The following is a 70,066-nucleotide window of genomic DNA, read 5'->3' on the forward strand; positions in this document are numbered from 1 at the left end:
TTCAGGCATTTAAGTCAAAACCTGTTCAATAAAAACAGTTGACCCAATGGTCTTCAATTCTAACTCGCTAGCAGTACTGGTCAGTTAGAATACACCATCTATACGAACACAAAGTTATTAATTTCCAACAGGTTTCCAGAAAACTTCCCCAGTCTGCCACTGGTTGGTCAAAAAGATAACCCCGCCCCAGAATCTACGTCATTGGTTGGGCAAATGTTGCTGTGTGCAGTATTCCCATGGTAAACACTAGCTTCCCACTCTTTCCAGAACAGCTTATTTTTTATTTCTGTGGGTGTGGTCAGAGTTTTGGGTTATATAAAAGTTGAATTACATCAATGCAGAGGTAGGCAAGTCTCATTTTATAAGTAGGTGGTTTGCATTTCAAGCCCGTACCTCTCCAGGTCCACTTAACAAAGTGTCTGTAAGAATAATTCACCCCTGCAAGGCCTTTTCTGAATGATGTGCTTCGCCCACACTGTTAAGAGGCACCTAATGGTGAGAGTTTGACTTGAGCTCAGTAATAGTGCTTCAAGCTGAAGCTTCTGTTGGATTCCACCCACGGCGCTGAAGCCCTGAAACCTTCTGGCCCCTGCAGGGCTTCAGCTACAGAAGGATGGTGTTATCACATATGGTGAACACACATCAACTTCAGCTTACACCCACAAAGACTCAACCAACAGAGCAGAACCCTTTGGGAACTCCAGTCTTTTATATCTCTAAACTAGCTGTGAGGATATCTTCCTTTATAGACTGGGGTTACATAACCGTAATCTACGTCAGCACACACTTCACAAGAATGTTTCCGTTGCTATTTTAAAAAGTGACCTTTTAGCTGCAAAATACATTTCCTACATAAATGAGCATTATGGGTGGACTGTCTCTCATGAAATTCCTATAACATTCACAGCAGTATAGTTAAAGCAAGTCATAATAAAATTAAGTTGTGTTCCATCTGCACTGATAGCTTTGTGGGCAGTGCACCAGCGTATAGCACTGTTGTGCTTTGGGCATCCCAAGTTCGAGTCCTCGATCGTGGACATTTCCTGATCACACCCCCCCTCTCCTTCTCCAAATTCGCTTCCTGTCATCTTACTGTCCCAACACAAAAAATCCATCAAGAAATCTTTGAAAGAATTTTTTTTTAATTATGTTTCAAATTCGAGGTTGATATCTCAAAAATAAGAGCTTTCAGTAAGATTTTGTTTGGGCGTAGTACCGATTGTTTCCACTAGATAAAATAGATTTTATGCAAAACATGTTTCAGTGTAAATGAGTCTTGAAGTCATACTGAAAGTGTGTGATATAAAGTCACAATTGTGTGTTATAATTGCATGCCAGAATTGCAACATTGCAATGTTTTTCTCAGAATTGTGACTTTATCTCTTGTAATTGTGTTCAAATCTCGTTATTCTGAGAAACAAAATCTAAATCAAAAATCATACTTGCCAGAAATAAATATCAGGATTATTAGATAAAAACATATTAGATTTTTTTATTAAGTGGTGGAATCAGACTTCTGTGTTTTTGTGTTTACTTAGCAAGTGGCAAAACTTTTACCAAGGTTCGTACCATTATGATGAAGCAAAAAACTATACCAAAACAATCGAAACAAGCAAAAATGCTAAACATTCACTTAAGAGAAATTCCATATGACAGTGGAAATGAAACCTGCAAGCCATTAAGGATGAGTGCAATAGCATCTGTTGGTTCGACAATGGATACACTTGAATAATGGGGGTGGGAGTGTGACTCACTGCTTTCCAGTAAGAAAGTGATTCAGCCCCCTGGTTCATTGACTTTCAAACATGGTGCCCTCTGTGTGCGCCAGAATAGTTCAGTACCTCCCTCAGCTGTCCCCATATCCATGGTGACGCCACCACCGCAAATGTTAATGACCCCCATCTCACATGAACACACTTATGAAGGTGAACTATTCATGTCTGGGTCGGCCTATGAAATAGTTTTCCCATGAACACAATTCTAAAACCGTCTCCCCTTCCCCTTTTCAGTCGGAGTTTCCTGTAAATGTACACATGTGAATTATTGAGAAAAACAATAAACAATGAATGTTTTAATCAGCTAAAAAAAGACATGATTTGAGTTCTGTGGTAATTTTGTTGGGGAGTAATTTCTGTGATCAGTCTAAACCATTTCACAAGAAGTGCCACTATTTTGTAACAACCAACCCATTTTATTCCTGCTTTGTTTTTGGTTGCCTTGTCTTTTAATAGATAACTCTTTATAATTTTAATTAGTTTCTGTCTGATTTGCATTCCCCAAACCTAAAAGCCTATAAATAACAAATTAAACAGATTCCTGTATAACACTTAAAACCAAAAGTAAAGTATGTTTTTCATTGAAACATAAAAGATACTAATTTCTGTAATGAATAAATAAAGTGACTAGGTTCTGACAAGTTACATAAAATATTCTGAAGTCATTTTGTGTGATGAACAGACTGAAGTCATTATTGACTGAAAATCATTTCCTCTGCTGTAGCTATTGTGCCAGGTTGGAAAATTAAACCAATCAAAAGAAAGAAAATAAAAAAGTCACTTGGGTTAAAAACAAAATGAAGGAAAATAAATAGTGAAAAGTTTTTTGTTTTGTTTGTTTTTTTAAATAATCATAAATATATATATATATATATATATATATATATATATATATATTTTTTTTTCACATTACATTTGGAATAATCAAAATATGAATATAGTACAGACTTAAAATGTATGTTTGGAGATGCAGGTGGCTGGAAGAGCTCTTAGAGGGGAAGGTAAAAATGATCCAAACAGGATGGGCTGCAACATGGCTTTGTCCTTTACATTTCAGCGCTGTTATGATCCTCCTCCGCCTCCTACGTGATCCAAATTTGTTTACCACTTACTTTAAAGAGTGCATAGTTAGAGTGTAGTAACATTCCAACAGAGCCTCATTGTGCAGCCATGCAGACAGATGTGTTCATTATGAGCATGTGTGTGTGTGTGTGTGTGTGTGTGTGTGTGTGTGTTCAAACTCAAGGGAAAGGGAGTGGATAGGAGTGCAACTCTTCAAGCTCACATACATGCACACGCACACATAGCTGGAACAGTAAGTACAGCTGGCCAGGAAAAACAACAGGGGAGAGGGAGGAACTTTCAGGAAGAGAGGGAAACTGAAGGAGAAAAACCTCAACCAGACAGGATCTCATTCCCATAGTTTGCTCTCTCTCTCCATGTCTCATTCGCTCCATCTCTATCCAATCCAAAGTGATAAAAGTAAGAAAACGGTACAGAGCAACAGCTGCTGCGTCACAGCATGTAAAAAAAGTGTGTCACAATCAACAGTCACTGGAGACACTACTGCTCTTGGGTGTTTTGGGGATCTTTGTTTACAGTAGTCTTATCTGTGTACATTATCATAGTTAAATTTAACTTCCAAAAAAGTGATAATATTACTCCTTTGTGTATTATAGTCTCCTCTGTACTTTGGCCCAAAAACATAAACAAAGATTCCCTGTAAATATTCTAAGGAACAATGTCACAAAATTCATGACAATTTCCTACCCAAATTATCCTTACTGTAATGCAAAATATAGTGTATTTGTATAATGAAATTTGTTGATGCGGTTTAAGGTTACATTATTTTCCACATAATTTGTTCATGTTCTCTATGCCGCGCCTTCTGAAATGCAATAAATGTTTACGCTCATCGGTCTGAAATGCGAGGTGTGCTCTGACTGGCCAGCTATCCAGTGCGTTGTGATTGGCCGAATATTTCAAGTGTCTGACGGAAATGTTACGCCCCCTCAACGTATACTGTTATGGCATGACAGGACAATAACAATAAAACCTATTACAAACGAGTCAGTTTTTGTATTCAGTGGGAACATAATTACTGATTATAATAACTTTTTACGCAAATTCTTTACATATGTAAACCTACTTATATACTGAGTCAAATTTAGGTGAAAGCCAATCTGGTGATCCACAGCGTGAAGTTGATGTATTTCCTCAGCGACCACGGATCAGCTCTATGCATGACAAAGTGGATATCGTGTTCTTCACGGTTGAGGTGTTCAGCCAATCACAACACACTGGATAGCTGGCCAATCAGAGCACACCTCGTTTTTCAGACCGATGAGCTTTGTTAAAATCGACACATTTCAGAAGGCGGGTAATAGAGGAGAAACAATAATGTACAGTCCGTGGAAAATAAGTCCGTTTTTTAACCTTAAACTGCATAAACACATTTTATTACACCAAATACACCAAATAATGTTCTAATTAGTAATGTCATATGACCCCTTTAAAACTTAGCCTAAATACTATAATTTTATTATATGTAGTTCATCAAGGTTTTCACAGTGAGCTCTTTGCTTTTCAAACAGACTTTGAAGTCTTGTCCTGTCATCAAGACAAACAGTCTGGAAACCTTATGTGGGCCTCAGCGGTACAATCACAGAAGCTGTGAGAGAGCGTCTACCGCAGAGCTCCTGCCAGCCAAATCACCAGAAAAACAAACAATCTCCAGAGATGGCCTTAACCTTACACTGAAGAAAAACAGCAGATGACCTCACATGCCAGAGAATGGCTAAATGTCCTTTCTGCTTATTCAGCCACAGCTTTTGGTGTCCACTGCCATAGTGTTCATGGAAAGCAATGCTAATGGCTTTGTTATGGCAATGTGCTACTTCATTGAAGACATTTGTGCGGATAAAGGTGTGTTGGCTTCCCCTGGTGAGGATCTCTGTGTTTGTAAGGGCCTCTGTATTTTTTTGAAAAGGCTTGTTAAAAGCAGCCCGCCTTGAGAGGTGGAAATGGGGCCAAAGTGGTAAACACAGCTGTGGCAGACCTCTATTGTCTTTAGCCACTCATACAGGGCTTCACGGAAAACACACAAAGAACACCTGAGAACTCCAAAGATAACACAAAGACTAGACAGACTAGAAAAATATCAAATGGAGTATTTATTGTAAGATAATACTAGTTATGGTAAGAAAAGGTTTGATTGCAAATTTTCTAGAAAAAAGGATGTTGAACGTGTTTCAGGATGTGCGGTTTCCAGGTGGTGGTTATCATAATATGGCATTTGTTCCCGTACAGTTGTCAAACACTCCCTTCCTGTCTTCTCTTTCTGTTTTCTGCTGCATTAATATCTGCCTGGTTCTCGGTCTAGGAAGACCTTAGGCATCAATCAGTCAATGACCTGATTTTGGATGCACACACACACACACACACACACACACAGACAGTCTGGTGCACTATCCTTATAGTGAGTCTACATAGTCGTAATGGTTTTTATACTGTACAAGCTGTATTTTATATCGCCCTACAGCAACCCTACACCTAACCCTACCCCTCACAGAAAACTTTCTGCATTTTCACAATCTCAAAAAAACTCATTCTGTATGACATATAAGCTTTTGTACCCGTGAAGACCTCAGTTTAGGTCTCCATGATGACACAAGTCCCCATGAGTTGGTGTGCATTCAGGTTTAAGTCCCCACCAGTGTAAGAAAAACCTGTACACACACACACACACACACACACGAACACGTTTAGTGAGATAAAGAGCTTGGATCATCTCTTGCTCAGTGTCCCAGACAGACTGTTTTTGCTGTGTGTCTTTGTCCAAAATCAGCACAGCAGAGATTATGCTCACTGAATATCCCTCCACATCCTCTCAGCTGAGATAAACTGCTTATAATATCAGTAAATCATTTATAATTGTTAGCATTCTATAATATGTGGTGTTTGGGATGAACATGTTTCCCTGTCTACACAGTTTTGTTACATAGGTTCAGCACTTTGTAGGGTTTGTGAGTTATGGTTAGTTTTGTTAAGGTGAAGGTACCCTAAATATCCAGTACATAGCCGGTTCTCATAAATAATCTTATAACCTAGGAAAACAACTTGTGAGGAAATTGTCACTGGTGCTTGTCGGTGCAAAACTCTTGCTAACCTTAGTGATCCAAAAGTTAGCAAGGTCTTCTGAGTCACTAAGGTGTTGTTAGGGAGTTCAAGGTGATTGAAAGGTTATTTCATAACTTTCTGGTCACTAGATATTGATCTACCCTAATGTAAGTGTTTAGGATTTCTTTTATATAAAAATGGTTAGTCTGGTATCTTTGAATAGTAGTAGCTCACTTCTCCAATTGCAAGCTGGGTCAAACGATATGCTGAAGTTTAATACTTACAGTAATAATAAGAGTAGTAATAGTGGTTCTGCACCATAAATACGGCTCGGGCTCTAAAACCTGTTATTGTGTCCAACTTGTGTGTCTCCTTCGGTCTAATCAGTGTAGTGTAAAGTGTCTCTGCCCCTGGGATTTAAAATTGTAATCCTCCACTAGCTTCTGTTGGGGGGAGACTCACCTATGGAAATAGAAAAGTGGGGGCTTTCATTAATCTCCTTTACATCAGATCCCTTTAGTGTCAGCACAGAGATCAGCTTTTCTCTTCTCAATCACAGACACATCCATTCACTCACACAACGGCCAATGAAAAACAAAAAACAGGGATTTGTTGGATATTCTCCATCACTAAATACCCAAACTCCCTGCTAATGTTTTTATCCTGGTTAAACAGGAATTGACACACACAGATGCATGCATGTATGAAATAGGTCACAACTACTCATTTTAAGATTTTTGCTGTTTCCCTGCCTCTCTTTCTTCATTATATGTATTTGATGGATGCACGATGCAGTTGTTCATCCCGAGCAGTGTTTCAGGGCCACCGGCTGGCCCTTCCCTCCATCAGGCGTCTAGATGGAGAAGATCAGATGTCAGAGGAATTCCCCTGAGCACTGAGGCCTCGGTCTAATAGTGTAGAGCCTTCATCTGCAGTGTCTTGCAGGCATGCAGATCAACGTTGATTGATTTTGAATGCAATCTAGAATATCAGTCAGATTGTGTTTACATGTTTGTTTGTATTTGTACACATGCCAATGCTAAATGCTTTAGGTTAGTGGTTTTCAAAAATAGATCGCAGCTCTGTTCTGATAGGGTGGCAGACAGCAGGTCTGCAATACTAAATACATTTCAGGGTCATTTTTTGTGTTCTAAACCCAGCATGCTGAAATATCATTTACCAAATATACAAATCCCTACTGTTCCAAAGAGTGGGGTCAGTAAGTGTTTAATGCTGGCTAAGGCTGTATTTATTTGATACAAAAAATACAGTAAAAAACAAACAAACAAAAAACGTAATACTGTGAATTAATAATAGAATTTAGAATTTTTAACTTTTAATACAATTTAAAATGTTTTTTATTTATGTGATTTAAAGCTTGAATTTTTTTAGCAACATAACTATGTTTTCAGTGTCACATGATCCTTCAGAAATCATTTAAGTTCAAAAGAGCAGCATTTATAAAACAAAACAAACACACACACACACACACACACACACACACACACACACACACACACATATATATATATATATATTTGCAACAATATAGTTAGTCATCCTTGCTGAATTGCTGAAAAAGTATTAATATATAAAAAAAACTCACTGACCTCAAGCTTGTATTTCTAATATACAAGTGCTCTACATACTGTATATTTTTACATTCAACCAATGTCATGTTAATAATTTTCCATATTTCTAAGTATGTGGTCTGTGGTAATTTTAATGTGTCATTTTAAAGGACACCAAAGCTTTAGTGCAACCAAATGCTAAGCAAGAACATATCAGTATTAGCAGGAGCGTTTTCTGTCTGGCTTTAATTGTTTTGCTATTGCACAATCCCAGACTTATTCCAGAGGCCTGCTGTCTACGTACACTCCGGATATGGCCTGTCTCATGGCAGTCAGAGCTCCAAAAAAGTGGATTGTTATGCAATCTGGTGTTAGCCTACACCACGATCCACGAATAAAGTATGCATGTAGCCCAGTTACTCGGTCCAGAGCAGGCTTTTTCCATCCACTGCATATTGAAATAATTAAGAGTGTTTGGAGGCCGACACTGATCTGTCAAATCAGAACTTGTGGGTTTTGGAGCAGTCTCAGGGACATTGCATATTTGGTAATCTCCGAAAAGTAGGCCTTTTGGGGGGGAAAAAAAGTACCCTTCTTTTTCGTTATGCAACCATTTCAGGGTCAGTAATGTGTTTGAAACATCCCTATTTGCTCTTAAAACGTAGCGTTACTTAGTTTAAATAATCAGGTCCCATAACATTAACTGATCATATAGTTTGTAAAATGTAAAACTTGTGTAGTTAATGCAACAGTTCAACCAAAAAAAGAAAAGAAAATATGCTTAAAATGTAGGCCTAGTCGCCCTCAGGCCACCCCAGATGTAGATGAGTTTGTTTCTTCATCAGAACAGATTTGGAGAAATGTAGCTTTACTTCATTTATTAACCAGTGGACGCTCTGTAATGAATGGGTGCCGTCAGAATGAGAGTCCAAACATCTGATAAAAACATCACAATAATCCACACCACTCCAGTCCATCAGTTTACATCGTGTGAAGCAAAAAGCTTTGTGTTTGTAACAAACAAATCCATCATTAAGATGTATACATTTTAAAAATACTGGTAAAAATATGAGTATGTAATACATAATAACGCTTCCTCCAGTGAAAATCCCCCGTCATAATCTCAGATCAAATCCACCAACATATTTGTTTAGAACTGTTTTGGAGCATTTTCCCTTGTAATCAATGCTTGATCTGCACATACTTCTTTCCTGATTCAGGTGTGACATCTTCCTCACTGGCGGAAACAATATATTAGTGACTTGTATTTTAGCTGGAAACAAGAGTTTGAAGTTAAAAATGTCTTAATGATGGTTTTGTTTCTCAAAAACATACAGCATTACACTTTACAAGACAGTAACTGATGGACTGGCGTTGTGTGGATTACTTGTGGATTACTGTGATGTATTTATAAGCTGTTAGGACTCTCATTCTGACGGCACCCATTCACTGCAGAGGATCCACTGGTGAGCAAGTGATGTAATGCTGATGTAATCCAAATCTGTTCTAAAGAAGAGACAAACTCATCTACATCTTGTATAACCTGAGGATGAGTAAATTATCAGCTAATTTTCAATTTAGTGTGAACTACTCCTTTAAGAACATGCTTCAGTGAAGACATATTTACGTTTGGAAAAATGATCCATAAGTCTTTCCTGATGTAGCGGTTGATCTCCACCCACCGCATCCAAATTAATGACAGTAAACACATGGCCCAGAACATGCTGCTCTATATCACAGGATACAGGCCTGGCTTGTGTTCGTTTGGAACAATTATGGACATCAAAATTAAGTCACCAGTTTCTCCGAACTGCCCCAGTGCTGACCTAGCTACATTCTCTTCCCAATCATTTGGATCCCGGCCACTTCATTGGCACTCAAAAACAACAGGTTTTTAAAGCGTTGGCAATAACAAACATGTTTTCCCTGAACGCTATTTATAAGAGTGTTAAGATGATTCAGTAGTGCATCTGAAATCACAGAACTTTTATGTATTTTCATGTTAAAGAACAAGGCAGATGGAACCCCCTCATATTAAAAGACAACCAGTTTAACCACACAACAGGGAGTCATTATTGACAGCAGTTGGATGTGAGTCAGAAATTAAAATGTATTCGGGGGAATTTTGCCCCAGAGAAAATACTGCTTCAATATATTATTATTTTTTTAATGTGTTACCTAACATTTGCTTTTCTTGGCATATCTACATATGGCTGGGTTCATTTCGGGCTTATTGCCTCTGCACGCACTATCATGGACTGTAGCTATCAGATACACAGTCTGTATTTGCTGTTTGAGTTCCCTAATAAAAACTGAACCATGATGGTCTCAGGTAATAATCATGGTACTTTTGTGATATGATATTTATATACTGTGGAATTACTCTGAACTCGGAATACCATCCATGCTAGGACAGCTACATTGCTTAAACACCCTCTGTTCATGGAGATGTTGTGATAATGTCGTATCTTATGTATTTAACACAGTATATCTTCTTGTATGTTTATTTAAATGATTAAAAAGAAACAAAATGTGAACTTGGTCTACTTGTTGTTGGGCAAATACAAAAAAAAAAAAAAAAAAAAAAAAAGTGATTTAGTCACAGTGGCCTTAGAATAAAATGTATTGAACTTCTTACCTATAACCTTAGTTGTGATCTGTGTGTTAAGGTCTTGTTTCAAAGGAATTAAGAAAGCTCATACTTAATTATTATCTCCATAAAGACACGTGCTACGAAGGAAGCAATATTAGATTCAGTGCAGGAGCTCACTGAAAAAAAACTGTTCAGCGTTAAATCATGTTTTAACACGTTATGTAGTGTGGTCACGCCCCCTCGTGGTCATTGTACAAAAATAAATAGACTATAAACAAACACATCACTAAACGCAGATATTGAATTTGTCTATTTTATAATATCATATTTTAAAATAATATTTTATAATATATATATTTTTTTTTACTAAAATGATATTACATCTTTATATTTCTACTTAATTTTTTTATAACTATAATGATTTGAAACTCTGGAATTTTTAACGTATATTTATAAAACAACACATAAACAAGCAAAACATAAAATATACTACATACATAAAAAAAGGGACAAAATATGTCAGAAAACCATTGTTTTTAATATTAGGATTATTCAAGTACGAATTCGAGCTAATGAACTGATCGATAAGGATTACAAAAACGATCCACAGATTTTGCAGCTTTAAGATTTCAGTAGCTTTCATTACTGCTACTAAAGAAGAAGCATACTGCAAAATATGAATGAAGAGTTTGGGCAGTTTCTGAGACTGGTATTTTCCTCCGATGGCATGAGCATTATGAATATGCATGAAGGGGCGGGGTAACCCGTCACACACCCGTGACGTCGCTTAGATGACAGATTTGCAGGTACAGTGATTTAAAGTTAACGATGATTTAAGGTCGCGCAATGGACGTACTCCAGGGAATATAAAATCAATAAGACATTTAAATTGATCTTAAAAGCTATGAAACATGTGGATTCACATTTCCTTTGAGCGAAAGTTTTGGTGGCGCGTGTTTGTGCTGCTCTCTTTGACTGTTGGAGAGGCTTTCGGAGGTGAGTGTGAGCAGACCACGACATAATAATATAATATAATATAATATAATATAATATAATATAATATAATATAATATAATATAATATAATATAATATAATATAATATAATATAATATAATATAATATAATATAATATAATATAATATAATATAATATAATGATCAGTTTCTATTTAAATTTTAAGACTAAAACAACAAGTTTTGTTTTCAGTAGTTAGGCTAAATCTAACGTTAGTTTCGTCTCAGTAGAATTTCAGTTTGGTTTCAATAATTCTATTAAAAATGGAACAACTATTTATGTTGACGACATAAAATATAAACAATAATTCATAAACAACATATGTGGCGATAGTGACATTTAAGGAGTAATTAATACCTCATTTTACAAAGTCACTTCTGCACATGTCTAATATGGGATTAGATATAATCCGATCTGTCCAAGTTCATTTTGTTTACTTGCAGCATGAATGGAAGCAACCTCCCCCAGTCCAAAGCCAGATATAGACCATAATCTGCAATTCAATGCATTTTTAAAAACATCCTAACATTGCTAGAAAGATGAGATAATGTTGCTTCAAACCTTTAAAAATATGAACCACAGTTTTCAACACTGAAACACTTTTATGAGTATTGAAGTTAGGCTACAGGCTATTTAAAGTTATGTAAACATTAATGCGATGTATGTTCATTCCAGTGACCATGTATGGACTCACTGTTTTTTTGAATAGGTGTTTATGTTTATGACTAGTTTATACTGTTATTTGGACATAATTTGCAATCTGTCTCTTACAGGTTGAACAATCAACTTAGAGCAATCTAAATAGTAAAAATTCCCTGCCCTACTAACTCAGTATGGTTAGCATTTTAAAAAAGCATGTTCATCTGCAGTCACTGTGCTAATCTCTATTGACTCCTTTGACACAGTGCTCTAGAAATGAAGCAGTACTACTGTGCCCCTAAAAGGTGTTCAGCTCATTAAAATGCATTAATTGAATTCTGATAAAGCATTAGAGGGTTGCAGACACAACAGCACTTAGTCTAAACTGCATTAGGCACAGAGCAGCAGCTGTTACAGAGCTGTTCAGGCCAATAAAACTCTTAATTTACAGGGGGCAGTAGCAACTCCGATACATACAGTATGCACGAATAATCCATGCCATTATGATGAGACACAAAAGCTGAGGGGATGAAATTAAGTCATTTGAAAGTGTAAATTGTATTTCTTAAACAGCAAGACATATTGCCCCCTCTGGCACTTTTTGTTTTAAGGAATGTGTCCTTTGCCCTTACTGTTGTAAAAAATTTGTCATGTTTATGTATATGTTGTATTAAGCAATAGTATTATAAAACATCTGGATCAATAGGGGTTCCATATATATATATATATATATAAATAATTAATCCTAGTACAAATGACTTTGCAGCTTCTTTCTACGGAGATGGGTTTGTCCATTTGAAAGCAGTTGAGTTGTCTAGTCAGACATCTTTCCATGTACGGTTTCGAACCTCTGGACCTGGTGGACTGCTGTTCTTGGCAGCTGGGGAGACGGACTTCCTCTGGGTTGGGCTGCATTCTGGTAGAGTACAGGTGATTTAATTAAATGCATTACATTTAAATCATTTTTCTAAAACGAGATATTCATATACAACAGTATTTATAGGTTTATACTTTATTGCAACCTGTAATTTTATGTTTTGTAACATTTAATTGCATATTATTTATAAGTTTCTAATTGTCAATTTCAGAGATAAGTCAAAAACAGAAAGAATATTTTAGCATAAGAATACAGTACAGTAATTGTCTTGAGATCACTGCAGTTTTGCAACTGCTGTAAGAAGCTGAGATTACTTAGTGAAAGGTTGCATATGTCGATCAGTTTGGATGAACTGGCTAAACTACAGTTTGTTGAAATCTTATATGAATACTGAGGTTACACTTATTCCCATCTATGGCAGTTACATTCATCTGACTTGTAATTAGCTGCACGCTCAACTCAGATATTTTTTGCCGGGAGGCAAAAACAAAAGGCAAGTGTTTTCTTGTTGCTTCCAGACAAAAAGGTCTGTTCATAGACTAAACCTCCACATGCATCACTGTACTGACAAGTTTTTTCTTGCTAAGAAATACTTACACAGTGACTGTTGCCTGCAGTTAATGTAGTATGAGTGTCTTAGCAATACTGGTAGTAGTAAGCTTTTAAAGAGATTATTTCCTACATTACTATAAAGATCTTCTTGTCCGTCTCTGTTAGGTGCGGATTCAGCTTGGATCTGGGGAACGGACTGTTCGCTCTGAAAAGGGTATCCCCTTAAATGATCTGACCTGGCATACATTAGAACTTCAACATGATAATGAGAACGTCACGCTTACTGTGGACAAAAACTCTATAACATCTGCTAAGATGCCAGGACCTGACTTTGAACTGGATGTCCAGGATGGACTTTTTGTTGGTGGTGTTGGGGATCTGGAAAAATCCTACCTCTCAGCAAATGAAACTCCCTTTGGCTTTCGGGGATGTTTGGATGAGGTTCTGTTCAATGAGCATAACCTCCTGTCCTCCCTTAGGCCTTACTCTGGATACAAAATGATCCATGAAGTGTCACTTGGTTGCAGCCCACAATTTTCAGGCACTGTCAACGATTCTATAAGTTTTTTCAGTTCCAAAGCATACATGTCCCTGCCAACATGGGACGTACCCCAAGAGGGTGTATTTGAATGTGAACTACATACAGTACATTCAGAGGGCATCCTTTTATACAGCTCTGCAGGAAAGGGTAACTATTTTGCCCTGGAGATCCAAAAGGGTCACCTTGTTGCTGTAATTAAAATAGGTGTAACCAAGACAGCATTGCGTTCCCTGATGGTCATCAATGATGGGGCATGGCACATTTTGCGGCTCTATTTGTCTCCTTTAAATCTTCAGTTTACTTTGGGTTTGGAGATGCACAATTCTAGCTTTGGGATAAATGCCAGTGCATTACAGTTTACTGGACCTCTGTTCCTAGGTGGGGTCGATGTCAGCACTTACACAGAGGTCCGCAAGAATGGATTGCTCTCTATGGTAGGGAAACGTATTGGTTCGTTTAAAGGCTGTCTTAGGAATATCAGAGTCAATTACCAAAGGATGGGCCTTCCTAAAGCATTGGTCACCAAGGATATTTCTGTTGGTTGTGAACCAGCAATACAGCTTGGACCCAGTACCACAAGTCCAACAGTTATTACCATAGATTCGGAAAATATCACAGATGCCCTACCTGAGATGGACAAGAAAAATTTCCTTTTACTCAAGGATTTGGAGGTTCTTGAAGGCGGACGAGCACCACTTGAGTCTAAACACATTAAAATTAATCTAGAGTTTCGTAAGATTGCGATCCGTCAGTCACAGATTATGTTTCGAGTTGAAGAGCAGCCGGTCCATGGGCAACTCCGACTGGATGTTGACCCTGATCTGGGTGAGAACACCTTCAGTATTCTGGATCTCTGGCAAGGAAGGGTCATGTATGTCCATGGAGGATCTGAGGACCTACTTGACTTTTTCATGTTTTCCATCTTCACCAACAGCAAAAAGGAAGTGCCTAGCTTTCTCAAAGGAAACCGTCTCCACAGATTTAACATCAGCATCACACCTGTCAATGATGCTCCTGAACTCAGCCTTCCTGAGGGTAGTCTCTTCATTCTCCTAGAGCGCTCAAGACGTCGTATGAGCACAGATGTCCTCAGGGTCATCGACCCTGACAGTAACTCCACAAACCTGATGTTCTCAGTCCTTGGTAACCTGAATGCGGGTTCAGGCTTTCTAGAGATTGAGGAACACCCGGGCAGAGCAGTTACCTCATTTTCTCTAAGTGATCTAGAGCAGGGTAAAGTGAGTTATGTCCACAAAGGTGTCAAGAACGCTAGAATGGCTATTAGGGTAAGTGATGGGGACAAGTTAAGCAACACAGTGGTACTCAGGATCATCGCTGTTCCTCTAGAATACAAGGTTGCCAACAACACCGGCGTAGAGGTAACCCAAGGTGAAGCAACGTTTATTAGTAACAAACATCTTGCTGTGCAAGTCAATGTTCCTAAACAAGCAGTGGACATTCGCTATGACGTCACAGTGCCACCAATCTACGGTGAGCTTCAAAGGCTGCATTCAAGTGGACAGTGGAAACAAACAAGCACATTTACGCAAAAACTTCTGGAAAAGGAGCGTCTACGATATCTCAGCACCTTCCATGGGACGCAGCAAAGTAATATCACTGACAGTTTCAAATGCAAAGCCACAGTTGGCTCAGTCATTACAGATGAGTTGTTGTTTTTGATTAGAGTACACTGGATTCGTTATAGAATCACCAAAAATAAGGTAGAGATAGATGGTGAACTTAAAGTCACATTGACACCTCAACATTTCCATGTTGTTGCCAAGGGTGCAAGACTTTTGGAAAATGACCTTCACATTCGTTTATTGACATTACCAAGGAAAGGACATCTTCTCCTCGGTAATAAGATTTTAAAAAAGAACTCAACTTTCAGCCAAGATGACATTGCTAATCACAAGTTGCAATATGAGCTCTTAGAAAAGCCAGTTGATGATACAAGAGATATGTTTCACTTTCAAGTATTCTCAAAATTTGCCTTGTCAGGGATTCATGAGTTCAGAATCAGTATCAAAGCAGATATTCATAACATAATTTTAAAAAATCATGGACTTTCTCTATTGGAAGGGGAGAGCAAGGTCATTACTAAGGCAATGCTTTTCTCAGAGACTCCCAGCTCTAGAGCAGTATACTACACTGTCACCAGAAGCCCTAAACATGGGGTACTGAAAAGAACGGACCTCTCCAATTCCTCTGCCAGCAATGACAGCATAGTAGAGTTCACCAATCAGGACATTTTAGAGGAACACATCTTTTATGTCCATGATGATAGTGAAACCACCCATGATGCATTTACATTCCTGGCCTCTTTCGGCTCTCTGAAAAATAAGTCCCAAGGCACGGCGGGTACATTTAATATTTCCATCCAGTTGGTTAATGATCAGAAACCCATCCGTGTTGTGGATAAAGTTTTCCATGTGGTGCGTGACAGCCAGCGGTTGCTAACACTGGAAGATTTGTGCTACCATGATGCTGATACAGACTTTGATGACAAAGATCTGCTTTATACCAGACGAAAGATCCCTATGGGTGAGCTGGTCCTGGTAAATGACACCACACACAAGCTTTATCAATTCCATCAGATGGACCTAGAAGAGAAGAGAGTGCTGTTCATTCACAAAGGGGTGAGTTATGGCCGCTTTGTCCTCTTTATATCTGATGGGAAGCACTACACATCAACACTACTTGAAGTGTCGGCCAATGATCCATTTGTTAAGGTGGCAAACAACACGGGTATTTTGGTCCAGAAAGGCCAGATAGCCAGTTTAGGAGTTGCTAATTTCAGTATCTCCACTAATATGGATGTCAGGCATGATGAAGAAGTAGTCTTTGAGGTGTTTCTACCACCGAGCCATGGGACTCTTTACTGCAATGATATAAAAGCAAATACTTTCACACAGCATGACTTGAAGATGGGTCATGTAGTGTATCATCACGATGACAGTGAAATCCTGGAGGACTTTTTTAATTTCACCAGCAAGGTTAAAGGCCTCTGTTTGGATGTTAGTGTGTCAGTTAAGGTGTACCTTGAGAGTCATCAGAAGCCTCCTAGAATCATTCACAATAACCCCATTGTAGTGGAAGAAGGAAAGCCTGTCAAAATCAACAAGGAAATTCTTCAGGTTAGTTTTGCTTCATTAAAATAATTTTCAGATAACAAGGTTATGAAATGTAGACTATTATTTACGTATTTAACGTGTACATGTGGTGTGTTCCAGGTCATTCATGAAGATAATAAACCTTTTGAGATTGTGTATAGTGTGAAGGGGGCACCCACCTACGGTTTTCTGCGGATATCTATGCTAGAAGAAGATCACTACCGTGGCAGTCAGGAGAATCCCATCCAAAGCTTTTCACAGGGTGATATCAATAAAGGGCATGTTCAGTATGTTCAAACTGAGCATGGATATGTCAATGACTCCTTCTCACTTGACGTAACCAATGGCGTTCAAACAATCCGTGACCTTGTAGTCGTAGTGGATATTATCCCCTTGCACATCCCGCTTCAAGTGTCCAATATGACCCTGATGGAGGGTTCTTCTAAAGCTCTCACTCAGGACATCATCAAAGTTGTCGACCGACACTTTCATGGACTCCAAATCTTCTATCTTGTAACCGAGGGGCCTCATCATGGACGAATTGAACACTCAAGGATCCCTGGTGTCCCAATTCCATCTTTCACAAGGGCTCAAGTGAGTTTCTGTTTTTCACTTGTTTCCTTTGTTTCTCTTCACTCCCGTACAACACAGGTTAAAACAAAGCATTTAATTTATCACAGTTTATATGAATAAATTAAATATATGTATAATCATTATGAAAGGATGATTTTCACTAGTAGTTTTTATGATAAATTCTGCTACAAAAAACGATTTTATTCTTTCTTTTGCCACAGGCTGAACAGGGATTCATATTCTATGTCCATGATGGAAGTGAGACCGTGGCTGATAATTTTACAGTGGTGGCCAATAATACAGATATCAGGAAGCAAAGTTTGCCATTTGTGGTTTATGTCAATATAACACCCATAAATGATGAACCTCCAATTGTAACTGTAAACAGAATTCTTAAGGTGAGGTTTTTCCTTTAAGCCAATGTGTAATCTTCTCATGTGTATAGTATTTATGAAATTAAATCTTAAAAAATTGGATTTTTCAAATGTCAGTTTACATCTTCTTTCCACAGACCCAACAAATGTGTGGACCAGCACTAAAATAGTGGTACATTTATCTAATATAGGTTTGGCACATATTGTTTTTCCATTTTCATCATGGAAAAAAGCATTGGTTTAGCATAAACTGTGTGGAGACCTAGACTTTAGATGCCTGCTTTGGCCAGAAGGAGGCTCAATAAACACATTCTAAAATAGTCTCTGGTGTCAAAAACATAAAAAAAGTTTCAAGTGAAAAATGTCAAACCTCACCTGACAAAACTTTCTTTCATTAGGTGTGGGAAGGTTCTGTGACAGAGATAACCACTGAAGACCTCAGTTCTGAGGATCCAGATTCTCTTCCTGAGAGCCTAGAATTCATCATCACTCCACCGAGTAATGGGCATCTAGCCCTGAAGAGCGCCCCCTCCAGGCCTGTTCTGAACTTCACCCAAGAGCATATCAGTCATGGCCAGCTGGTGTTTGTACATAGTGGTTAGTTTATGTTATAAAGTGCCCATAAGATTTGATAACCCATTTTCCTTGATCTCTCAGTAGGTCTGTGGTATTTATGTTTTGACAGGTGCCCTGTCTGGAGGATTTCACTTTCAAGTCAACGATGGGGTGAACTTTGCTCCAAGGCAAATCTTCAGTGTTGCAGCCCAATCTCTGGTCATCAGCTTAGAGAAAAACCAAGAGCTCAGGGTTTTCCCAGGTTTTATTTTATTGTGCTTTAAAGAAAATTCAGGACTTTTTTTGTTGTTGCTGTTTTCTTAAAATAAAACCCAAGTGATATTTTGTACTGCTGTTAATGTTATACATTTTCATATGAAGCAATAGGGTAGCAAAAGAACAAGATATTGTAGCAGACTGCAACAGATGGACTGGATTGTAAAAAGTGAAACTAAAACTAGCCAAGTCAATGAAACAGTAATGGTGTAATTGTCTGTGTGATGTAAAGGATGTATTTCCTGTATCCTTCTACAGGGTCTTCAAAGTTAATTACTGAAGATGAGCTGCTGATAATCACAAATGACTTTGATGATATCTATGGCAATCGCACCATCACGTACACTGTGACCTCACCTCTAAGATTTGGCAGCCTGATTTGGAAACAAGATGAAAATTCCACAGAAGAAATCTCATCCTTTACACAAAACATGGTATTTATGAAATCTGCTTCTGAGTTTTGTTGGCTGATGTTAAAATGTGTAATACGTTTCAAACGCATGTTCACATGGAAGTGTTCTTCAATTCCAATAAGGAATTTGTGCAGGACATTGCTAAGATAAAGACAAAACTCTTTTGAGCTAGCAAGTTCTGCTAATGTTTAACATTTAAAATGCTCTATCACAAAGATCATTCAGCATAGAGGTTTTGAAGAGCCCAAATTATTATTATTTTTTTGGCATCACAATTTTTATTTGAAAGAAATTTAGATGTAAACTTCACTCTCTTGCATGTTATCTGAATCAACCACATAATGTTAACACTTCCTCATCTTCTAGCGACTAGCTTGTTCTTTAAGCTGATTTATTTTTTAAATGTGATATTAAATAACATTTATGCACCTTTTTCCTGAACGTGGACGTCTTGCCCAACTCATATTGGAACGATTCTTTACATTTCTGGTCTCTGGTGCTTCAAGACAAATTATAGTCAAAATGTATTTTCCAAGTTAAACCTATGAAAATGGTTTTAAAAACCACATTGCGCCATAGTTTTATTACATTATAGTGTTGCAATGTCCATATTTGTGCAGTTACTCAACTATAGTTGAGTGAGTTGACAACATGGTTAGATGACATGAAGCGACCCACGGTTAGCTGTATTGAAAACACATGAGCACACATATCCTACATAGAGCTCCCGATCGGTGTGAAGATCAGGGGATTTTGTCCATAAAACACATTATTTTATTATTTTACATACTGTATTTTAACTTAAGAATTGCAGATTTGCTTTTGCGCAAAACAAGTACTTTTTGTTCAGGAATTCTTTAATTTTATGGCTGTTACTGTGGCAGCCGATAACACAGCTTAACCCTGCCAACATTTTTATATTTAGTTATAAATTAAATTCATTCAGTCGACCTTTACACCATTTCGATCGAGACGGAAAAATGTGAGCATCCAATCCGAAGTTAGAATCCATCATGACGACATTGATAGGTTATTCAGGAAAAAGGTGGATATGATCATTCTGACTTATAAACAAGCTAAATTACTTGTGTCAATGTGTTATTTTAGGTGAAAGAACATGCTGTGCTGTATGCACAGACTAAACCTGTTTCATGGACCGCTACAGATTCCTTCACCTTCACTGTGTCATGCCCCCCAGCATTCCTCCAAGCTCATACCTTTAATATCCACATCTCTTATGAAAATACAGGTCCGGAGCACAGGAGTGCACTCTTAACAAATACTGGTAATTATTTCTGACTTCTGGTTATTTTAATATGATAAACAGATTACCATTACATAAAAAAAACAATAAATCACAATATATAACATATATATTTTCAAATTATTATTTAGGTGCTGTCGTCGCTGAGGGAAGTAGTGTTCTTATTGATAAATCAAAATTGGATGCCTCAAACGTTTTGGGAAAATTAGATGAAGCGGAACATAATTTCTATGAGATCTGGTACGAAATCACCTCTCCACCCCACCATGGTACAATTGTCGTAGGTGAAAAAAATCTGACACATGAAAGCCCAAAGTTCTCTCAAATCAACCTCCATAAGCATGGAATCATATACGTACATGACGACTCAGAGACCACTCATGATAACTTCACCTTTGACGTGTGGCTAATCCCAAAAGGAAAGATTGCTCAACGACCTCAGAATACAGATTATATAGTATCTGAAATATTTAACATCACTGTGACCCCTGTTAATGACCGGCCTCCTGTGCTTAAGACAGGATCCCCTCGACTCAAAGTAGTCAAAGGGGACACTGTGACCTTGGATCCTGAGAATCTTTATGTGGAGGACCAAGACACTCCACCTGAAGAGCTTTATTATACTGTAATCAGCAAGCCCAAAAATGGCTTCCTTGCTTTGGAGGGTCAGCTCAATGAGTCTATCAGCACCTTCACCCAAGCTGATGTAAATCAAGGAAGAGTGCACTTTGTACAGAAAGGGGAACTCTCATCAGGGGTCATCCACTTCAGCATCACTGATGGATTCCACAGACCACTCTACAAGCTCTTCAGTGTTGAGGTAGAGAATATCACCATCAGTGTGGTCAACAACACTGGTTTGACTCTATTGCAAGGCCAGACCACAGTGACTCTGACATTTGAGAACCTGGCCGCAGTGTCCAATGAGAGACATGCATCCATTAAGTATTTAGTTACTAGCTCACCAAATCATGGGAGTGTCATGGTTATGGAAGAACCGGTCACACACTTTGACCAAGAGGACCTGCACAGCGGCAGAGTATTTTACAACATGAGTGACCTGTCATCCCCTCGGGACTGCTTTGAGTTCACGGTCTTCACATCTGAGAGTAATCTGACCAACCAGGTGGTCAACATTACAGTCAAGCCACTGATCCACCTAGGAGAGCATGTCAGGATCCCAGATGGCATCCCAGTGAAGCTAAGAAAGGACGTCCTGGATGCAACAGAATTGGCTTCCCTTAGTGCTAGTGATCCCATTTTTGAAATTCTTGAGCCACCGAAGCACGGAAAGCTAGTCAAAGTCACATTTGACCTTGGAGGAGCCTCTCACTCGGTGGAGTCCTTCTCATTCAGGGATGTTGAACAAGGCAGAGTGGCTATTGAGGAAAACATCAACTTCCATGCCAATTATGGCAACACAACAACACCCAGGTACAACATTACAGCGGTCCATCCACTTAATGACTCATTCGTTTTCCTTTTGAAGGCAGCCAACGTCCAGCCTGCCATGGGTGAATTTGTGTACCTAGTATTACCTTATGACCCCGTTACAGGGAAGCATATGCTTTCAGAGCCGACCAAGATGCCGACTTTGAACAAAACAACAAATGCTGTGTACCCTCCATCTCACATAGATCCATCAACAAGACCACACAGGACTGCCTCAAAGCTCAAACCTCGAAACCGCTGGGGGAACCACACACGAAGCAGATCCACGGTTCCTCACGTGCCCCGTACCACTATGAGCAAGTTGGACCCCTCCCCGAAAAATACTTTGGTGAGGATGGAGACCTTACCGAGACCTGCATCTGATCCCCTGTTCATCATCCTGCCGCTTCTGGCCTGCCTCCTCCTGATTGTTATTCTTGTGGTTCTCATACTCGTCTTCCGGCACCGCAGGGAAAAGCGGGCCCACCCTGCAATGATACAGCATCTGACAGGGAACCCTAGTGAAGATATTTTAGCCAGAGGCCCATATCTGGGTCAGCCTGAGAGAAGTCTCACTGTTCCTTCAGTTATAGTAACCCCCCTCACTCCGAGTTGCCCTGGTAGTCCTGTTTTACAGGAAGTACATAATGCAGCCATGGTGCCAGCAATTGAACAAGCTGTGTCTCCATTTCTCCTTTGCACATGGAATCCACTTAACCCTGATTCTGCCCAGCACTGTTCACCAGCAACACAACCCCTTAAACAAAACCAATACTGGGTTTGACTCAACTCTTTTTATCACATCCAGATGTTGCTTGAACCCATTTCATGAACTATCATTGTGCATGACCATGATCGGAGACAGATCTTAGCATTAAAGGCAGAAGAAAGTAAGCTTCTACGTTTAATACCATACATTGAGAAACTTAATTATCTAATCAGACTCTGAAGGTCTCTTGGCTTAGTATAAAGGGAAAAAAATCACCAAATAACTACAATTTTAACATACATTTTTGATGTTAATCCTATTGTTTAATTTTTTTCCTGTCACAGATTAAAATTGTTTCTTACAAAACACAGATTGCCACTAAATCTTATTTCAGAGTCACAATATTTTGCAGTTACATTTTCCAGTACACATAGTCAGAAACATTTTACCTTTAGCTTGTCACTGGGCAGGATCCTCAAAGGTACACTTAAGGTACTAATATGTACCCTTTACGGGTTTATAAGGTACAAAGGTAAACATTTGAGGGTACTACCCCAGTGACAAACAATGGGTTTTTGCACATTTATTTGATAATGTGGTTTGGATAAAATGAATGAACAATGTTTAATTCAGTTCACTGAATACAGTATAAAACAAATGTTTATCTTAAATTTAAATCATTTGCTAAATTTTAGAGGTAAAACACCACAAGTGTTTACATCCAGTGTACTTGGTTTTTATAAAATACTGATATAGGTCACTATGCTACTTTACCCTTCATGTAGTAACAATACATAATTGTTTTAATGATTATAGGATTGCTTAAATAATAAAGTATTGTTATTACATGTAAGCCTACAGGTAGGGAAGGTACTGGAATAGGGAAGGTAAAGTTTAATTCAGTGTATTCGTAATTATTTAAAGTGAAAGATATAGAATAACTACTACTTCTACAAGATAACTAAACTGAATATTTATTTCACAGTTTCTCTCTAAATGGTTTTCAAAAGACACTATAGCTTCATGCTGTACCTTAATGCCTTATGTTTGTTTATATGGTCACATTTGCTCTAAACAAAGTCTGTCAGAAAGTAATGAAATTGAAGAGAGAACTGAAACTGCTTAAAGGTGCATTTTGAAGAAGTATCTAAAATTAAAATATTACGCTGAGCACAAAAACAAAAACTCCCTCACAAATATTGCACCATAATTTTTACACTCCTAGCAAGATGGCGTTAGCAGGAGATAGGACAGAAATGTGCTGATATTGACAATATGTGTTTGTTATCTTGTAATCCCTATAATTTACTTTGGGCTACAGATTTATGAATGTTCACATGCATGTGTGTATTTATGTCTCTGTGTTAGAAAAAGTATATCTGAGTTAATGTAAAAATGATTGTCATTACATGTATAAATCTATGAAATAATAAATGAATTCTTTTTTATAGTCCTTTGACCAGTTTTGAAAAGTACAAAAAATATATTTATGATTAATACATTATATAAATTATATTAGTGTAGTTAGGGTTAGAATTGCATTACATTCCTGGTAATTAATATAGTTAATTAATATAGCAACAAATATTGATATTGAACAGTGGTTCATAAAAACACAAATGTACAGTGTAGTTATTCCTTTTTTCCTTAGCATTGTTTTATGCGTAATATGTGTGGGCTTGTTAAGTGATCAGGGTGTGGGAATAAATTCTTCATGGTTAAGGACCTGAGTGTGTGGAAAGAGAAGCCTAACTTTAGCTCTGATAAATAATTCAAACGCAGTGAGAGATTGACTGCTCCGGGCAGCTCTGGTTTTTCTCCCTAGTAAGCATAGAAACTAATAATGGTACAGTCTCCTTCAAGAGGTCATTTGATTGGAGCTCTGAGGCCCAACTCTTGAGTATGCTGATCTTCCTTGATGGTTGATTATTTTTAATTTTTTGTTCTTTTTCAACGGTTTTTAAAACCTTTTTAAATGACGGACCATTTAAAGAGTAAAACAAAAATTGCGAAACCCCTAACAACTTCCTATCTCAAATGGGGCTCTCATTGGTCATCCTTTTTACAAGCCAACAAATCTCAAGCTAAACATTTGGAATAAACACTGACATGTAACAGCTATATTATCAAAGTGCACAACCAAATTTGACAACACAATCGGTTGATTGTAGTGTTACTAATAATGAATTGTTGTGAGTTTATTAATTGGATGATTTATTTAATGTTGGTGCTTTTTGTCCGATATATTTCTATATTTAGGTCTGTTTTGGTAAACCAGCCAGTAACGACTGGCAGATCACTGGGAATCTTTCACGGACCACCAGTGGTCCAGAGTTTGAGAACCGCAGTTCCATTTTTAAAGGTTTCACTTCAATTTTTCTTGCTCATACAGCTGGTAACGGTCTTCAGCTCTTAAAATATTTCCACTGAGCTCTCATTTGCTGTACTTTAACTAAAATAATTATGTTGTAACATGGGAGAAAAAGTCTAAACTGAATAATGAAAGTGCTGGTAAACTAGTATTGTGAGGGATCCACTCTACCTCGTCTGGAATGTCCTCTAGATAAAGAGGGTTCAGCCCATGTTTTCTAGGTCATTGTTCCTTTGCACTTTTCCTCCCGGGCTGAGAAACTGTGTCTCATCTTTCTCCTGCAAGCTCTTAATTTAAAACAGACACAGGCCTCTCCTTCAGAGCAAATTAGATAAAGGTTACTAAAAGTATAACTTGCAGAGACTGACAAGGATCATACTTAACAGACCGACACAATAAGACATTCAAGTGCATAATGTATCTTTATATCTCTATTTAAATCCATTGGAATCAGAGGACAGGTCAGAAGACACAAATGCCTTTAATTACCATCACCACATGTCCATGGAATGAGTCCACTGACAGAATCGTATCAGTACAGGCACACACTCATAAGTATCTATTTTGTTTATATCGACTGTAACTACAAAGCCGATTAAAATGTAAACTTAAAATTGTGATAATGTTTCAAGGGTTCCAATTCAAATCAATTATGATTAAGTTATGTGTAATCAGAGTATATAGTACTCTACATTTTAAAGACCATTGTCAATTTCTGCCACACGTTGTAATCATTTTTTGTTCTCAAAGCCACCCCAAACACTACTACAATAAAGTAAGTGTACTTTTATGATTCTATAATAAAAAGGTTGCGTATTTGTTTTATTTCCGTTCTCTCACAACAGTGTGGGATGGTAACGTCCTAAGCCTGGTCATACATGTCCAAGGCTTCCTCCAACTTGCCTGTGATTTTCTGAAAGAAGCTGATCTGCTGCTGTAAGAAATGCTGCATCTGTGCCTTGAAGTCACGTACACGTACGCGGTGAAAATGCTGGATCTCAGCTAGCGTAGCACAGGAGATGATGTTGCAGCGGTCGTGGATGCCTCCACCTGCAATGCCATCTTTTTCCTCCCCGTGTTTCTGGCTCTCCTTGGCCTTCGTGAGGGCTCCTGGAGAAAGACAGAAGTGAACAGAAAGTAACGAAAAAAACAAACAAATGAAAGCAATGGTTCATTTAAAGAATTAAAATCTACAACACCCAATCACATCTGTAAAAACACACATGCACTCTTTTGAACACATTAAAGAGTCAGGCTTCTGATTTATGGCTTACAGCTCTCTTTGGAATTTCGCAAGGAAAAATCTATATTCCCTGTGCAGTCATGAAATGATCTCTTACTAACATTCTAATTCCACATTCCTGGTCTTATTGCTCATCAAAAACGTGATAGCTTGCACTTTTTCTGAAACAATATTTCTTTTTGCATGACTTCACAAATAACGTCTGCTGTTCCCCCCTCCATTCTGACATGCAACGCCTACTTTTCATGATCCAATCAATTCCAGATGGAAAAAAAATCTGCCCTAAATTTTTTTCTTGCCAAATATCATGTTTCACCCTGGGATATTTTTGATTACGGAAGTAAAATAAGCTCTGAATGTAGTTTCAAATCAACGTTAAGAAGACAATCACATACAGTATATAAAATGTTTAGTTAAAAGATGTTGTTTTACATCCAAGACATCAGAATAACTATGTGTGTTAAAATGTAGTGTAAGCGTTCAGAGCTACCCTGTGCTGGGGCCCTAAGCTTAGGATTAGGGCCTTCAACACAAAAGCTTTCCCAGCATCAGTTGTTTTATGTAGACAAGCGATTTCTCATACAAAACCGCATTAGCTATTTGCGTCACATAAACGCAGAGATAAGATTCTGCAATAAAGAATGACATCATTAAATTTAATGTCACAGTAAAGGAAAAACTGATTAGTCAGAAGTACACACTTCCCCCACTAAAGGGATGTGGGAATTACAACAGGGTTGGCATCACTCCACCATACCAACACACATCTCAAGCTGCAAGGGCTAGCAGGCCTCATATGCTCCCTCTCTCTCAACCACGGAAAAATCAGGACATGTCATTTGACACACTGCTGAGAACCTTGTGCCATTTGCTAGGTATAAAAAGTTAATAAATCTAAAAAGCATGCCATTTTACATCAGCAGCTCGAACGCAATCCATCCAATTCAGTATGAATAAGATGCTTCTTTAGTTTCATGAAAAAGCAGTTTATGATTCTGATTTAGGTTTCCTCTTAAATATTAACTTGATACATGGTGGGTTGACGGGATAGTGCGTCACTTCTTTAAACTGATGGCATTCACATAAACTACTGACCTACTGACCTATATTCATTTTATGGCATGCCATTCTGACAAGTGGTTTTGGAGCAAACACATGAGAAAAATCCCAAACCTTTCTGAACATGGATAATGTCTGGAAAGTTTGCAAGATGGCCCTGGTAAATCGCTAAAAGATCGGAAATTGGCTCCAAATCCTGACGGGGCTGCTCTGCAAAGTAATCCCCAATGGTCTCGTAGACGTCTCCTGTGTGTACCATGGCCTTGTTTAATGGCACTGAATATACTTGCTGGTCGAATTCAAAGGCCTGACTCAGAAGTCTGAAAGCCTGTCCAACTCTCTGATATTCCTTTTTAAAACCAGTGATCTGCTTTCTGGCAAATTCGTTAAGAGTGACATTGAGCTGTATGATGTTTTCGTCCATTTTTTTGGTGAACGTTTTGAAACCATCTACATTGCTTTCCACCTCTTGTAAGTCAAGTGGTAAAGCCGGAGGACAGATAGTGAGGAAGAAGTTAGCACCGACTAAGTCGTCCTTCTCGGCCTTTCGCTTGCCTTGCTTCCAAGATTTTTCGTCATTGCTGCTGCAGGTGAGAAAATGCTGGAAAACGTCACACTTAGATAAAATAGGATGACTTGTCATGTGATTCATCCACCATATTAAACCTTTTCTCCTCTTCGAAATGAAATCTTCTTCGAAACGACCCGTGGCTTGTTTCTCAGGCAAGTGAGGAACCGAAATGACAGGGAATTTTTCTACAAGCCGTGCATAAAGCCAGTCAAAGTGCTTGTATCTTCTATTCACCTGGATTTGAGTATGGCTAGGTGTGAGTCCGTAGGACATATAGCTCTTCATGCCTTTAAATTTGGTCTGTTTTGTAGGATCATCGATAGTGCAAGTGAATGGATATGGGTTCTCTTGCCATTCAGGACCGAATTGGCTCATAACCACAAATATTTTGTCTCCATCTCTGACCAAACCTGAAGCTTCACCCAAAACGAATGCCTCACCGCCTGACTTTACAAAAGTGGAAAACCTATTGAGATTTTTCCCAACTGTTCCTGTGCTTTTGGACTGCTGCGCACTCCCACGTCGAGAAGCTGAGGTGCTTGTCATGGGATATCCCGTTTGAGTATTCCCGCGTTTTTCAGGTGTTCCCCCGTGTTCATCCGCCGTTCCGCTGTCATCCCAGTCATCGTCCCAATCCTCATCACTTCCCTGGCTCGTCTGAAAACTGTGTCGCTGTTGCTGAAGATGTCCCTGGTAAACAGCGGAATGAGTGGGAGTCGATTCATTTGAGGTGTCCCTCCTCTGAGGACTAGTTTGTCGGTAATAGTGCTGACTGGCGGATGTCCCGTTACCGTGTAGTGATGTGTCAGTCTTTATAATCTCCACGTATGATGCGGGGAAGAGCCCCGTCTCCCCTCTGCTGTTCGTGCCCTCCAACCAACCATCGACAACCTCTTCACTACTCAAAGTTAGAAGCTCACTCTCTGTCACAGAGATCTCGCCGGGGTTTTCAGAGATAAAGTCGTATAAAGCTCTCGCTCTGAGCGCCATAGTTGTGTGGAAACGCTTTGTAAACTCAGTTTACAAAGTTTCAATAAACTCTCCTCCGCGCTGTCCCGTTAAAACAACCTCTTTCAGGAATTTACGCTCGCTGTTTTCTACCAAAACACGTCGATAACTTTTGAAGACATTATCCCGTGAAAACAGATAGAAATTCCTGTCAGTAGAGCATGTAAAAAGTGGGTTTTGTGTGCGCCTGCCTCCCTCTCCGCTGAATGCTCTGTGGTCCAGGGCAGAATAATCGAGGGTGGAGCCAATCCGAATAATCAGCCCTGGGGTCACGAATAAACCCCAATACCCTTTCATAGAGCAATATGATGAATGTAAACCATCGTAGACCTTGTCTTATCGAAGAAATGTCATCTTTATATAATCATATGTTGTTACATTTTTTATAATAACTTTGTTATCAAAGTGTAATGATCTATATATATTTTTATATATATATATTTTGTTGGTCATTATACTTTGCTATATATATATATATATATATATATATATATATATATATATATATATATATATATATATATATATATATATATATATATATATATATATATATATATATATATATATATATAGCACTCTCTATCAGTGGTTATTTATAACTATTAAAAATTGTATACATTTAATGTAAAAATGATTGTTAATCGAATGCTGGGTAACCTCTTTTTCTCTAAAAAAAATACCCAGTATGTATAGCAGTATTGATATCAGAAATAATTTATAACTATAATGTTCATTTACCATTTAAAAAATAAAAAGTAAAAATGATTGTTAACTGAACACTTAATAAATTACATTTCCAAATGTAACGTCTTTTTCGCTTGTACTTGTAAAAAAATAAAATAAAAAATAAAAAGGCTTTTATAGTTCACTTAGGTTGGATTGGGTGTTAAGAGGATAATGTGTTGATTAAAAAGTTTATCAACATACTTCATTGGCTGAAGATATATAAAAGGATAAAGGCCTAAAAGGTCATACAAGTCACTGTGACAAATTTTATGTAATCCTAAATAGACACATTACTTATGAAAAGTAAAACATGAAAAATACAAACATGCATGTCATCTAAACTTACAGAGCATTTTGTTCACTTTAACAGAACTATGCACAAACAACTGTTTATAATAAGTAGCAAATTAACTTTCAAACTCAATTTGTGCCAAAAATGAAATGTTATTGCACTGTGATAATATGGCCAAATGAGTATTAGGTAAAACATTACTTCAAAATGTTTCATCCATAAATAAACACTATGTAATGTGTTAAAACATTACATTAAATGCCTAATATTTAAATTGAAGCATGTTTTTAAATGAAGTCTTTAGAATAAACAACATTTATGTGTGTGTTTTTACTTCCCCCTTATTTTGAATACATTGTCCAGTCTAGCCTACTTTACTTGTCTTGTACTAAATTTCTAAATGTGTATATTATACTTAAAGGTAAACACAAAAAACGTTATGCATTATGATATAAACTAGCAGCAGGTCACGTTTCTATGGACATATGATCTCAGATCACATAACACACCTTAAGTCTCCTATCAATCTTTCTGAAGAATAAAACATTACTTTAACCAGCAGATGTCACCGTCAAACAAAAATCTGGCACCATTAGTTCCTTGTCACGTGATGTCAAAGGACCTGTAGCGTCACAGCTTTCAGATACGATCTACGATCACGTGATCGCTCAGACGTACGTAGAACCAGCACGTAGCCTACCTTATTAATATAACACAAAAACAATCTCGAAAGAGTGGCCAATTTATATTATATATCGGTTTAAACAATTAAAAGGAGTAAGAAACAAGAAATAATTTCAATCCACGTTGGATGAATGAACGTAATATTCCGCGTGACAGTGACGTCACGTGGAAGTCGTGATGCTCGAGCCTCTGTGGCTCGCGAACACACAACAAACAACAGCGTCTCTCCCCGCCCACACCACCAAACTGTAGTACATTCGCCGTACATACATCTCACCAGTCCGAATTATTACGACTTAAATACATTTATAGTAATGTATTTGAATGTATTAAAAGCCTGAATATTTTTGTTTGTTTTATACATGGACGTGTATTAGTCACATAATCGCGCGCGGGATTTACAGAGGAAGTGCAGTGCACAGCTAACACTGCTAGCCGCTTTATTCATATATTATTTTCTCATCTGAGAGGCGGGGAATCCAAAGCTGTCAAAAAAATCGAGACTTTTGGATGCATTCAATTAACGACAGCGTTTCATTTCATAGTCGCCTTATCTCAGGACTTCTGTTTTCTGAAGACAACAGCAAGAAGCTATCGAGGAATTACATGGATTATCTGGTAACTTGGAGTGTTTTTTATTTCTTTTTGAAGAAGGTCAGAATATGTAGGATCAGGTGTTTTGTTTTCATTGCTGCTTCCACAGTTTATGAACCTTGTTCGGGATTGTTTTTGAACATTTATGTTTTGATGCAGCTAATACAAATGTACTCATTAGATGGGTGAAGTCACTTACAGTTTGCTGTTTGTTTCGCTTAAAAACAAACCTAAGCCAGTAGAGATTGGTGTCCAGAAAACATAGTTCTGAGCACACTTAAAAGAAAGTCTTTCGCTATATAGTATATACCAACAATTTTGGCCACCTCTTTTATGCTTTTTAGCTTTATTTGTTCTGCCTATTTGAAAAAAAATTAAACAAATTTTCACATTAGATGTAATGTATAGTAGTTTTCCTGTAAGATAAGGTAATTTACAAAATTAATTTAATTTGCTGCACTTATTCAAAATCAGGTAACAAAACTATGCAAGTATTAAAGGAATAGTTTAAGAATGTGAATTCTGTCATTATGAACTCACCTTCATGTCCTTCAAAACCTGTACGACTTCCTTTCTTCCTCTGAACACTAAAACAGCAAACAGAATGTGCAAGCTGCTCTTTTCCATACAGTAAAAATGAATGGTATGGATGCCTGTTTTCACCACAGGATAATATATATATATATATATATATATATTGTGTCACAATCCAGACTTTGTTTCTTGCGGTTCAGAGTGAAAAAGTCAGAATTACAAGATATAAACAAAATTGTATCATATTAATTCAGAATTTTGTATTTTTTCTTAGTTCTAAATTTAACCTACATCTCATTTTTGAATTTGTATCTCACGATTCTAATTTATTGAACTGTTTTTTTTTCTGCCACAAAATTGTTATATATATATATATATGTCATTTTTATATTTTTCCTGGTAGTTTGCGAGCTTATCTCAGTCACAATTCTGGCTCTTCTTCTCAGAATTGTGAGTTTATATCATGTCAACAGCAGTGCCCTTTCACTTTCATTTTGTGGAAAAGAGCACTCTGGGCACTCTGCTAAACATCTCCTTATGAGTTTCTCTGAAGAAATAAAGTATAAGTTTCAGAAGAATTGAGGGAAAGTAAATGATGGCATAAATGTCGTTTTAGGGTGACCTATGTTTAAGTCACATATATCAGTGATGCATATATCATATGATTTCTTGACACGTTTACAGATATTTGTGTGTTCTGGTTACATTTGGAGCTTATTGTTTGTGATCATCCTTTAATGTGACCTTGTTACAGTCCATATAAAATCCACTACAATTACCTTTTATGACATTTCTTTTCATCTAGATATTATAGTGACATAAACAGCCACTTATGGTCACATAAGTGGTCACATATCAAATATTTTATGACATTTTATGTTTACTATCAGCTTATTTGGCCTTGACGTGACCTCTTTCAAAGTCCTTTCTTTGCACCATTCGTGTTATATAATTGATCGTGTTAAATATTCAGTTTCAGAGGAATGCTGCTGTATTGTTTTGTTGGTGCCGCTCCACAGTGTGACAGTTTTGAATTCTGGTGCCAGTACATTTCTCGCGCATTCAGTGCTTTGATACTTGACATATGCAGCTAGGTCACAGGGGTGTTTCCTTTGGGATGTTCCGGTCAGGATTCTCAGAATAGAACCATTTCCTCAAGAAACAGAGCCGAAAAGAGACTGGAAGTGCTGGCAGTGTGTGGATTAGGAGCATGCTTGATTATGTAAGTATTTTTATCCGGAAAAATCAGACTTCTTAAGGACGAGGATGTTTTTTCTCACTCAGGGTTTTCTTCAGTTGATACATTATAAAATCGAAGAGTCTTGTACTTCTTGAGACTTTTATTTCACTAGAATGTGGAAACTAGGTTCGACTGAAACCACATGTGCACACCGGCATATATTTGTAGTTAACAGGTTGTACACAGCTGTAAATAAACAGACTTTAATACCTTTTAATCAACAGTTTGCTTATAAAAAGGCTTTAGCATGGTCAGTGAAAGCTTTGTCATGGTCAGCTCTTAAGATTCATGCCATGCTCAGTTGGTTCCCCTCTCCTCGAAAATGGGTGGAGCTAAAATCTGTGCCTTTGTAATTGGCATGGAAACCACATCATTGTATCTACGTTACTGGTATGTTTTTCCAGAGCAGCGCTTTTCCTTCACGCTTTTTAAGTGCGGGCCATCCGTGCCCAATGGTTTTAATGTTCGCTTTGAGTTCTAACTGTTCAGGTTTGAGTTCATTCTTCTGTGTGTCCCCACGGTTTTCCATTATTAAAGGACACAGTGGATCCAGTGCAGAATCTTAGCTCGGTTTAATTATGGATCTGGCCTCATTTGGACCAGGCTCTGTTGATTTAGGAATGAATGGGAACAACAATGGTCCTATTGTACTGTGTTCTGTTCCCTGACTCTGTATGGTTAATTTGTGAGATGAATCATAATGTATTCAAGGATTTGTCCATTAGCCGTTTTTTGGTGACCCTCTCATTAAATCAAGCTGGATCGCATACAGCTGCTGTATTATTTTGATCCTTTTTAAATGTTATTCATTTTACGGACAGCCGAGCTAATTTACAGCCAACCGGAAGCTTTATTTAATGGTTAACTGAGGGACTGAGTATGTCAGGTTGCTAGTTTTTGAGCAGTTAAGCACGTTTTATTTTTTTTATTTAGTGTTTGGAAGGCAGTGTTTTGGAGACAGGACATGCAGTTGACGGGGTGGAGGTGTTATTTTAGAAGTAGGTAGTTTTTTTATTATTATTCTCATACCTGCCTTTTTTTAGATTACCTTTGCCATCATCTGGTGCTAACTCAAAGTTAATCTTTAAATGCATGAATAATTTAATAAAGTAATCTTCAGGAGAAAAAATACTGTACATTACAATGTTGTGACACCTACATTTTCAAGCATTTGAATTGATTGGTTATAATTTTTAGTGTTTTATTTATTCATTTATTTTTATTTATTTTATTCTAAATATATATTTAGCAGCGATACATTAAACTGCTTAATAATGACAGTACATTGTTACAAAAAATTTACTATTTAAAAAATATAGAAAAATATTAAACAGCACAAATGTTTTACAAACATTGATAATAACATAGGTCCTAAATATTTATTGAGCAGTAAATCAGCATATTATAATGATTTCTGGAGGATCATGTGGCACTGAAGACTGGGGTAATGATGCAGAAAATTCAACTTTGATCCCAGGAAAAAATTATGTTTTTAATCAATTATACAACATTTTAAATTGTAATAATATTTCACAATATCACTATCTTAATAATAAATGCAGCTATGCTTTGCATATGACTGAAAAATCATAAAAAAGTTTTACCGATCGCAAACTTTTGAGCTATCACATTTTTTTCTTCTTCTAAATAATCATTAGTTGCAGCCCTAATCTCTACCATGCTTTTCCATCACCACTCAGCCCTCTTTAAGAGTATGTGAAATCTCTTTATCCTAAACAGTAAAGCATCTTCTGGTTTTACTTAATGGACTTTTAAGGACTATTATCATAGCTTGTGGACATGGAAATTGTGTGTGAAACTGGATCAATGGCAGTGGATTTTATGTTGATGGTTAGTGCTGTTCAAGTGCATTTTTTGACAGAAGTCAATGACGGTTCTTTTGGACTATTCTAGTGTGTTAAAGCCATTAAGCTTAAAAAAAGTCACAATTATTATGTTTTTATGTTTCATTGTAAGTTGACGGTTGTATTTTTATGTGAAAAATCATATTGGCTCATGGAAAATATGTGTCCGGGAACATTGTGTTTGAATTGTTTGTTTAACTTTTACCCTGGTGAGCATTAAAGCCTTGGTTTGAGTTTAACTGCCAAAAGAAACAGCGGTAGATGTGAGCTCGGCTGACTTTGAGCAAGAGAGAAAGTCGAGCAATGCAATGAGGAAGTCAGTGACTAAAGGTAAACATATGTGTAAGGATACATTGTTTACATTGTTTATGCTTTGATCTAACGTAAACAACGTATCCAAGTGCATACGCATCAACATTGCATACGTTGTTTACAAATGTGATACTCTCCAAAATGCTGCTATAGAGTGATGCACATTGTTGAATAAAGTCATTATTTTTTGCTCACAAAACGTAGGCCTGTACTCGTAGCTTCGTAAAATTACGGTTGAACTACTGATGTCACATGGATTATTTTAACAATCTCCTTACTACATTTTTGTGCCTTGATCGTGTAAGGATCCTTACTGTCTATGGGGGGTCAGAGAGCTCTTGGAATTCATCAAAAATATCTTAATTTGTGTTCTGATGATGAATGAAGGTCTTACAGGCTTGGAACGAAATGGGGGGGGGGGGGGGATTCATGAAATAATTTTAATTTCTGGGTGAACTATCCCTTTAACTAGCAGGGCTGATTTGAAGATTTGAAGTATCTTCTATTGTGATCTCAGACTTACACTGAACTTGTTTCCCTGTGGTGTGGACTAAATTATGCACTGATGCAATTAAACAATAATCTCTGCATCCATCTCTTGATTGCTCAATACTATCTGAGACCATCTTAGCGTTGCACTCATTAGCAGCGGCAGTGCTTACGACTGAACTCCAAATCTATAACACCGGAGGCCATTTTCTGCTCTTCCTAAACGCTTTATAATTAGCTCAAGCATATTAGATTTCTAAAACTCTCAGGCAATCCAAAATTAGAGTGGCCCTCTCCCTGGCGTATTTTCAAACTAACACAGCTTGGATAAAATTGAGAGGTTTGACACAGAAGCTCCTCTGTTTATACTCTCGGGTGGTGAAGTCTGGGCTCGTCCTGCTCAATTATCTGCCTGGTGGTTTTTGCTCACAGTATGTCATTGGGGCTGTGGAGCAAAACAGATCTCATCTTCTCCAGGCATCTTTGGATTTCCTAGCTGGGGTTGGAAACTTCATGACGTGCTCTATCATGTTACATATATAGGGTCCTTCTCTAAGGGTTGAGTTCCTCTCGGGTCTTCTTGCAGGAGACACCCCTCATTGGTCTTTCTGTAGATGTCAGGAGTCTGGAAACTCCATCTCTGCTCTACATACATAAGTCAAACCTATAGTCAGGAGCAAGCAATAGTGTCAAAAAAGAGCTAATAATTTATTAAGAGTTTTGTCATTATGTTTTGTCAGGAGGTGACCTGAAAAGATCTGACCTCATATCTCCCACTGATAAAGTCAACATGAAGAACATCTCTCTGCTTCGTCAGGACTTGTTTAATTATTTATCTTCGCTCTTTTAATTTTCTTTATTTTAATGATTTAATATTATTAGTTTAAAGTGTTGCTGGTATATGGTATTGATGGGATCAAAAAGTGCATTTCTGAACTTTCACCAGTGATGATACATATTTAGCCAAAGTCACCAGATTTAACTAATAGAATAATAATAATAATGAACTTTATAATAAATAATTAAGTGCTGCCAGCTTTCTAAAGTCATTTTACACCCCTGTAACTTGGCTCCAAATTTCAGGTAAAAATTCTAATTTTGACCCCCTCTACAATACAATGGATTACTGATTAAATATACATCTGTGAAATGTAATATTTTGGCTTTCTACATAAAAAAATAAAATTAAAAAAATGAGATGTGGAAGTTTCCGAAATTTGGTTCATTTGAAATGGAATGATCTAAATGTGATTATCTGCTAAAAGTGAATTTGGCAACTTTTACGTAGCCATAAAACAAACTGACATGGGCTGAAAGAGGTCTTTAGGTTTGTGTAATGTGGGTCATTTGTGCCCTGTGTGATCTAGTTTCAGTGCTAATGGTGTGTTAAATAGTCGGTTTATCAGGCTGATCTCTTAATGGATGCTATGTGGTTACTAGTAACAGTGACTCTCATGTTTATTAAGCAGGCTCAAGTCCTGTTTGATTCAGAGGCCTTGATTAGATTCACTGCTTGAGTGAAAAAAGTAGAGCATTCAGTTGGACCTCAGAAGCCCACAGGGGATGCACCTCTTCTTCTGTAGCTCACCCACACCTTGTTCACTGATCCTCTGATGCATATTGCACATAAAAATAATCAGTGCTGGCTAAAACCTACAGTTCCAGTCTGATTGACTAGCTTCATGCAGCATTTAGGATCAAGGGCAAGTATTTGTTTTGAATTAGTCTTGCTTACAACATACAGAGTAATCACAGTGGCATTTCCATTCTTTTACCATTCATGAGCAGTTTTGTGTCTAGTTCTTTCTGACCTGGGCTAGAAAAAATAAGAGCTTGAAGGTTCAAACCCAACACATTATCATCACTGTGCCCTTGACCAAGACACTTGCCCCAGGTTGCTCCGAGGTGAAAAAGGTGAAATAATTGACAATTTGCAGAGATGTTGCTAAGATTGTAAGACTGCAATAAGCAACCTTGTAGGGAACCAACCCTTATGCTAGAGTTATCTTTGTTTACCAGTGGTTTAAGGTGTGAAACCAGTTAGGCAGTATTTTAAGTGTCACTTTTGCACACTTGATGACCTTAGCTCATAGTCTAGGTTAAAGCGGTTTGTATCCAAAAGCATGCATGCAACCCAAAATATGCAGTCATGGTTAATCAGGTCAGTTTTCCAACCCAAACATCAGACTGGGCCAGAAATGTGATCTAAGTTACTGTGACTGTGAAAAGATTGTTGGTGCCAAACAAGGTCGTTTGAGTGTCTCAGAAAATGCCAATGCTCTCAGTTTTTCACAAAATCCATTTTTTTTAAATATATATTCAGGGAACATATAATACGCCCATATTAATATACACATTGTTGTAGTAGAGACCAGCTCATTTAAGGGTCAGGAGTGAGACTAGAAGAGAAGAGCACTATTCAGGAGTCCACATGCTATCAAATCTAAGCAAATAAAAAAAAATATGGTTATGGTCTTGGTATTCAATTCTGAGTCCAAGACCATATTTTTATGCCCTTTGTCTTGGTCTTCAAGTCTCAAGTCTGACAAGACCATGAAGCTATATTCTTGGTCCTTGAGTCTGTTACCAAGGTCTTGATCTTATCTGACTTGAGAACCAAGACCATAAATATATGGTCTTGAACCCACACTAAAAAATGTGTGGTCTTGGCCTTGTTGGGCTCTGACAAGACCACAAATTCTCCATCTGAAGTCCATGTATTCATGGTCCATGTATAGTCCAAAAGGACCAAGACCCTTGGCATGGACTCAAGGGCCAAGATAATATTTGGTCTTAGACTCAGGAGCAATATTGGTTTTGACTTGGACTGAACCCTAAGCCCTGTATTTTTGGGCTGGATTTGGGGTCACCTGTCTTTGATCAGATGTATTTAATGTGAGGGTTTCATTAACATGCATTATGGTGTTCAATTAAACAGCATGCCAAAGTAAACCAACTAATCAGTTATTGGATGACTAGTTGACCATCATGATTTATTCCTACAGAGAATAGAGTAAGAAATCATCCAGCAATATTTTTGGTGTTTTCAGTTCTAGACTAGTCATGATTTTAAAACTAGTCTCCTTGCACTTCATTCTGTATGGTACAATGAGAGGGTGGACGACATCTCTGGCAGACGGCGGCCCACACTGGAGACTGGCTGGTGTTGGAATGGAGACGCTATCCATGTATTCTGTGTGCTTCACATCCGTGCTTTGATAAGCCAGGATGTGGCAGTCAGGTCGCAGAGTTCCTCTCGAGCGGGGAATATCCCACACTCCAGTATAGCTAGTGGGACTCAGGAGCTGATGGGAATTGGAAGCCTCATCAGACCAAACAGGATACCACTCCAAATACAGCCCATCAAAGGTGGCAACTGGATGTAAATCATCACAGAATAAGAAAACAAACAGAACTTCCTGTATGAGCTCCCAGTGCACTGGGTTTGAAGGCTGCCCTGGCCATTCCAGATTCTGGGACCATAACTCAAGCCATCTCTCACTGGCCAGTCGCTCGCTATTCAGAAAGTCTAAATAAAATCTCCATTCACCAGTTATTTAGGGAACGGCTAGACCTTGTGGATGATGTGATTGTTTGATGGTTCCTAAGGGCCAAGAATAGTGTTGTTATCTGAAGTGTTCTAGCTGATGCTTGGAGATTGGAGCCTGATATTCAACATGTTTGAATGCTGAAGGAGGGGTGGAACAGTTGAGATTTATAGCCTAATGGCATCAGTGCAGGAGGAGCGGGGGGAGCTCTAGCTTAGCTGGGTATTGTTGGGCCCCTTCCTTTTATCCTGATGCAGTTTTAATACTGTGCAAATCCCCATGCGCTCTATTGATGCAGAACTCCACTATATGGAAGATAGTCACAGTGTATCCAATCACCACAATGAATTAGCATGAGAGTTCTCAGTTTACTGTTGAGCCAGTTTTAAATCCTTACTTAAAGTTGAGAAAAGCAAAAATGAAGGGTATATTTAAAGCAGAAATCTGAAAATGATAATTTTTTTACTTTTATTTACTTTTCTATAATTTGTTCTGTAAAGCTGTTTAAATATTTTTATAGTCATTTTAAGTTTTGTGTTACAATGAAGTTGTGTATGTACTATGTTGAAAATTTTCACCCAAGAATCTTGAAAAAATAATGTTTTAAACTAGGACTGCACAAATAATCGAATGTGATCTCATGCACATGCGTATATTTTAGTAAAGCATGGCTCTGTGATCAAATATGCTGTGCAGAAGAAAGGTGTTGCACATTGTTCCGGGGTCATGTCTACAAGGAATACCACTGTGGCTGGAAACTAACAATAAAGCTGTAGTTCACTGACTAGCTACTCAAAACTGCTGTAATAATTACAGTAATAATAATTTAATTGCGTGATTATGAAATTGATGAAATGGTTCTGCGATTATGAAAGTAGTTTGCGTAGCATGTCAGTGAACTATGGCTCTGGGTAGTAATGGCTTGAGATTTGCTTCTGTTTACAGAACCGTTCTCCACTGAAAGATAATCATGACAATTGCAGCTTTTGCCTAATCGCGATTGCAATTTAATTTCGAAGAATCGTGCAGCACTATTTTAAGCAAACATATTATGCAATACAACTGTTTTCAGCACTGATAATATGATACATTTTTCTTGAGCAGCAAATTAGAATATTATAATGATTTCTAAAAGATAGTGTGACACTGAAGACTAGAGTAATGATATTGAAAATTCAGCTTTGATCGCAGGAATAAATTACATTTTAGAATATATTCAAATGAAAAACAATTATTTTAAATTACAATATTTCACAATATTGCCGTTTTTACTGTATTTTTGATTAAATAATTGCAGCCTTAATGAGCATAAAAGACTACAAAAACATAAAATCTTTCAACTCCGAACTTTGCATGTATCTTTGCATAATTGACCTTAACTTGAACCCAGAATATTCCTTTAACTGGATGATGGGTGAAAATATTGTTAGGTTAAAGGGAATCAGCTTTTCCACAGCGAATCTCAACTTATTTTTATTTTTTATCCCTTTAATCTTTTTTGAGAATTAAACATTTGCCAAGCAAGTCATCAGCTTGAAGTTGCTTGTGTCTTTCAGACCTTGCATCTATGATATGATTTTTCCACTTTCCCTTACCTCTATCCTAGAACAAACAGGTGCCATTTGCTTTTATCATGCGCCAGCATGTCTCTGGTGCGTTTCAGGCATGGGACTACCTCTTCCTCCCAGTCCTCTGATTGTGGCATCAATCACAGTTTAGACCCTTCCTGTTTCCTGTTGTTGGCCTTTCCAGCTGGCATTGGGCCCAGCCTGTATTTACATGGAAGCACTATCATAACAGCAATGTAGAGTAAAGTGGGCGTCATTGCCATGGGTGGCCATTGCCACTGGGACCTTGTGGAGCTTGCAAAAACAGCCACAGTCCATTGTGACTGGACCTCCAGAATTAGTCGGCGTTTTGGCTTTTGGATATATCCCTTTGTACTGTTGTGGAAGCGTATGATAGTTATTATCAGTGATGTATCAGGATACATTAGGATTACCTGTGTAAAGATTGGTCTATTGATGTTGTTATGATGGTGTAATTTGCTCTATGCATGATTAACTGGGAGAAGTGGGTGTGTTTATACTCTTGTGATAGTCCTCTTGATACTCGCATGCCATTGAACAATAGTTCAACTTCCACTTTTGGTCTTAATTTGTTGGTTAGTGGCATGACAATTCAAAATACTTTTTAATTTAAATGCAGTGGCTCACCTTTTCTTTGAATGAATGTGTTTAAAATAACATAGAATTACATTTTCTGAATTTATGTTATTGGTATTATTGTGACCAGGGCTTGACATTAACACCCGCCAACTCGCCAAATGCGGGTGGATTTTGCTCATGGCGAGTAACACAGTGACTCACACAGTGGCTAGCCACTTTGGCGGGTTGAATAATTGTAGTGTTTTTAAAAGGCATCTGAAATAAGCCATATTGCAGTGTTACACTACGACACTACAACTCCCATGAGTATTACATGCACACAGTGTTGCCTTGCGCTTGTGTGCTAGTGACAGAAACGAAGAGACAGCTATCCATTTCTTGTCAACCCACCCTCTACATTGCGATTAAATCACTCGCATATGCGACTAAATCTTAATTCTGGTGACTAAATGATGTCTAATATTAGTCAATGGCTAATAAATTCTCAGATTTTACTCACCAGTGTGTGAGTTTGAGGCTAAGTATAAGTTTAGCACAGATATATTTTCACTTGCAAACACTCGCTCAAACGGCAATCCCAATTTTATATATATATGTATATATATATATTTTAATTTTTATATTTTATCTTTTTTTTAATCTTCTACATTAGGGGTGTAACGGTATGTGTATTCGTACCGGACCGTTTCGGTACAGGGTTTTCGGTACGGTGCACGTGTGTACCGAATGCAATATTTTGTGTGCAGAACATATACATTTTCGTGTTTCCAAACGAACATATTAAGTGGCGGAAGTCTCTAAGCGGATTCTAAGGCCGGTGACACACTGGCTGCGTGGCGTGAGCGTGGCGTTTCTGCTGCGTGTTAGTTGCGTGATGACTTCTTCGCGTTTTCTGTGTCTTTACACACCAGAATCTTGCCTGACGTGGCGCTGGTGCGCTGCTGCTGCTATAGGTGACATAGAGGGAGACCGCCGACAGACCAGGATCTTGTCTTCACGACAACAATATCTATACTTCATGTTGAGCATAAATATAAAGCCTACTGATAAAGGACACCGTCAACAGTATTGACGGCAAAATAGACTATGTTTGACAGGTGCAATATGCCAGTGTGTCACCGCCTATGTTTTCAAAAGGCATCACGCGAGTGTGAACATCACTACAACTAGGAAAAAAACGATTGTAAATCAACCGCAGCTCCTGTCTGCATTTAAACAGACCTTTGCTCTTAATTCCGATATATATGTTAAATATGAGCAGGCCTACAAGCTGGGATTGGTAATGCTGCACTGTAATCATAGTTATTTATTTATATTTTTCATTATATTTTATTATATGATGTTGGTTTGAGACTGAGAGTATTTTATTTAGTGGAGAACTTTGCAGCAGTATTTTATTTCTTATTCTTTTTTTATTTTATATATATTTTATTAAAAAGTATATATAAAAAAGTGTAAACAAATTGTTAAAAAAAAGGTTTGCAGTAATAAACAACCTGCAGTTTAATGTTTGCATTTCTTTCCCTTTCTGTACCGAAAATGAACCGTACATGACTTTAAAACCGAGGTACGTACCGAAACGTGATTTTTGCGTACCGTTACACCCCTATTCTACATCCATGCACCACTTTTATTATACAATTTCTCAAATCGTTTAATTTACTCTATACTCTTTACTTTTCGAACAATCGTCTGTAAGCTCACATTCAGATCTGCCTCCATCCAATTATGAAGAGAAACCAGTTTGTGACTTGTGTAAGAATCTTTTTGAGTGTAAAGCATATTTTAATAGAATGTCCAATAAAAAAACATACCAAATGACATTTTTTTTATTGTCTCTCTGGGAAGAATTTTGGAATTGTATCATTAAATTAAATGTAAAAGTTCTATATGATTATTTTTCAGTACTATTGTTGTTACTAAAGAAGGTGTTATATTATTGAAATCCTACTGCATTAGTTTAGAAACCCAGATCACCAATTACAGGTCTGACCTGTTTTACTCTCAAAATGCATTACTGTCCCCTAAGATGATGCTCTGCATGATAGAGCACTTGTGCAGTCATAGGAAGATTACTTCTTGATTGAATACTTTGCATGTTTATCTTTTTTTTACAGTATCAAAAGATTGTAGAAAGTCAGTTTGAACTAGACAGGAACATTGTTAGTGCTGCCACCTTCTGTCTGTTGAAGTGCTTCTTCTAGCATTTACTCGCTGAGGAAGTTTTGAGATAGTGTTTTCATGGACCCCTGCAGGCTGTATTTAGTTTTTGTCTCTTTTGAGAGAAAGTGGGGCAGATGGTGTACTCGGGTGACAAATAATGGCTAGCATAAAAGGAATACTGTAGTTTGCCTTAAACTATGGCTTCAGAAAACTGATACACGTGCCTAGTTCATTCTGCTAAAAGAGAGCAGAGTAAATATTTTTAAATGAACTATTGCTGAATGTAAAAGTACCTCCCCCCCCTACCCCCCATTACTTTTTTTTTTAAATAACCACACCCAATTACCACATTAAACTGACATATTAGCCATTGACTTTGGGCTAGAAAGCAGTGCCCAAAACACACTAGCATTGTGTTGGGTATTCTATTTAATAAAGAAATAATACACACTTTTCCTTCAAAACGTGAAAGTCTAGATTTATTATTTTCCCTGTTTGCCTGGAGTGGGTTTATGTCACTCGAGAAGTATTTCCGAGAATAGCAGGATATTCACTGGGAAAAACAATGTGGGGCGAGACTTGATTTTACCCATTGGGAATTTATTGAATTGTGAATAGTGGTCTCACCTCAGTTTGAAGGTGGAGAGAGCGCTGGTAATGTTGCTTTTCAAAAACTAAATTATAGTCTAAAAGTGTTGCTCATGGCACTTAGTCCACATACATCTCATTTAATGTCTTAAAAGAGGTTTCCAAAACCAATGGCCGCTGGTACAAAAGTCATAATATTTCTAAGCTATTTGGATTGCTTGCAAAAGCATTTAACCAGTATGAAGGGATACTTACTTTTGAATGACCATCAGTGGAGGCAGATGCCTGCTGATCACAGGATGTTGTAGCATTTATGAGCAGGCAAAAACTTTCTCATTTTATTTGATTGGTGTAAAGCTCTGTGTGTCCACTAAAGGGCAGCATTTGCTAACCGCACACAGAAACTCAGTCTGTATTCAATTTAGAGTAAAACACGCCCTTCCCCCCCCCACCCCAACCCACAGTTTCCTCGCAGTCACATGTTCGGGCTTTATGATGTTTGAATGAAGGAACTAATTTATAGACTGTCATGATTTCTCACCGTATTGGTTACGGTTTACCCTCTTCTATACATTCCAGTGTTTGCCTGGCTCATGTGTCACATGAGAACTCACAGATATTCCCACCATTAGTGATGATGAAGGAATGCCCTATTCCAGTGGCACATAATCTCTTTAAAAGACTTGTCTGTCTAGCTCGATTTCACACATTGTGTCTTTTAATCAGTCAGAGCACAATTCATAGCGTAGTAGACATATGGATTTTATTCAGAAAGAATTGTCAGTGGTATAGAGTGCAACTGTTGGGTTAGAAGTAAAAATCCCATTCATTTTCTTTATATGAAAATTAGTTAACAGATAGACCTTATGTGAATAATGTGGTTGTTAATCAGTGGTGTATTCTTTTGTTGAAGCCAGTAGCTTGCATTATTTAAAAATCTATATTTTTAAATGGTCTAACAGTGGGAATACTGGTCAGAAACTACATTACCCATGATTCTTCAAAAAACTTCATTTCTTCATTAAAGCAGCAAAGTTCACAGTCTTGTACCTGTGCCTTTTTGTTAGATTTTCAAATACTTTTTTGCTTCAAATCAAAGTTTTTAATGTTGTGATTCTCCTCGTGGCTGGTTTGATTCGTGACTCATAACTCTTTAACATCTTAAAACCCTATGCGAAAGATGCCTCCAGTACCAAGGCCACTGAAAAAGTGGGCAGCCATTGTTGCACTCTGTTTCCAACTTTTTGAGTATGGATGCAAAAAAAAAAATAATAATTATTATTGCCAATTGACTGAAGTGTATTTTCTTAAATGCAACAGTCAAATGGATTTAATTGAAAACTCTAGTTGTTCACCTAGACAGAAATGTAAGACATTGTAGCCAAAAAAGTAGGCTATTCTTCCACACAATGCTAGAATGCATTCCATGAAAAAGTTAAGTGAAAAAATGTAAATGTTTGAAAAGGAACAGCAAAAAAATCAACACTATTGTTAGTGTGCTATGTATTTCTATGCTCATTAGATTCTCATTTCATTGGCTTAACAACATTTTTTTTTTTTTGGCTTATGAAGAGGTCCAAGTCAATCACTTTGGAGGGTCTATCTGGGTCAGGATGCTATGTAGGCAATATAAAGTTTGTGCAGCAGAGGTTATTATAAGCCTCTGTTTAGAGATACAGCTATACACAGCCAACCAGATAAAGACCTTCAGATGTGAAATGAACTTTGTTACTCAACAAAAAAAAAGGGAAGAATATAATACAAAATATCGGTTTGTTTTGACTCGAAAGGGGCCTGACCGTATTACCCATCCCATTGTAACAAAACAAAATGCTTTCTCCTCGCACCAAATGCATGTCAAACATGCTTTGATCTTCCTTGCGTAGAGCGTATAGTAGGAAGCGTTTGATCTGATGTGATGTGATTGGTTTAAGCAGTATTACGGGCTTTCTTTATGTGTGTGAGTGTGTTTTGGTGGTTAGTTCTACTCGCTCTGTCGAAATTTATTGGGTAATTTTTTATTTGCTTTATCACTCAATGTCATGACGTCAACCAAAGGGCCCTGACAGCGGCTTACAGAGAACAGGGCTGTTTTCTGGCGGAAATATATAGGGGTGCTTACTTATCCCAGAACACTGTGGTGACTTTGGGCCCATATGATTTCAATGGAGGCACTGTGTGGTAGACTTTGTTTTTTTCTTTCGCAGTAACTTTTCCTCAACCAGATGGTGTCAACAGATGTCAGATGTCTTTGAGATGTGTTTCTGTTCCTAGAGTGACACACGCATACACCCACAGCCTTTCTCGTGGAGAGAAAAAAAAAAACGCATAAACACAAACATGAGTGGGACGTTTGTATCTAAATTGTTGTAACTTTTCTTACTTTCCTTCCTCCCCTTTCCCTTCTTTGCCCCGTCTTCAGTGCTTCAGGACGTTGTGCTGTAAAGGACCTCCCCCTCCCAGACCAGAATATGACGTGGTTTGTATCGGCCTGACGGGTTCTGGGAAGACCAGCCTGCTCTCCAGACTTTGCAGTGAGGCAACAGACAACATCGTCCCTACCACAGGTCAGCCCACCATCATAGAGCAATACCAGACCCGTCCTGCAAACACAAACACAGATCTTTGCACTTCCTCTTAGCCTTCAGATACGCTTTCCCTTGTATTGAGATTTTGCCTTGTGATTGTCTTTTAAAGTGATTAAATCTCAGTCAGTGTAGCAGTGAAGGTGTTTTAATGACTTCCTTTTATGAAATCCTCATGCCTGCGGTTGTTAATCTTGTTCAACTTTCATTTGCAGGTTTTAGCATTAAAGCTGTCCCGTTCCAGAATGCCATTTTAAATGTCAAGGAGCTCGGAGGTAAATGCTCTCTGTTGTTCATGAGAATACTGCTTTTATTTTTTTTATTTATGGGTCATTGACAAATAACCATCCAAATAACCAAATGTAATTTATTCCCTTGATGCAAAGCTGAATTTTCAACATCGATACTCCAATCTTCACTGTCACATGATCCTTACCTACTCCGAACTTTTAAATAGTAGTGTAAGAAGTGCATTCAAGTCATTGTAGAGTAAATTATTCAGTTCAGAAAAAAATGTGCATTATGTAATTGACCCATTAGAGAATATCTGCGGACGCATCTGTAACAACATTTTAAGCTGTTATTTCACCATTATTTCACATGTGATCTTTTGAAAAGTAAACTTTCGCAACACATCATCTGACATATCATGACGAATATGAATGTAATTTGACACAGATGTTACATGAGGGCTCGACCAGAAAGGACACAAACTCATTTCTTTGACGACTAATAGTTTTCTCTTCAAGGTAAATTGAACCCCAGGAAGCGCAAGTGCTTGGATGCGGCACGCAAAGGAAATGTTTCAGATGTCACTCGCTCAATGAACCCAGAGCCATCTTGGCCCGAGTTTCCTTTTTCGTATGAGTGATGGGCTGAGGCTTTGAATCTGTCTTGAAAATGAGTGAGTGATGACAAGAATAAGAGGGTGTTGAGGATGCAGGGAACCCGAGGGGAAGGGAGGGCTAGATAGGTGAGGAGAAAAAAACAGCTGGAACTGATATTAAAGAGGCTATGTGTATTGACGCCTGTTATAGAAAAGCAGATGTCAGCTTTTTTTGAAGGAATTGGTTCTACAAAAATGTAAATCCTGAAAGTTTGGATGTTGTTCCGAACTTCCGTCAAAAAAACAAAAGTACTTCTGTCAAACAAAAAACCCTTTCTCTTTCTTGCATCCGACTGCTAGTGCGCATTCATGTTTGAGAGCAGTGCCCACTTCTCAAAATGTAATCACAACTATAAATTTTGACCTGTTCCTGACGCAAGTCTTGGAGCACAGTTATGGTTCTATGCCATTTTTCCTTCTTTTTGGAGCTGAAAGTTTTGAGGTCCCGTTAAGGATGTAGCAGTATATTGTGTCATAATATATCACAAGTGACCATACAATAATACATTTTGGGAGAGTGTTATTTCAGATATTATTTCACATATAATCAATGATCAGTACACTTACAAAGAGCTTATCAAATATGGTAAACCCGGACGCTCACACATTTTATGAATGATTATTTACAATTTCATTATAACATACAGTTATTAATTAAAAAACAACAATAATATTTAAACCTTTTTAAATATATGTATTCATGGACAGAATGTCTTTCACATAATTCTGTATTTCTAACCCTAACCCTAAGTGGGAAAATGTCTTTCTGGATAATGAACAACGGTTTTTGTTAACAATTTTTTTTTATATGTGTTTTGAATATGAAGTAATAGTTTATACATTTTGGCTTTTTTTGAAGAATCGTCAGAGTGTCATGTTGTGAAATATAGTTTTGTGTATCATGACACAGGTGTATTGTTCTACCCTTTATCCCCATTAATTTTAACTGCATGGAAAAGAGAGATCAGCACATTCTTCCAAACTTCTCTTTTTGTGTTCCTCAGAAGAAAGTAAATGAGGACAAATGTTCATTTTTGGGTGAACTAATCCTTTAAAAGTGAATTCTTATCGGTGAGAAAAAGCCCCACAATGGGAGATCGCCTTGAAATTGATGAACCTCTGAATTCTCCTTGAAAACCGGTATAATTACGTCCTGTTTTCCTTTTAAGCACTTTGGAAACCTTTCCTCCCGACCTCCAACGAGTTCAGCTCAATGTCAGGGGCCTGCGGAGCGCGACCTCTTTTCCCCCAAAAATATCAGTGTAGGGTTACGGCTGGGACATTAACCTTGAATCTGATGCGGAAGGCTCATGTCACACTTTATTGATGGAGGTTGTATGCCGGCTTGGCACGCTGGCTCTCCCGCCGTTTACCGTTCTCGCGTGTTATTGCTTGGTCTGCCCGTCTGGCCCGTGTTTTGGGTCTGCGTGAGTGATGTCAGGAAGCCGGGAGACGTTCAAAGCGCCGCGCTGTCTCCGTGCATTTCCCATCAGTGTCACGATGACACCCTGTGCGACCTGCCAGGCTGACAGACACACCAGAGAAGGGAGCCCCACATGCTCACATTTACCATCTCGCAGCGACCATCTGAAAGCACTTAGCAGACTCTCTCTCTTTGTGTCTCTGGACCACGGCCATGATGTAATGATTTCTGCGAAAATGTGCTTTAGTTGCATTATCACATGAGATTGTAATGCACCAGCCCGTTGCTGATAAATGCTGTTTTGTTCTGTCACATTGTTTTCGTCTTAATGCACATGTTTATGCATTTGAAATGAAAGTAAACTGCTGCTTTTCAAAGCCCAAGACCTCCCAGCGTTTTGATTTTACTTTCACAGCCAGTAGATGGAGACTTTGAGTAAAACTATACAAAAGGCAAGCCACCAAGAAAGTGTTGATGCACATTTGAGACTGATGGGAAGTTGTGTTTTGGAAAAGCCAAGGCCATATAGGAAAGAAATATCAAGCTGAGTGATTATGCGTTAATAGGGCTTGGTAAAATGGCAACAGCAGATCAAACGCCTGTTAATTAGATGAGTCAGCCTCGGACATGGCCTGTCTGTGAGGATCCCAAATATTTATTGTGAGTCACAAATTGTCTAAACATCTGCAAAAAACATTATTATTTCCTTGGCCAGCGTGTGCTGTTGCTGTCAGGCTTGCATGTCAGCGGTTGGAAAGCTGTTGCAGAGTACCACAATGGATAATAACTAATAAGAACTGGAAGTATTGCATTGTGCATCATACACGGCGATGATATCGAATAGGTGGAGTCTGTTCCAAACGTGAACCGAGACCTCTAGAACAGTTTTAGTGCTGATAATTTGGCGAGGCGTGACTAAGAGCTCAATTTGTGGTGTGACAAAGGCTTAGAAGTTTAGAAGTGGAACCATTAAACTTGCGTCCAGTGTGTTTAGCGAGGGGAAAAAAGGATCGCACAGCTGCTTAGTGTCAAGCAAACAGCTTATACGTCTTGGCCAAACTTCAAGAGCTTTGAATAAAGCCGTCGATTACTGTCTGGCATTGATTTAAGACGCCACCTTTTCGAAAAGCATTCTGTTTATTATTTCATGCTTCGAGATGAATACAGAGAAATAAAGCTACTTTTTAGGACTCCTCGTCATAGGATATGACGCGGGTGAGGCATGCTAGTAATTAATACGACAAATTCCATTCGGGAGACTCACAAGGACCAGAGGTATAGACAAACTGGTCTCTGTTTTTTCACGGTTAGGGTACAGGCCCCGCAGTGACTCACTTTAACCAAAGCCATGCTGTGCTTGTGTGTCTTGGTGGCCACATTTTTGTACCCCCAAATTGCTGTGCACAAGAGAAACCATATGTTCACTGTAAAAGTGGGCCCATTTGAACTGTGCTGTAGACTGGCCATCAGAAAGAAACCATTTTAATATGCTCTCAGGGTCGACTTGTTGCATCGAGCGCTCTTCATTTGGACACGGCTTTTCCCACAGGCCTCCCCAAGCGAGAGTGCGAGTTGGCATGTGTTCTTGAAGTCATAAAAATACATAATGCAATATCCGCAATGATTTTTGAAAGGAGGTCTGGGTCCTCACCAAATGCATTCCAGCAATGTTCGAACTGATGCTGTGTCGAAACACGCTGTAGTCCGTTTCCCACTCAGTTGCCAGAAAGTTTCTCATTGTGCTTTTTGTTTAGAGTTTTGCCTGGTTTTTGGCGTCTGATTTATTTCGGACAGGAAAACCACCTTTTTTTTCTCGGCGAAGGGGTTAATGTGTGTATTAAATGTTATGACTTCCTCGCTGCGATCCTGATGGTGTGAATTTGTGTTTTGTGTTGCAGGAGCGGATTCAATTAAAAAGTACTGGAGCCGGTACTACCAGGGCTCTCAGGGGGTGGTGTTTGTTTTGGACAGTGCTTCGTCAGAGGAGGACCTGGAGGTGGCGCGTACGGAGCTCCACTCTGCCCTGCAGCATCCGCAGCTCTGCACGCTTCCCTTCCTCATTCTGGCAAACCAGCAGGACAAACCTGCTGCCCGCTCTGTACAAGAGGTAACCTAATACTCACTTAACACTTCCCTTCCTCACCCTGGCTAACGGCCAAAACAAACCTGCCACCCGCTCTGAACGAGCCGTAACTTTACACTGGCTTAATACTTCCCATCATCGTACTGGCCAACCACTGGGACAAGCCTGCCGCCCCCTTTGTACTAAAACCAACCTAATACTCGCTTTATACCTCCCATCATCATCATATAATGGTCATACACTCCATTCAAGAGCCATCTCATGTCATTCTAAACCTGTATGACTCACTTTCTTCCATGAAATAAAAGTCAGCAGGGCCCCAAACATGAATTACATGTATAAAAATATATATATTTAAAATATCTGTTCATGTTCATTGAATATGTTCAGCAGATGAAAGCAAGTCATACGGGTTTGGAATGATATTATGGGCGAGTAAATGATGACAGAATTAAAGAGGTTTCCTAAATCCAAAGTCCCTTTTAAAGCAAAATATTGTCTTATTAAAACAATAATTTGGCAACAATATTGGTAATTTTTTTTTTTTTTTTAGCTCAAATCCTATAAAATCCCCCCAAAAATGTATGCGTTTATGAAAACTTTACAGCGGGACCATAGCCACCATATTTAACGTTATGTTTTCTTTCTTTTTTTGTCACTTTTATGTTGTGCTCACTTTAGCAAAATTTTGGAATGCTTTCAAGGGAAAAAAAAAACGATGGAACTTTTCACGTGAGGAATGTTTTACCCTTACGTTCATTTCCTGATCCTGCTTTTTTCTCCAACAGTATTAACAGAAGAATGGTAAATGCAACCACATCTTTAGACCTTTGCTGAGATACAAAAATGTGTACCACTTTTGAGATATTTATTGTAAATGTTGAATGATTATTTCACCCCAAAATGAAAATTGCCATAGTTTATTCACCATCATGTCATTCTAAACCCATACAAAATTTGTTAATCTTTGTAACACAAATTAAGATATTTTTAAATAAAACCTGAGATAAACTTGAAACTTGAAAACATTCGTAAAGATGTCAAAAAAGGAATTGGAGAGTGATCCAAGTCTTCTGAAGAGACATGATCAGTTTATGTGATGACCAGATTTAATTTAGGCTTTTATTCACATAAACATTGATCAGCGAGCATAAATAGAAGCTCAACCACACTTTACTGGATGCACAAGAACAAAACTCATTGGTTCTTTCAGTGAGGGACAGAAATCTGTCAGATGATGAACAAATCTGATGGGTTTGGAAAGTCGTGAGGGTGAATAAATGATGCCAGATTTTTCATTTTGGGGTGAACTAACCCTTTACAGGAGTGGTTCACTTTCAGAATGAAAATTCTATCACCATTTACTCATCCCACTTGTTCCAAAAATGTTTGGATCCAAACAGTTGATGAGCACCATTGACTTCCATAGTAGGAAAGAAAATACTATGCAAGTCATTGGTGCTCATCAACTGTTTGGATCCCAACATTTTTCAAAATATCTTCTTTTGTGTTCAACAGAAGAAAGAAGCTCATACAGGTTTGGAACAAGTTGGCGGTGAGTAAATGGTGACAGAATTTTCATTCTGAAATTGAACCACTCCTTTAAATGACAACTTTAGGCAGCTCTGTCTGTTTCAGAGGATTCGATTGTTGTTTGCAAACACTGACAGGCCGCAAGACATTCTCCCACAGATCTGCAGCACCCAGCTTACCCACTTTCTCAGGCTATCCTGACAATAAGTCTTTGTATTGTTGGGAGCCCAAAACACTGGTGGTGTGGGGAAACACTACAGCTGTTGTCCCATCTCATAAGAGTGTATTCATTTTACCGATGACTCTATTTGAGATTCTTTCAAACATCGTTTCAAAAGCAAGTGGCATCGAAATTCAGATGAATTACTGGCCGCTGTTGGTAATCGCAAACATTTGGAATGTGTTGCATGTCTCTGCTGTCACATTTCTATTTTAATGGTCCCCTTGTCACTTTTATGTTTGGAGGATTGAATTACTCAGCCTGTGCGTCTTTTCCTGAAAGATTTGGTGTCTGTGTGTGTTATTTGGCTGATACCATGCGTGTTGGTTTGTGTGTCCGTGTGTGAACGTGCATGCGCGCACATCTGCTCCGAGTGGAGAAATCGGTCCACGGGCTGCAGGGTATCACCCAATGCACAGAGCGCTAATTAACTGGCTGAGAAGTGGTCCTGAGTGAGCAGTAAATATCTGCCTTTGGAGAATAACACATCCCAGTTCACTGATGAGTGTCAAAACGGGGCTTTTCAGTTGGCAGCGACACTCGCTCTCCTTGCTGGAGATAAAACTTGGGTTACACAATATGGGTTCTGACCAGCTTGTTTTCCATTAAATTGCTCTCAATCGATTTCAGACTGGATCAGATCTCCTGGACCTCCTATGGGCATTTTTTGAAAGAAGAAAAGATCCACAGTGTAGAAAACAGAAAGTGAACGGGTCAAATATTTTTTGGTCATTATAAGAGATAAAGTTGCTGCCAGCATTAAAAAAAAAAAAAATCCACTGTTATGAAAAAGTTTATGGGTGACAAATTACATCAAGCTGTTTTTCAGCTTCACCGCTATTTAAATGTACCTTTGAGGCTTTATATAAATAAACCAAAAAGTATTTTCTTATTTTTATTTTTTGGACTGTTTACTTGCCACACCGCTTCATTTGCTGATTAAGTCCACAAGTCTTCAGCCAAAAGCCTTGCTGTTAAATGTAATCTTGAAATACAATCCTCCCTCTGTACTACTTCATCTGCACATGCTATTCTGTGGAGACATTTCAGATCGTTTTTCTTTTTTGCCAGATATAAATTGCTGAATGTATCAAGTGAAGGTCTGCATCGCAATGTGGTTTGCATGGAAGTGGCCTGTGCGCCAGCATCAACCTGTTTTGTTTTATATTTCAGGGTGTGAACTGTGATGGATCATCTGTCTTGCCCTGAATGACCATTTCATAATGCTTTTGATTCCAGTAAACATTTCCGTACTTCTAAGGTTACTAAGTAATCCACCTATGTCAAGAGTTTGCAAATATTTTATTGCCAGGGAACTCCAAATATGATGACCCCCTTGCGAGGAACCCCCTTCCCAAAATATGCGTGCAGCTGTGTATTTTCCATCATGCAGATTCTTAAAAAATGGTAAACCTGATATTTTAAAGATAGCGTGTAGTTTGCAGAGGTGAATGATTGTTTTATTTCAATTTATACTTAATCCTAAATAAATTACTACTGACTGGTGACAAGACTTGCACTTATTCTTCATAAATTTGAGTCTCGATTACTTTTACTATAGTTTGTCTTTTGACATTAGCACATAAATATTTTTTATTTACAGTAGGTTACTGCTATGAGATGAGTTTGAGATGACTGAGCATAGTTTTTTGTTGGATTAGGGTTGAGCAGGAGCAAGAGGACTAACTAGTTGTCCTCCAACCAAATGGTTGATTATTGAAGTTTATCTGGATTTAAATGTTTATCTTTAATGATTTTTAGCCAGGTTGCACTAAATACGACTAGTTGACTAATCATTCATACAACCCAATGACTAATCAAATTTGAAAATATTTTCTCATATCACTAAACAGCATATATGGTTATTAGCACACAACTTGAGACTCCGTTTTGCCCAACTGTGTTTGGATTCGATCTGGTCAAGTGTAAAATTGCTGTCTTGCATACAATATGACGCAGGAGAAACTGAAAAAAAATTGAATTTCAAAAGAACCCGTTTGTGTTGACTGCTAGATTTATGACTCTGTTTTCTTTGCTCTTTATGAAGATGAGACGAAAAGCATATTTGGGACCTGTTGAGATGTTTGAGTGTGAGAATAATACAAGTGATTAAAAATGTGGCAGTAGGGACCTATTGTACCGAAACTGAATAAACCAATGCATTACTGTCTAAACAACCACATGAAAAATAATGTATAATTCTCTCCTTCTTGTGTGCCAATTAGACCAGAGGCTGTAATTAAGGTTGCTTAAGGGGACAAATGTAACTATACAAAGCATATTTTGATTAATGAGATTTGAAAGGGAACGAGGAGTTTCTGTTCTCGCAGATTTGGAAATCTGTCGTCAAACCACTGCACTGTTGACAATCTAGAGCCAAATGGATGGGAAAAAGTTGTGACAACACAAAATTGATGAAGATCTAGAAGAGAAAAGCCAGTTAGCCAGTTAGTACCATTCAGTTAGCATGTTAACAAAAGACTAGATCCAAGAAGTGATGTGAGAGACCGGCTCAGTTCAGTCAGTACAGACCTGGAATCTGTGTCCTTCGTGGTCACACAGCAATCTGGGTCCGAACAACAGACCCGTTTGTTGTATTCCTCGGGGGCTCGGAATTTGCTCAGCCGACATTGGCATGGTTTTCAGTGCTGGGTGCCAAGGCCAGTGTCTGATCAGCAGGAGAAACACCATTCTCCCTCATACCACACGCACACACACACACACACACACACTCACTCCACTGTCTGGGTGTCTGTCTGGCTTTACATCCCTTCCTCAGTCTCTCATGTTACTTGCTGTGGGAAAGATTGGTGTTGTCCATTTTTGCTCCTTTCCCCACTCTATCTTCTTTCTCATTTTGGTTATACAAAGATACTAGAGTCCAGTGAATCTTTAGACCAGTGGCTCTTGACTGGTTTCGCTTCAGGACACAGGTTGACATTGGACATGAAGTGGCAATTCAGCACAGTAGCAAAAGTAAACCGAAATGTCAAACATTGAAATGTATTCATATATTTATTCATGATAATTTATTAATATTACTAATTAATTCTTAACATTCTTGTCTTTATATTTTGTGCAGGACTCTCTCCACTTTAAGATTTCTGTTTTGCCTGGCCACATTGCAAAGAAAAAAAGTAGCCAACCGTTTAAAATGACGACTTGAAGGGTTAGTGCACAAAAATTAAAATTCTGTCATTTATTATTCACCTTCATGTTGTTCCAAACCTATAAGACCTTTATTTATTTTCATAACACAAATTAAGATATATTTCAAGGTCCAGAAAGGTAGTAAGAACATCGTTAAATTGATGATTCATGAAATTCATGAAGCTACGAGAATGCTTTTTGTGTGCAAAGAAAACAAAAATAACTTTTTTCAACAGTTTCTTCTCTTCCGTGTCAGCTTTTGTGAATGAACCACTGATGTCACATGGACTATTTTATCAATGTCCTTGCTACCTTTCTTTGCCTTGAACATTGGTTGAGTTGCTCTCAATGGAGGGTCAGAAAAGCTCTTGGATTTCATCGTAGTTTGTGTTCTGAAGACGAACAAAGGTCTTATGGGTTTGGAACAACTTGAACTATCCATTTAGAGCCTCAGCATTCTCCTATGACGAATTACTTTTTCTGCGTTTGCCAAATCAGTTAAGACTATGAGTCAGACATCATATCATGTCATCAATATTCATGAGCAAAAATTTCAATGTAACAGAATTGCTTTAGATTGAAAATTATTGTTCTAAAAAAAAGGAACATATGCATGTAGGGTGAATAGAAATAGGGTTTCTATTTCAAGCCACCTTTTAAGCTTTATATACTAAAGTAAATATACATATTTAATCCTTGTTTCATCCTATATTTTAATATTGTCTGATTTACTTACATAGTTTTGCTCATTCTTTTGGAGATTGCATAACCTGTCCATATTGACGTTTGTCTAATTTGACATAATTTGGCTTTGATCGCCAGAAAATCTGACTTAAGCAGAGCTACAATTCTAAACCAGTCTTACAATTCTAAAGAAAAGATTTTTTCAAAGCAACACTTTAATGTTGAATATTACAGGTGTGTGTGTGTGTGTGTGTGTGTGTGTGTGTGTGTGTACTTTTTAAATCCCTTCCTCATGCTAAAGAGAAAGACTCTTGTAGCTTTGATATATGGTACCCCTGGAGCTCTATGGTCCTCAAATGTAAGGGCTTGGCAGTTGAAACTCTACCCAGCAGAGTCACAGTCTCCGGTGTAATTTACTGCCCCCGTCTCCCCATTTGCTCTTTGGAAGCAGCTCCCCCTCGTGTGGTAATGGAAGGGGTCAATGTCTTACCTTAAACAGAACTGCCCGGTTTTCCCCTGCATGACCCAGTCCCCCTCCCCTTCTCCCGTGGCTGATTTCACTGGGTTGTGATTTAGAGTAATAATAAAATTACCACGGCTCTGGAAGTAGACAGGGCACCCGTAACATCTGGCTCTAATAAAGTTATGACTGATGGAGATGGATGCACACAGAACCAACATGAGTGGGAGACACACACAGACCCCCAAGCTCCAGAATTGGACCTGTTTCTGATGACCAGATCAGATCTTCGATTCCTCTTCGCTAATGAATGCATGTGTCATTTTACATCGCTTTCCTTGCATAGAGAGCTGGAAAACAAACATGTTTGGTGTTTGGCTTATCTGCTCCTCTTATGTCCTCACTGACCCTTTTGCTTTTCTCATTTTCAATACTCACACACCCTGCTTTCTCAAGAATACTCTCATTCCTGGACACTGCTTGCGCGCCAAATTCATTTAGCTATACAATGGAATTGAATCCCAACGTGTTGACCAACATTGAGCAATAAGATGTACAACATACCTTAAGGCACTTTCTGTAACTAGTCCTGAGTGGTTTGTTGTGAATCTCTAAAATACTTTGGGTGAGGAAAATCTTGAAGTCCTCATTGCCATCAGGCGCCATCAATTGAATGTTTTCTTGGGGGAGGAATTTTTCCTCATCCTGAAAGATGTGTTTGAGATGTGAAGACAAAGGCCATCTTGTTTGCCTGAAGGAGACTGAACTGTGGTAGAACTGTCTGGCTGGGTGCACTCTGTATTCTGTCTGGCCTGGAAAGAAACATTCTGGCCAGACATTATTGTGTGTCTCGGCTGGCAGCCTGACTCAGGGCATTCTGCTGGGAGAGGTCACTGGTGCTGCCACATGGAGTACTTCTGTCTGGTGGCAGTGCCCAGTGTCTGAACAACCAGCAGCCATCTGCTTCAAGACCATATAGTCATGGATCCTGGATAAATGATGCAGTTGAACTATCCAAATTCTTGCAGTCCAATTGTGTGGTTTTTGGACAGTGCTTTATTGAGATTACAGCAAGCAACTCGAGAACAAGTTGTCAGCGAGATCATGGTAAATAATTTATTGTGGTGTACAAAGCATTTCAAAGGGAAACATCATGTGCTGGAACATCTTATAGTTTCATGATGGCAATTAATGTTCTTTCCTCTGAACTTTGAACGGACGTGTGACGTACCGTCTGGCAGATGATGCCCACCGTCTGAATAGAGCACAAGCAAGGCAGTGCTCCAAAAGCTCAGAAGTATTGACAGAGGAGATCTAGAAGATGTGTCTTAAGGTACCACCATGTGTGAGCAACACAATCCATTGTTTTACAGATCCCAGTGTCCCTTGATCACCCCACATTGCTTTACTTCAGAGATGGTGCTGGTTCTTGGCTGCATCCACGTTTCTGATGGCGTCAGCACTGAATGCTGATGTCTAATTGAATATTTTTTAAACTCAGCATTTAGCATTTCTTGTCATATTTACATATTAGTAATTCTTAATCCTTTGCAAATTCTCTCATTTCTCTTCAAACCATGAGGTCTTTCCAGAAAGTATCCAGCCATGTAATATGAAAAATATGAGGTGAGTGATGTAACACGACGAAAACAGCCACAGCTATGGGCAACTGTGTTATTGGCAGCTTCATCACAAAATTGTGCCTGTTTATCTCATGCAGAATTTTTTGCCAAAACATGCTCTTCAAGTGACTCTCAGAGCAGTTCTTTAGATTATGTTCATGTACTCATATAATGAGGTGGCAAAGGCTGAAAACAACATGAGCGTCACATGGACGTGTGTAGTAAACGAAACTGTACACCTGCGCCATTCATTCACACTAAGAAGCGGAGAACCTGCAGGATTCATTTTTAAATAGTTTTACATATGAATAACAATATGTTTTGTGGCTTAATATTCACAGACAGTTCGTATCGGATTTTGATTGATTTACTTATCTAAAATTTTGAAATTTTGAACTTATTTGAAATTCTGTGATATTCTGTGTTATATAGTAAATTCCAATTTTATTACTCGGTTTTGTGAATCCGTCTGCATTTTCCATATCACGGAAGTCATAGGGCTCTATCTACAGCCCAAATTTGTCACTCTGCGACTTTGCTTCAAACTAAAATAACCTTTATAGGAGACTGAGGCACCATTATCCTATGTAAATTGTTTTTGTATCTTGTATATTCTTTGATAAATGTCTCTATTTTTCATATTATATGGCTGGATACTTTCCGTATAGCCCAACATACGCACAACAGTAGTTTTCAGTCCTGATTCTGGGAATTCAGAACTCTGCAGATTTTGATTGTCTCTCTTATTTAACACACCTGATTTGGAGATTAGCTTGATAGGAGAGCACCATGAGCAGAAGTGTTTGTAGTTGTAGAGTTTTTGTTGTAATGTTCAGAACTACTACTTACTACAAATTTTAAAGCAGTCATGAACTGCCTTTTTTTATTTTTTTGTACTTATCCCCGAGGTCTGCTATTAATGTTATCAAGATTTTGTACATAAAAAAAACCATAATTTACATTGTTATTTAGCAGACGCTTTTATCCAAAGCGACTTTTGATTTTGAATTTCATGGCATCAACACATCTAAGAAAATCTGTACGCAATCTTAATTTTAAAGGTTTGATATGGCTGGCTGGAAGACATGCCAATAGAACAGTGCAATAGTCCAGCCTGGACAGAACAAGAGCTTGAACAAGGAGTTGTGCAGCATGTTCCGAAAGAAAGGGCCTGATCTTCTTAATGTTGAATGAAGCAAATCTGCAGGACCTGACAGTTTTAGCAATGTGGTCTGAGAAAGCTAGCTGTTCATCAATCATAAATCTTAGGTTTCTTGCTATTTGTGAAGGAGTTAAGGTTGATGTTCCTAACTTGATGGTGAAATTGTGATGAAACGATGGGTTTGCTGGAACCACAAGCAGTTCTGTCTTGGCAAGGTTGAGTTGAAGGTGATGGTCCTTCATTCAGTAAGAAATTTCTGTTAGACAAAGCCATGTTTCTGAATGAAGAGAAATGGTACAAGAACTGAGCCCTGAAGCACCCCAGTAGTTAGATGTTGCGACTTGGACACCTAACCTCTCCAAAATACTTTGAAGGAACTATCTGATAGGTAAGACTCTGGAGTACAGTTCCTGAGATGCCCTATGTAAGTAGGGTTGACAGGAGGATGTGGTGGTTAACCGTGTCAAAAGCAGCGGACAGATGAAGCAAGATAAGTATTGAAGATTTGGATTCCGCTCTTGCCAGTTTTAGGACTGCAAGGCAGTCTCGGTTGAATGTCTACTTCTGAAGCCAGATTCTATACATTTAGAAGTAATAGGCTATTTTCTGTAATGTTTTGACCCCCCCCCCATCACATTTACATTTAGTCATTTTGCAGACGCTTTTATCCAGACCGACTTATAATTTTGAAATACATAAAGCTGTTCTTCTTAATGAGGGTCCAAGACACAGGAAATGCTCGTAATACCAAGTTTCAGGCATTTGTTCAAATAAGAACAAGCTAAATAGGGAAGGAATAAATAAAGAGAAGGACAATGTTTTAATTTTTTTTTACAATTTTATTTAGGATGAAGTCAAGTAGTGTCGAAAGAGATGAGTTTTCAGCTGTCCCTTGAAAATGGTCAGGGATTCAGCCTTCGGATAGGGGTGGGAAGGTCATTCCACCAGCCAGGAATGGTGAATGAGAATGTTCTGGAAACTGCTTTTCAGCCTCTCTGTGATGGTACCATGAGGCGTCGTTCACTAGCGGATCTCAAGACATGATGTCGATTCGTAATAGTGAGTGGAAGTAGGCGGGTGCTGAGCATGTGGCTGCTCTACATGGAAGCATCAATGTCTTGAACTTGATGTGAACCGCAACCAGTAGCTGGTACAAGGAGATAAAGAGAGGTATAACATGGGCTCTTTTGTGCTTGTTAAAGATCAGTTGTGGCACTGCATTCTAAATCATTTGTAGAGTTTTTACTGTGCTTGATGGAAGTCCAGCCAGAAGAGCATTGCAGTAGTCCAGCCTAGAAATGACAAGGGCCTGGACAAGAAATTGCTCAGCATGCTCCATTAGAAAGGGCCTGATATTTCTGATGTTGTGCAATGCAAACCTGCAAGATCAAGCAGTCTTTGCAATGTGGTCTTTGAAGGTCAGCTGCTCATCAAAGACCCACCAGTTTCTTCTCTTCTGTGTCAGCTTTTGTGAATGAACCACTGATGTCACATGGACTATTTTATCAATGTCCTTGCTACCTTTCTTTGTCTTGAACATGGTAGTTGAGTTGCTCTCAATTGAGGGTCAGAAAGTTCTTGGATTTCATCGTGTTCTGAAGATGAACAAAGGTCTTATGGGTTTGGAACAACTTGAACTATCCATTTAAAGCCTCAGCTTTTTCCATCAACAGTTCACTGAGAAAATCCAGAAGCACCCAATCTCCTACACCAGACCCACTAGATTTAAATCAGCACAGCCAGCGAAGGATTGGATATATCATATTGAGCACTGCATTTTTCTCCATTCACAACTTTACTAATGACATGTCTTGGATATTCTATAGTCTTTAAGCAGACTCCTGATTCTAGACTGGCAATCATTGAGGGCTGGTATGGAACTGTTTTTATGATCCGCAGTGTTGTAAGAATGGGCCCACGTCTAATTTATTGAAAAAGGGCACCAGATTGCTCATCTTGTAATAGACCATTTTTACTTTTGCAGACCACGTTTGGCCAGCAACATGCACTCTAATTGAATCATGTCTCTCATGAGCAACAGTTACAATTGGTTATTTTTAACCAATTTGATTTGCAGTCTTGTGAGTCTGAACAGCAGGCCTTGCCTAACATTTGCATTTGAGCATGTCACGCTAGAAGGGTGTGAACGTGTAAAGGAAAGTGAAATATCTTATGGATGACTGTTTATTGGCGTAATATCAAGATTAGAATTTTTGTCTATGAATCAGCAATGATATGGCCTGGGGCTCCCGGTTGGGATTATGTTTAGGTAAAGTGTTGTTGAAGATATCCAGGGGGCCAGGTTCAGCTCCTTTTAATATGTTCCTAATGTTTTGGAGCCAGACTATGTAAGTTTTGAGAACTCTGAACTTCACTTCAGTCATCGCCGTAACTCAAACACATGCTTACATAAGAGCCGACTAACACTAGTCATGACGATGGGAAGTTATTGTTTGGGGTTGACAGTCATGGCATTGGAGCAGATGGCGCTTTTTCATCTCAGGTGCATGGAGAGATCCAGTGAGTGCAATATATTTTGTTCTGCACTGGATTTGACAGCTTAAACTATCTGTCTGTTGCAGCTTTGTCTCTTTGTTCATGTTCTAAATTCGCAAAGACATTCCTGTCAAGAGAGATTGAGCAATACATAACGCACATGTATACACCTCTAATACATGCACATGTATACCCATATTGCTTGGCCAGCACTTTTTGTTTTGAAACTTGAACACGATTTTGGCAGAAGCTCTTGTTCTGAGCTACTTTTTCAGGAATGTTTCTTCACTGAGGAATCCCCAGCGACAGGGCCTTCGTTGCCCTGCATGAAATACTGTTCGATTTATTAATATGAGGAAATCTCTTCAGAAAGGGAGTGCAGCCTCCAGCATGTGAATAGAGGGGGGCCCATGGAACTGCTGTGGTTTGCTATGGAATGAGCCTGATTTAACATATGAATAACAGAAACTAGAGCTCCACAAAACAACTGGACAGAGTCTCAGTATTTGGGGGAGGAGGTGTGCTCTTCACCCCTTCTTTATAGCAGTCTGCTTCAACCCCATCTTTGGACTGAAAATTTGTAATGTTTTTCTCTTCAAAATTGATGAATATTACAATGCTTACGCATTCCTATCTTTAGAAACTCACTGTGCTGTGATCCTCAAAACGACTCTCCCAATGGTAACACTTGCAGTATGCTTAAGAAATTAGCACTTCCATTGGGGAATTTCTCCCTTTTTGGGGAGCAGGCCTGCAGTGGGGTCTGTGTGTGCGGTTAAGCATATAAAGTTCAGAGTCTGATGGATATCAGATGTATCATAGTTTAAGCAGGTTTGTTAATGTGGGCTCGCCAGCAGGTCACCTGTCAGTGCCTTAGGCAGTGCATCTGTGGACATATGTTCTTTCTTTGTGGTAGAGATCCTCACAAACGCACAGGGCAAGAGGTCAACTGATTGGCGGTTGGCTAGTTTGACCAATAAGAGACCTTGAGGTCCTGCAATGCTGCAGTTAATTAGCTCAATCTCAGCTCCTTTTTATCGTGTTGCAAATCCAGATGTGAACTGTCAAGCTTAATGCAAATTGAGTTACTGTAAATCTGCTCTATGACCAGGCAGACACACTGTGAAAGCGCACAGGCCAAGAGACTTGTTCGTGGCATCTGACCTGGAACCTGTGAGCTTCTGACTTTGTGCAGGGGCATCAGTAGTCAGGTCTCTGACAAAGTGATTTAGTCACGGCTTGTCTCCAGTAAGGGTTTATCCCACTGACCCCGGAAAGGCTTCATACCCAAACATGTCATAAAGAGAAAGATCTGCAGTAAACCAGGTGTAAAAGCCAATCTGGCTTGAAGAACGTGCAGATTTAGTTGGCGCCATGTGAGCCTTGCACATGTCCTGAGGTAAGCTTCATCTTGAGCTTAGCCAAAGTTTCTCTGTAGGGATGCACGCCTAAATTTGTGTAATCGTATTTGTGTGCAGATACTGATATCTGGTTTCTTAGAACATCCATAGATACATTTAGATATCCTTTTATTTTTAAGAATAATTAAATGGTTAAATTGGCAACTTTTCATCAATTGTTTTCATTTATTGTATTATGCTCTGTTTTTCAGTTTGCAAATCATTTTAATTGTCACCTAAAGCCCCATTCAGATTACATGATTTTAGGCCGATTTTACCACAATCTGCTTGACATAAGGTGTCGTGGGCATTCGTATACGACAATTGGCGTTGGGACGCACGATTCAATCTTTCCTCTCGTGTAGTGTGTCATAGTACACAATGCCTCTGTGATGCTTTACGACGTTGACACAGAAAGACTAGCGTGTTGAATTTTTTTTCCCCATCGTACACAAGTTCCATCGCAGTTATGACTCTGGCCAATAGAAACACAGAAGCGCCTTTGTACAAGCTTTCAGACATTCCGAAATGAAAGGGAAACAATGGTATCAGTCTTGCTAGGTGTAATTTTAAAATGGAGGAAAATGTTCGTGGAGCTACAGCAACAATACTCCTGAATTTATGATGAGGGACTACTGCATCTGACATGTTTCTTGTTCATGACACGTCAAGATTTTATGAATCAAATCACATAATCTGACACAGTGACTGTTGTAACAGACATTAAAAAAATTGTCTAAACGGGGCTTAAGCCACATAGATATTTTCCTAACTGAGTTTTTTTTTATCAGCTTTGATTTGCAGAACATAATTGCATCTGCTGTTAAACAAATGTCTATGTTAACAGCACACTAATTAAAATCCCATTCAAAACAAATGGATCTTTTTTTATGGAAACGTTGAGTTTGCGCTGTGTTTTGGCCTCCCATCCACATGTAAACATTTTAGTTCACTGAAAACAGAGGTTTCGGAAAACACTTCAAAATGCTGTTTTCCTTGATGTGTGTGAACACGTGAAACACATTTTGGATCGCATCAAGAGCACTGTGGGTGCATGGCAACAGTTGATTATAAAAATGTGCGTCAAGAAGGATTCGGACCACGATAGCAAAATGCTGCTTATTTTTTTTTTTTGTGGTCAGCTGTCATACATGACGTTTACAGGTTGGCCTACAGTTGTTAAATTATTATACCTCTATACGGAGGAGTATGCATATACGGCATCAGTAAATTTTACATTGCCAAAATGTTCTTAACTCTGTCTCCACCATTGACACAATTTTCTGGTTTTCTTTGTTTCCACTGTTGTATTTTAGGGGGGCACTATTACACATCTCCTTATCGAATCCCTAAATCAAAACATGGTGAAAAAGCAGAAACAACAATCGTGTATCATCTTTTTTGATCATTGTTGTAAATTCAATTGAGATGTACTACAGAAATGCAATTTCCTCAGCATACATGCTTGCCAAGTTCAAATGTTCATGTAACAAAATATTATGGTGGCCAAGATTTCGTTAAAATTATACAAAATGCCAGCAGGTTTTTTTTTTTTTTTTTAAACGCGGGCAGGGAAAGAGTTAAGTGTTTCTTTTTTTTTAGATTACATTTTTTGGAGTTTTTGCCTTTATGATAGGACAGTGTAGTGCAGTGTGGACAGGATTTTATTTTTAAATGCAAGACAAAAATGCTTTCCGTTTACAAATTTACATATACGTGCGAAAAAAGTTATAAACACCGCCCAAAGTTGTTCTTTTTGACCCATTCCTTCTGCCTAGTTTTTTTTAGCTATTGTGCAATTTATAGATGATACACATTTTGCTGCATCAGCTGTCGTCATACATACCAGCACTCTGTATCAATCTGTATCATCATTTTAAGTACTTTTCCTGAACGTCAGTGGCAGACCGTCCTAATCCTCCTGTCTTCTGCAAATGTTACTTTTGCTTTTCAAGTCTAGATTCGGTTTCACTGTGAAACAATAGACAAATATGGCTTTACGTTCCAAGATTGTTCTTGCTCTTTTAAGCAGCAGGATTGTGTAATTTTGTAGCAATGAAGTCCCAGACAGGGAAATCTTAATCAACATTCTTGGCATAATAGAAAAGCTTTGGCTCAAAGGATGTTTTGTTTGATTATTTCATTAATTTTTTTCCTCTTATTGCACTCTCAAAGGGAAGTAAAAAATTCCAACAACTTTTTTGGCCCCTTCCTGCTGGCTGTCAGTTAAGCTCAGTCTTCCTAGATGTGACACTGATGCCATATTTTCATCACTGCGAGTGAGTTTAAACATGGAATCACAGGCCAGGCTTGACGAAGTGCTCCCATTGGGGTGGTCTTTCTCCACAGCAGGGAGGTTTGGGGCTGAACCAATCAGGTGACGAGACAGGCTGGCTTCCAGAAACACAGCCAAAACAAGAGAAACATATTTTGTGTTTCTTTTGTGTAGGGAATGATGTGAGCACCTCTCAGCCTTCACTTTCCACACCTGTGCTAGTGGCTTACTCCATATTTATTCTGGGCTTCTTTAAGTCCCCCAAGGTCAAAGGTCAACGATTTTGGCACAAGCATAAATTAGGACCTGGAGGGGAGAAATCACTTTGACGGAGACATTTTTGGATGTTTAGATGCTGTTGTTGTTCATGCGAAGGTCAAGGTTTTTTTTGGCATCATGCTAGTTCAGCCTATAATGATAAATCTGTCACCATTTGCTCTTGACATTTTAAACTTGTATGACCTTTTTTTCCCCTCTGTACACACAAAAGATATTTGTGACCCTGGACCACAAAACCAGTCATAAGGGCCAATTTTTTGATATTTAGATTTATACATAATCTGAAAGCTGAATAAATAAACTTTCCATTGATGTATGGTTTGTTAGGATAGAACAATATTTGTCAGAGATACAACTATTTGAAAATCTGGAATCTGAGAGTGCAGAAGAATCTAAATATTGAGAAATTCACCTTTAAAGTTGTCCAAAGAAGTTCTTATTACTAATCCAAAATTAAGTTTTGATATATTTAGAGAAGGAAATTTAAAAAATATCTTCATGGAACATGATATTTACTTAATATCTTAATGATTTTTGGCATGAAAGAAAAATATGTAATTTTGACCCCTACAATGTCTTGTTGGCTATTGTTACAAATATACCCCAATGACTTAAGACCAGAATCACATTTTTTAAATGTTATGTCTGTAAAATGGGCCCAATTTATCCCTTTAAGTTCTAACTGATGAATGTAAAACAATATAAAGTGTTTATAAAGTGTTTTTTTTTTTTTTAAAGAGAAATCAGAAAAACTAAATTGCTTTTTCAATATTATGAAAATTTGAATACTTGGTAGAACATGTTAATAGTTAAAGTAGAGAAATACACCTGTGGTTACTTTGACAGGACAGAAATTGCTCTAAAGGTAATGAGAATCTAATGCAATGACATTCAGATATATTAATAAAGGGATAGTTCACCCAAAAATGAAAATTACCCTGATATTTACTCTTTATATTTTTATATTTACCCTCAAGTCAATCTAGGTGTATACGACTTTCTTCTTTCAGAAGAGTTATATTAAAAAGCTCTTCCTAGCTTTATACTGGCAGTGAATAGAGGTCGAGATTTTGAAACCCAAAAAAGTGCATCCATCCATCATAACAAGTGCTCCACACAGTTCTGCTGGGTGAATAAAGGTCTTCTTAAGCAAATCAATGCATTTGAAAAATATCCATAAAAACAAAAAAATATCCATACATAAAATGTCATAAACCGTAATCTCTAGCTTCCGCTAACTGTCATACATGCATTGATGAGAGAGTGGCGTTCCAATGGATGACGTAGGACGTAGTGTAAGCTCCAGTGAGAAGTGACAAATGTGGCAGTTTAAATGAGTATACAAAACAAAAAAGGATTTATAAAGAAAAATGATGGTGGATTGGAATATAAGCCAAGAGGAGACTGGATTTCCTTTACTGTAAACTAGTTTATTCTCATCAGAGCTTACGCTACGCCTATGCTACTCTCTCGTGTACATGTGTATGACAGTTAGCGGAAGCTAGAGATTACTTTGCTTCAGAATGCCTTTATTTTTGGGTGAATTGTCCCTTTAGGTGTTTTTTTTCTATCCAGAAGTTTCCAAATGCCTTTTGGGACCACTGTACATGTTACACCTGGCTGTTTAAATTTTTAATAAAATGGTTGTAGATCTTTCCTGAAGGGCTTCAAGCATGGACATCGCTCTTGTTGAAATATTTGTGATTGTTGCTTTCTGTTGTTGCCATGGAAATTCTGAAAACACAGAGCTGATTATAATCAGAAGAGTCTTATCTCATGTAATGCTGCGATCAATTCTGACATTTCTGTCCCTCAAGTCTTTGTGTCTATCATGTTTGCTAATCATAAGATTGTAATATATAATTTTTTTTTTTTTTTTTTTTTTGCATTTTTTTTCTGTTGTTACCTCAAATGTTCCTCCACATCATCTAGCATAGCAAACGCTGATCAGTGCAGTGTGTGTGCATTCCTGTCTCCCCTCCCATTTCTGCCCCGTTGAAAAGGACTGGCGCTAGTGCTACAAGTTTGTCCTCATATTCCCCTGGCTAATACATTGGAATTTCTTGGCTGATACCTCATACTTGCTAACTTCAGTAGAATAAAGATCTAGTTGTTTTATTTTGGAACTCATTCACAGGCTGAATATTTACAGATTCAATTTATCCTGCGTTATTATTGGTCAATAGGGGAAACTTGTTCCAAAATAACAACCCCAGCCAAATGTTCGTTAAAAACTCTTGTTTAAAATCTCAGGATGGATTTTTAGTACAGTCCTACAATATTAGTTGGATAATTACCTTGATAAAAATTGTAAGCCAACACATGCTAGCAATGTTGTTAACTAGCGAGTCATGGTAACTCCAATACAGCATTTGTTAGCATGTTAGCTAATGCGTTGCATATTTGATTCATGTCTCATTCGTAAATGAGGTAAATTACAGCAACAGTTTAGGGCAACAGATTTTATATTGGACATCACATGGTGATCTAGCCTGACTACGTCAGACTTCGTACTTCCGCTAATTTTCAGTTCGCTTCTGTACTCGGTCTGAGATAGCGAACATTTCCCAGTATTCCTCCGGCTCCAAAACAGCCGGCCAATCAACAAACAGAGGGCGGGCTAAGAGCCGTGACGTGGACTCTACACAGACATAATAACTCCCACACTCTACGAGTGCACATGCTTTCTTTCCGAAATTTCTTTCAGACAGTGCGCACATACAGCGAAATGAGTTGTTCTCTTTTAATCCGTAATGCTTTAAAACACATGCACACAGTACGTTTTCATGACCCAGAGTAAAGCAAAATCACATGAGCGTGTAACTGTGATACAGAAGATAGTCTAAAATCTCTCGGTTGACAGATTTGCACAGTTAATCGTGTCTATTGGTATATCGCATTCCTCTAATTGCATATTTTGGTTGTTACAAAGCTGGGTGCATTGTAATTAAAAAACTTGCTAATTAGTGTCATGTTATGATTGATAACTGATACGGTTTGTCTAAATAAAAAAATAAAACACTAAAAAGTAAAATCAATCTAAAAGAGAATTTAGGCATCAATAATGTGCAGCATGATAGTGAATATTCATTTGGGTTTGCAAAAGGTTAAATAATGTTTGAAAATGTTGGCATCTAATTTAACTAGCTTCTACCAAGTATCCAATTAATTAACCTTTAAGTTTAATTAGATGCACAACCTACATCACAATATTTGTCCTGTTATTATCCCATTAATCTATTCTATAAATGTCCACTGTTTTGCATTTAGCATTGGTTTGTTCACATGGTTCCCGACCAATCACAATTAAATGTAATTATCTATGAAGATTCGGGAGGAGCGCGTCAGATACTTAGCCTAATCATCACAGGTGGACCACAATCAAGTAATCAATCCCACAGTATAAATATCGCTGACTTACCTCTATCCATTGACGGTTTATCAGCATGCTGGTTCGCCTCGTCAGTCACCTTATCACAGACCCAATTTTCGTACCAACGAAGAGTGCTACACAGGGGATTTATAAGACCTGCTGCTTTTGCCGGACCCGAGATCATTTCTACCCAGCCAAACACGGCCGTTGAGCAGCATTAAGCGTCATCGCGACAGCTGCTATCCTCGCCAAGCCACACATCGTGGCCAATAGACCGTGCAACTCCGAGCTTGCCTGCTCGATACACGATCGCGCCGCCCGAGACCGAGCTCTCGTCGAGCGCTGGATTGCAGCAGAAAGAATCCAACCACGGTTCAGCCTTCACCACGGCGTTCCGGCCGAGTGGCAGTGTGAGGCCGCTTCCTCTAGCGGCGCGCAGACTAATACATTTCCAGGCGAAGACGCAAAAAAAAACAGGTTCTTCTTTTTTCTTCATTGGATTTTACGGCAGTTTGCATTCAAAGTGTTGCATCTAAAAGCAGTTTTGCGGCTAAAGTTTTGTTCCGTCTTCTTCTAGTAGTGTTTTA

The 70,066-nt window shown here is 38.3% G+C and overlaps 4 protein-coding genes across 6 annotated transcripts in view; 2 read left to right on the plus strand and 2 right to left on the minus strand.

Annotated features, from left to right (window-relative positions):
* The first annotated feature begins 10,846 nt into the window (after positions 1-10,846).
* On the plus strand, positions 10,847-24,418 carry LOC113109686 (chondroitin sulfate proteoglycan 4-like). The gene is made up of 10 exons (XM_026273414.1): positions 10,847-11,054; positions 12,479-12,642; positions 13,307-16,819; positions 16,916-17,389; positions 17,590-17,766; positions 18,141-18,339; positions 18,428-18,559; positions 18,832-19,007; positions 20,094-20,271; positions 20,382-24,418. The coding sequence occupies exons 1-10, from the start codon at positions 10,970-10,972 to the stop codon at positions 22,463-22,465; spliced, it is 7,182 nt and encodes a 2,393-aa protein (XP_026129199.1). The 5' UTR covers positions 10,847-10,969; the 3' UTR covers positions 22,466-24,418.
* A 147-nt stretch (positions 24,419-24,565) lies between these two features.
* snx18b (sorting nexin 18b) lies at positions 24,566-28,863 on the minus strand. Its single transcript, XM_026273415.1, has 2 exons — positions 27,178-28,863; positions 24,566-25,871 (listed from the first exon to the last, which is right to left on the minus strand). Exons 1-2 carry the CDS (start codon positions 28,622-28,624, stop codon positions 25,624-25,626), a joined length of 1,695 nt encoding a protein of 564 aa, XP_026129200.1. The 5' UTR covers positions 28,625-28,863; the 3' UTR covers positions 24,566-25,623.
* A 1,678-nt stretch (positions 28,864-30,541) lies between these two features.
* Positions 30,542-56,575, plus strand: LOC113109688 (ADP-ribosylation factor-like protein 15). 3 transcript variants are annotated; one of them, XM_026273418.1, is made up of 6 exons: positions 30,542-30,965; positions 32,566-32,697; positions 46,271-46,415; positions 46,649-46,708; positions 50,641-50,849; positions 53,752-56,569. In XM_026273418.1, exons 2-6 carry the CDS (start codon positions 32,686-32,688, stop codon positions 53,785-53,787), a joined length of 462 nt encoding a protein of 153 aa, XP_026129203.1. In that variant the 5' UTR covers positions 30,542-30,965; positions 32,566-32,685; the 3' UTR covers positions 53,788-56,569. The 3 variants fall into 3 exon arrangements, with proteins under 3 accessions (XP_026129203.1, XP_026129201.1, XP_026129202.1); XM_026273416.1 differs by lacking the exon at positions 32,566-32,697 and having other exon boundaries at positions 53,752-56,565; XM_026273417.1 differs by lacking the exons at positions 32,566-32,697; positions 46,649-46,708 and having other exon boundaries at positions 53,752-56,575.
* Positions 56,576-65,849: 9,274 nt separating this feature from the next.
* The window catches only part of LOC113109447 (MORN repeat-containing protein 5-like), an 8,295-nt gene continuing 4,078 nt past the window's right edge, over positions 65,850-70,066 (minus strand). The window contains exon 5 of the mRNA XM_026273014.1: positions 65,850-65,946. Coding sequence (XP_026128799.1) covers positions 65,850-65,946 — 97 coding nt within the window. The remainder of the gene's footprint in view (positions 65,947-70,066) is intronic.

The sequence above is a fragment of the Carassius auratus genome, chromosome 10 (assembly GCF_003368295.1).
Source record: "Carassius auratus strain Wakin chromosome 10, ASM336829v1, whole genome shotgun sequence".
NCBI classification, from domain to species: domain Eukaryota; kingdom Metazoa; phylum Chordata; class Actinopteri; order Cypriniformes; family Cyprinidae; genus Carassius; species Carassius auratus.

Bases quoted from the DNA above. Each gene is read 5' to 3' on its own strand.
- LOC113109686 (XM_026273414.1), top strand. From the start codon at position 10,970: ATGTGGATTCACATTTCCTTTGAGCGAAAGTTTTGGTGGCGCGTGTTT. The intron at 18,560-18,831 runs GTTTTATTTTAT...ATCCTTCTACAG, and splicing joins AGAGCTCAGGGTTTTCCCAG to GGTCTTCAAAGTTAATTACT. The intron at 20,272-20,381 runs GTAATTATTTCT...ATTATTATTTAG, and splicing joins TGCACTCTTAACAAATACTG to GTGCTGTCGTCGCTGAGGGA.
- snx18b (XM_026273415.1), bottom strand. From the start codon at position 28,624: ATGGCGCTCAGAGCGAGAGCTTTATACGACTTTATCTCTGAAAACCCC. The intron at 25,872-27,177 runs GTTTGGGATTTT...GTCTTTCTCCAG, and splicing joins CATTATCCATGTTCAGAAAG to GAGCCCTCACGAAGGCCAAG.
- LOC113109688 (XM_026273416.1), top strand. From the start codon at position 30,858: ATGCATTCAATTAACGACAGCGTTTCATTTCATAGTCGCCTTATCTCA. The intron at 30,966-46,270 runs GTAACTTGGAGT...CCCCGTCTTCAG, and splicing joins GGAATTACATGGATTATCTG to TGCTTCAGGACGTTGTGCTG. The intron at 46,416-46,648 runs GTCAGCCCACCA...TTTCATTTGCAG, and splicing joins CAACATCGTCCCTACCACAG to GTTTTAGCATTAAAGCTGTC.